Below are 72,089 nucleotides of genomic sequence, written 5' to 3' on the forward strand. Positions count from 1 at the left end.
CAAAGTAGTGTGCCATTATGTAAGGCTCAAAAGAATTTTATCATGTTTATTGATGAACACCTGTGTGTTAGGATTTGGGAAGCGAAGAAAGCTCTGGAGTGCTCATCACTCACTGCTTTACATACAGAACAGGAGCTAACGAGGTGGCAGATTTTGGGGGGTTATCATGAGATGATCAAATCTTTTAAACTTCTAGTTAACAGTTTCTTAATTATTCACAGCTTTAGCAATAACTGTCCTAATACTCTTTAATTTTGTTTAATTAATTATTCTCATGATATCTGGAGGCAAATAATTTCATCATTGGGAAATAATTTATCAATAGGGATATTAAATTTTTTAGAATTTTTTCTCAGATATAAAATATTTTGGTAGCAGCCTATGGAAAGGTCAAACATTATAAATAAGCAGTATACTATTATATATATATATATATATATATATATATACACACACACACATAACATATATATATATGCTATTATCGAACAAAAGCTAATTATTTTTGCATTGTTTTAATAAGTATTTTGACATTACTGTCTGTTATGAGAACTTTTTAAATTGTAACCGATTTCACCTTTATAATTCTTTGATTTGTTATTTCTATATTGCAGATAAAAATTGAGGGCATGGAATGGAGATACATATATACATGTATATATATATATATGTATATATACACATATATATACATATATATATATTATGTATGTATATTAACTGGCTGAGCTCATAAAACCAGTCATTCTGGCTCTGTTGCTTGTACTCTTAATTCCTATTTTATGATGCTTTTAGTTATTAACTGTATACTTAGCTATTTATCATCCCTAGTAATATTGAAGTAGTTTCACTTATTTTAGGGTCCATGGGATGTGCTGACAACAAGAGACATAATTACTTTTCTTGTGGATTTGAAAATTATTTATTTTGTTGTCCTATATTTTCACTTTTTGTTGTAATTATCTTCATAAATATAAATAAATTGTAAACTATAGACAGATTAGGACTTTTTAGGATAATACCAGGAAAGCAACTAGTAAGAATTTCAGCTGCCTTAGGTGGCTATGTCAGTGAGTTTGATAGTGTCATTATAGCCAACATTAACATTCACTTGTTTGTGTTTCACATAAGCCAAAATTAAAAACATAACATATCAAAGGATAACAATACTATGCCTCAGCTTATCCAATTAAATCATTGTGCCTTGACTTTTTGACCAAGTGAGATTCATCTTTTTTCTCCCTGCGCATTCACCCATTTTAATGTTGCAGTACAGATGTAATAGGTTGGGAGTCTCTCAGTAAGTAATGAGAACACAGAGAAAAGTGGCTAACATGATTAAGATTTCATTTGTAGTATAATTCTATTATAATTAACATTATGTAACTGGAGAAATATGATGTTTTCACCTCTTCTTGGCAGATGTTTTTATGTCAGTGGCAGGAGATTAAATAATAAATGAAGACCTATTCATTGAAAATTGCCTTCCCATCCCGTGTTGTTCTGTTCATCTGTTTATTTCACAAACCACACTCAATTTAGTTAGAACAATAAGAAATATGTTTAACAACCACTCTAAATAAATTTACACTGTTCTGAAGTACCATAGCTGTGCTTTTTATATTAGACATAAAATCTAAAAGATCTCCGTCCGAAGTGTGTTTAAATAGTGAAAGCAGACTTTCCCTCAAAATTTCTAATTGAATTTAAAGATAAATAAATAAAAACATATGGGTTTGTAGGTAGAATAAAGATCATTTAAATTCTTTTAAAACTATGTTACAAGTAGCCGGGCGTGGTAGTGCACAGCTGTAATCCCAGCGCTCAGGAGGCTGAGGCAGGAGGATTGCTGTGAGTTCGAGACCAGCCTGGGCTACATAGTGAGTTCCAGATCAGTCTCTACTACATAGTGAGAGCCTTTCTCAAAAAATCAAAAACCAAACCAAACAAAAATAAAACAAAGAAACTATGTTACAAGTAATTTTATGAGGAAAGTTGAGCTCTTTTTTATATTCTCGCTGTCTCTGTCTGTCTCTCTCTGTCTCTTTCTGTCTGTCTGTCTGCCTGCCTGCCTGCCTGCCTGCCTGCCTGTCTGCCTGTCTGCCTGTCTGCCTGTCTGCCTCTCTGCCTCCCTCCTTCCCTTTCTGTCTCCTCGTTCTGCACTGGGTCTCACTGTACAGCTCATCCTGATCTTGAACTTATCATCTTCCTTTCTCAGCCTTCATAGTGCTGGGATTCCAGGCCTGCACCACGATTCCTGGTTCTCATCATTTGTCTGTTAACTGTCTTTGCTGAACGGTAGGACCAGTGAAAAAGATGGTTTCACTAGGCTGCAGTGAAAATTGTTTTTAGATGTTATTAAAATGGCTTAGGAGGAGGTCAAATTAAGAAAGTATTTAGCCTAACTCTAAGCCTGGTAGAAGATGGAACAGCTGTTTCCACAAGAGCTTTCTAAAATCCAGCATTCACATTGATTAAATGAAAGATGGTAGATAAACTGCATTTCACTTTGTGAGAAGTAGTTTTCTTGATTGGATCTTTGTAAGAATTGAGCTTATAACTTACATACTACTAACCCATCAGTATAACAGCCCAATTCATATAGTTATGTAGATGTTTCAAAATAAGTAATCTTTCAGACTTCTATAGACACATCTGAACTGTGATAACACAGGTAATCTGAGGGCAGAGGCTGTCTTTTAACATCTTCACTATCTACACAATAATGAAATAGTAGTAAACAATTATTTTAGCTGACATTCAATGAGCACAGCGTACCAGAAATTATGCTAATTTTTACAGTCGTGAAGACATTTGTTTCTAAAATACATGTGGAATAAGTATTAATAATATATTCCAACTTTAGTGGACTTTCTAGACTATATAAAGCATTTAAAGGATTTGAAATGAACCTTTGAAGGAATTGAAAAGAACACTTAATGTATTGATGACTCTAAAGCCTGAGATCTTTTCTTCTGTGTTGTGTGTTTAACATGAACCCAGATGTTTGGCAAATGAGTACATGAGAGACAATGCATTGTTGTCAGGAAAACAGGATTGTCATGGATTTGAATCTCTTCTCAACCTAACTTTTCTCTATTTTTGATTTTACTACTGCAATAACATTAGTAAGCCTTTCCAAAGATTGATATTCTGTTTATTTGCTTTGAAAGTGAGGTTATTACTGAATTATCCTAGTTATGATTTATGACTGCCACTCTCCTACATGACAGTGTGATTGACACATATGTGGTACACCTAACTCTAGTGTAGATGAATTAGAAAGGATTTGTCTTCCCAAATGGCATTTGTTGAGATAAAACTAAATATTGATGTCACTTCCACTTAAAATGTAACAGTACATAACATTCGAAGAGTTCTTGTATATGTCTTAAATCAATGGTTGCCAAACCCTGGGGCCAAGTACCAGTCCCTGGCCTATTAAGACTGGGCCACATAGAAAAAGGTGAGTGGCAAACCAGGTGGTGAACCTTCATCTGTTCTGTAACTGTTGCTTATCTCCTGCCTGAGCTCTGCCTCCTGTCGTATTAGCCGTGGCACTGGTGTCATAAAAGTGCAAACCCTAGTGTGAACTGTGCAAGGGATTTAGGTTGTGTGGTCTTTAGAATCTAATGCAGAAACCATTTCCCCTTCTCCTTAGAAAAACTGTCTCAGGAAACTGCTGCTAAAATGGTTAGGGAAGCTGGGTTATGTGATCTTTACAGCAGGCCTGTTTGTGAGGTGAACAGTATTTTACAGCTTAGAATAGGCACTCAGAAGGTTGAAGTAATTCATACAAATAACTCAAGCAGAAACTCAAGTCTTCTAACTTCAGCACCATTGTAGGCAGTGAGTCTGCATAATGGGGACGAACCAGCCTTCCAGTGCCCAGTGAAGATTTGTTTGTATATAGACGCATGGTTTCTTCTCTCTAGAGAGCAACTTCATCACATGAACCATCAAAGCACGTACAGAGCCACACACAAGGAATACAAAACACATATGTGTAAGGTGGAGAACGATACAGTCATTCTACACTGTCAGGTAGAAACCTGGTGTGAGGCAGAAGTAAACAGTAAAAGTAAAAGGACTCAGGTGAAATTCACTTTAATACTTGATGTTATTCATTTCAGTATGTCCACAATTTATAATTTTATCTATACCAATGTTAAGTTACAAACGAGAAATTTCACAGCCATTTTTCATGCTAAATCTTGCTTTCATATGAGCCCCACTGCAAGGAATCTGGCTGGTGGCTCTGGGACAGGGCACTCAGGGCCATGCAGTACAGTAGCACAATCTGGCTTCCTCCCTAGGTAGGGAGAAGTTCTGAGAGAAAAGCAAGAAGAGAAAGTCTAATCTATCCTTTGATTCCTGTATTTTATCATTCAGGTGAGTTCCTATATGTTTAGATGTAAATGACTTTCTATATGTTTAAGCCAACTGGCTAGTCATCTCACTGTTTGATATGCAATCACCTGATAAAGAGTTTCTATCCTCATGAGTTCTCTGAGCAAACAGTGTGTCTGTACAAGGAAATACATAAACATGATTCCATTGATTGGGACAAAATTAGAAGAATACTGAGGGAAAATTGTGACTGTAATTTAACAAATGTACTTCAGCAGCATCCAAGGCTTATGAGAGGCAAATTAGTTATTACAGGTTAAAGTCAAATGAATACTTCTTCACATGTTTTTCTTTTTGTTATTTAGGTAAAATGAATAATGATTAAAATTAAATAATTATAGAAAAAGCCGGAAAATTTTTAAACTACTCTTTAACTCTGGACATAATTGAATGATTCCTAATTAATAATTATTTCTGAACATAATTTGTTGATTCATAATTTTGGACCATTAATCGTATCTTGATACAGTTGTGGTAATTGTGATCCAGATTATAAGGATTTTGATATTTACCCTAGTCTTTTAGATTAGGGATCTAAGTGTAATATAAAACATTCCTATGAAATTAACATATGATTATACAGCTGGGTATTTAGCTCAGTGGTTCCACAGCCTGCCTCACAAGCACAAGGTACTGAGTTTGATTTCTGGTACAAAAAAAAACAAAACAAAACAAAACCTAAAAAACAAAAAACGTATGATTATGCATAAATATATATATTATTAAAAAGAAATTTTCTTACCTTACAAGACCGAAAAGAGCATTTAAATTTCATAAATATACATAAGTAGATATAGACAGAGATGTATAATACACAATACTTTTTACAAACCATGAAACTTTTCATAAGAAATTTTGTAGTCTTTTATAAAATGACTTGCTCACATTATAACTTAATAATATTAATAATATCATTATAACTGCCAGCATTAACCACTGATACTATTATAATGCCACCTTTGCTGTGTGTATTTTCCATGCATTATCTCATTTAATCCTCACTATCCTCCTATTTTGGAAACTATTATAGCAGTATGAGGCTGGCAGTGACTGTATTTCTGGAGCATATATTCCTAGAAGAGGGATGTACTTTTTAACTTTTTGTATATATTTCTAAATAACCCTTGACAGAGTTGGTACTGCTGAGTCCACTTACCAGAAAACCACATGAATGTGCATAACACAGTGTAAAATATTTTATCTTGGCCAACCCATAGACAGAACATACTGTGAAAATACTTTGCTTTCATTTACATTTTCTGCCTTTACAATTGAGCTCTTTCCTTAACTCTTACCACTCTCTGAATCAGTATAGGACTGACTAGGTGATTAATAAGTACCAAATGAGATGATGTAGTCCTAACAAGAACTGAGCTGAAAGAAGAGATGTAGGAGATTCTTGACCTTGGCAGACAGATTCTTCTTTTATGAAATGCCCTAATCTCCTTTGTAAGACAGCATCATCATTTTTGATATAAAATTTGTCTGCATGTTAAGAATTTGCTTAATAGGGCACCTGTTAGAAGCATTCAACCCAGCAGAGCATGCCTGGAGTTCTGGATGCTATGATTATATTTTAAAACTAAATTGTGGGTCAAACTGAACTGTCTTGAGATATGACAGTTATTAAACATACCCATAGAAAATCCCAAAGAATGCTAGAAATTGACAAGTTTTTACTTTTACATGGCAAATTCTTTTTATTTTATTTTATTTTATTTTTGTACTGGGAATTGAGCTCAGGACCTCCCACTTGCAAGGCAGGTGGCGGCACCACTAAGCTAAATCCCTTGCCCTTCATGGCAGATTCTTAACTGATATAGGACCAAAACATACTGTTGATCTTCACTCAGTAAAACCATATGCATATTAAGTATTTTATTGTCAATAGATGGCATTCTCCACTAGAAACATACTTCATGGTTTCACCTTGTGTTCTCTATGTAATTTCCTAAGTGGTCAGTTAAAGAGTCTTTGACTCATTTTGTTTTTGCAATTTTGTGATAAATTCTGCATCCTTCCTTAAGGCTTCATGCATTGATTATCGTAGGGTGTTTCTGAGGTAGGTGTGTATAACTTGGTATATAGTACTTAACACAAGAATAATACTATTTGATGATTGCCTCAAGGGTAGGAGAGGCATAGATGGCTTGAGAGGTGAAATATCTTAAGAATTTTCAGCTCATATTCTAAACTTTTTTTTTTTTTGTACTGGGGATTGAACTTGGCACCTTGAGCTTGCAGGGCAGGCACTCGGTGGCACCACTGAGCTAAATCTCCAGCCCTTCTGCTCATATTTTAGATGCTTATCTCAGTTGTCCTCTCTCCTGAGTAGACAAGATAACAGTTTGATATAAACATCCTGGATAGCACAGTCGTTATCTCTTGTAGGCACTGAAGTTCATCTAACCCACCCTCCTAATTTTGTAGATGAAGAAGCTCATTATGGAAAAAACTTTACCAAGAAAACTAATAGAAAAGGCAAATCTTTTCATTTGAGCAAAATGAGCTCTTCTTCTCAGAATTATCCATGCCACATTAAAAAAAGGAGTGAAATATTACTACACAGCAAAAGGTAGAAGAAAATCAAATAAAAATCACATGGAAAATCTAACTTATGTAATTAGCATTGGTAATATTTCTTCATTATGCCATACAATTCCTTGCTTTCTTAAGTATCTAATAGATTTTCCTTGTTTTCTGCCAATAATTTTTCAGATAGATTTGGAAATAGCATCTATCATATGTCCAAAAAGAATTATCCATGAATATGCATTGAAGAAACCTTCATTGCATGTGGTTAAAGGTTTCAGACTTCATCAATTTGTGTAGCTAGGTCTATGCTTATTGTGTGTGTTTGTGTGTATTTTATATATATACACACACACACACACACATATACACATATGTATTTGGCTTTGATACTGTACCAAGAAATCTTTGATGAGGATTTATGCTGATATATCTGATAAGAAAATTCATTAAATGCTCTTCTATAGAGGTAGAGGTGACAAGATTGGGTACACTGTGAGGAGTCAGGGAAGAGAAAAATATCTTTTCTTTAGTATAACACAAATACATTGTTGATTGCCTTTGTTTTAAAGAAATTTAATTTTAATCTACATCAGTTACTGCAAAAGAAATGTCATCATTTTATAATATGCCCCTCTCAAGGAGCACATTTCTCTTCTTTTTTTACTTTGTATGTAGCACCCATCTCTCAGCCAGAAAATACCATTATGTTTTTGTTTTGAACTCAAATAATTCAAATTCATGCTAAATGGAGACCGGATAGTTGCCTTTCTTGTCAGTTGAAGCTTTGGCAAAATCTATTCACTCGATTTGAAAAGTAGCGCCCTGATTGTTTTTCCTTGGATAAAAGGCCATAGTGCTTCGAAAAAAATTGAATTCCCACTTCTCTTGGCTTATCTTTGGTATGGATACAATCTGCTGTCTCAGGGCTCACTCAGCACTAATAAAAGAGCAAAATGACAGAAGACCTATAAGTCTGTGCATGTTAGAAACAAACAGGATTCATTTTTGTCACTTCCATTTGTGTTTTGAATAGAGTTTGCCTTCATTGCCCTGAAAATTTTTGAAAAGTTTCAGGTATAATGATGCCAACATTATCAGTTTGTGTGTTTAGCTGGGTGTGAAGGACTTGGCCTGGGTTAACCTGAAAACTATGTAAATTATGAGGCTTATTATTATCAAACATGACCTTGATGGAGTCGCAAACAACCACAAAATTGTCTTTTTTGGAAAAATAATTTCAACAGATTTTTCAACTTTCTAGAATAAGTATTTAAGAGAAATTTGTCAAACTTTTGGGACATTGACACACTTCATATCTTTTTAACTTTTCTACTTCATTCAATAGTTCTTATAATTATTTTTATACACTTTTAGATGTTTCTTCTTGCTTCAAACAGGATTTTTGTCTAGTGTAAATTACGTAGTCTGTTAACTTGTCAGTAAGAAGACCTTTGATTTCCTATAGGAAAAGCACATAAAGTATTTTGATGAATAGTTACTATACCAACTAGGGAGCTAGATTTCATTAAAATGAACTCACTCTTTTTTAAAGTTGCATGACCCAGAAGAGGAGTGTGTAACACTGTGCATGTTTGGGGCTAATTTACTTATTTACTATCACTTATTTGATATTTATTCATTCATTTACTGTCCTCATCCATTCAACACCAAGGTTTTCAGTGAGCCTTCAGAGAAGCGTTGTAGGAGACGGTAGTCTAGAGAGTAGGACATCACCCTGCTTTGAGGAATATACAATTTCGTTGAAGGAATTGTATTAGTAAAGTTTAGTATAAGAAGAAATGTTGTGACGAAAGATGAAGCCCTGAGCCCCTTTAATTCAGTGGAGATGAGCTATGGAAGTTGAGCTTGGTGGAGTACACTGTGAGGGATGAGCGCTTCTGAACTGTAAGATGGTACTGTTATGAGTTGCAGAGTGTTATGAAAATATTGTGCAACAGCAGTGTGATAATCATGAACTTATAGGATGGTCTCCTTGGGAGCTATCGTTAGGTTTATTTCCTCTGGATCACTGCCAAGGCTCTGTAATTTAGCAGGAAGTATATAGGAGCTGAAGATAGAAGAGTCAATTATGCTACTTGTTAGTAATTTAACAGCAAACCAAATGTTGGCCTTCTCTTTCTCCACTTTCTTATCTGTGAACTGGGATAATTGCAGTAGGTGTTCAGGAAATGTTTGACTTAATGTAAAAATGAAATCACTATCTGGAGCTGCACTGTAAATTGAAAATCATTTTAGGAGTAACTGCCTTTGTTCTGTACATAGTTATTCAACATTTACTATTTTTAATTCATTGAACTACATGTGGGAAATGAAGAGTTTTTGCCATAGTCTTCATGAAGCAAAGAAAATTTTATAAAGGTAATTATTGGATACCACTCTTACTTTTTTTGGGCTCAGGAATAATCTTAAACAATTTTTATAGAAATGCAACATAAACTATGCTTTGATATCCTATTGGAAAAGCATATAATGTATTTTGATGAATAGTTGCTATTGATAACAATAGAAAATAGAAAAAAAGCGTGCTCTAAGCTGTCATTTTCATTTATTTATTAACTTTAACTTCTGCCATCTATTGTATGTCAGGCTTTATAGGAGTTATCAGGAATATGCCATATAGATGTCATCCTTATTTAATTTAGAGTGTAGTGAGTCTGTGGTTACAAACCATATCTCAGATAGACAATGTGTGATATATGCTCTGAAGAAGCAAACCGTGTTCTGTAAGAGTATTTTATAACATGAGACCTGGTCTAGGGTGTCATGGGAGGCTTTTTTCAGAAATTTACTTGTAAGTAGAAAGCACAGAATGGATAGGTGGAAAAGCTTTAAGAAAGAGTATGCTAGAAGAAGCCATTTTTAGAAAAGCCAAGAGATAAAATGGAGATGGGATGATGTGATGAAGTTAAGGAGCATTGCAAATTTCAAGAACTGAACCTTTTTCAGTGTAACCAGACTGCACAGAGAAAGGTAATAGATGGAAGATTGCGTAGTGGGAGAGTGAAAGTACGGCAGATGCTAGGTGATTCAGGAATCTTGTCTTTGGCCATTTGCAGCTACAAAATACCTGAGACTGGAAATCTTTAAAGAAAAGACATTTATTTGGTTCACAGTTCTGAAGTCTGGGAGGTTTAAAACTATAAAGAGCTACATCTTGTTGTGCTACAGTGAGAAGGCAGAAAAGGGAAGCTGGTCAATGAGAAAGGAGCACATGTATGAGAGAAATAAGGGAGGTGGCCGGCTCACTTTTAAACTACCTGATCTCTTGGTAATAAATTCGGTCCCTTGAGAAGGAGAACTCAAGTCGTGCAGTAAAAGCATGAATCCAACTTAAAGATCCAATCACCTCTTCAGTGCCCTAGCACCGCTCAACATGAGCTTTCATAGGGAAAAGTCATATTCAAATCATAGTAGACTTTTAGGCCAATTACAAAAATCAGTCTTTCTCTATGAACAGTAGGAAGACAATGAAGTGTCTCAGAAGAGTTAGGATGGGGCGGGGGATAATACTGTCATTAGACAGGAAAGGATTTTATTTACCTATTTACTTACTTATTTATTTATTATCAGGGATTGAACTCAGGTCTTGTGCTTGCAAGGCAGACAGCAGCACCTCCGAACTAAATCCCCGGCCCGGAGAGATGGTTTTGCTGAAGTGAAGGTGGTGAGAATGATATTGCAGGGGAGAGGTATTGGTGAATTGGAGGAGATCTAGAAGGAGATGGGAGCGATGTGATGAAGGAAAATGATCTACACTTTGTCGTGGGTTGGCTACTTGTGAGGAAGGAGAGAGGCAGTGTGTGTGACCTCTGTCTTCTGAATTGTGATGTTCTATGACTTACGATGATGCCAGTCACCACCAACATTAGCAGCGGGCCCGCGAGGGGATGGGGTGGTCTAGGAATTCAGGTGTCCATGTTCCAGCCTGTTGGGTCTGATGTCTCTTGTCAGTGTCCAGAGAGAGGTTCAAAAGCCAACTGGCCATGCCAGTATGGAACCCAGAAAGAATAACTGAAGAAAAATAATAGGATTCATAGAAATGTGAATGTATGTGTACATTAAGGCCAAACTATCATCAGCAGTGCCTGGAGTCTGCCAGGGATTTAGCTCAGTGGTTCTGCTGCTCGCCTCATAAGCTCAGGGTCCTGTTATGTTAAATACTGATATTCCAAAATGTACATTTTGGAACCTAATTCACCCCTGAACAAAGTGGTTATTTTTTTAATGTCACATTCCTTTTCTGTAACTGATGTGTTTGTTAGTTATTATCAGGGGAACAACTAAACCATCTAGATGTTTATTTAGAACTTGTACACACTAGTTTATGTTGTTAAGAGTAAAAAAAAATCTGATATTACAAAGTACATTATAAGAAATTATAATAAAATTATTTTATATGGTCATTTCTAATTATCTTTTGGCTCAGTTCTTATTAAAAAGAGTCTATATCTCATGTTTTAATTATTCAATCTAATTGCTTTTTGCTTTATGCAGAGGTTCAGCCTCGGTTCCTTCTGGTCTACTGTTGCATATAACGTATACTGAAGAATTAGCCGGTATTTTTGCTTCTATTAGTGACTTACAATTTGACAATTTTTTGATAGTAATGTGATTTGTTTTGATTACCCAACAGTAGATAATCTGTGGTTATTATAGAGTTTAATTTATGGAGAAAATCCTTAGACTTACAAAGGATTACTGACAATTTAAGAATGATTAATTAATGAGCATAACATTGATGCCTAGCTATATTGTTGCCTGTTTAAACTACGCACAGTTACATGCACAAACACACACACCCGAATTCCATAGCAAAGACGTTGAATTATAGCAAGCATATGGTATTCTATGGTGCTACACCATCACGATTGAGCCTGAGTTTCTCCAGTCAGTTTGGAGGGCAGGGTGCTGATTTGTGTTTTTATCATCAGGAACTTGCATCAGTTTCCCCAGGCTCAATTTCTTCCTTGTTAGTGGCCGGGTCCTCTGCTTTCTTAGATTTCTTCTTTGTTAGAATACATTCTATACTTCAAAAACATAGAGGTCATTAATATTTATTTATAACATGGCTATTAAATTACAGAGAAGAAAGAACAGTACATGGGGCAAAGATAACAAAAGGGTACAACTGATTCCTTTTCTGATCTGCAGAGTTGATTTTGCTGAATTTCATAGAGGGGAGATGATCTAGGAAGGCAGCTGCCTCTCTGACATCAAGACTCAAGATTGACTTATTTTGAAAATCTCTCATTTTCAAAGAATCTCTTATAACATGAGTAGCTCAAGGTTATCTTTTATCTGATTTATCTCTTCCTGGGTAGGTTACAGGCTGAAGAGCATTAAAATATCTCTTTTCTTAGTGGTTTCCTTTCTAGATTTGAGTAATTCACTTGATTTTTCCCAGCTACTTAGAGGAAAGTGTTGTGTTGAAATGCCAATGTTAGTTCCTGTTGTTAGAGAAACAATAGAGAAACAAGTTCATAGTTTCAGTTTAGATAGTAAGTCCTGGTGTCCTTTAATATAGTTATTCTAAAAACTCTTAAATTAGGCCGGGGATATAGCTCAGCAGTTCTGCCACCTGCCTTGCAAGCTAAGGACCTGAGTTTGATCCCTGGTATGAAAAAAACAAAAAGCAAAACAAAACAAAACAAAACAAAAAACTCTTAAATTATTTCCAGTGCCCTATATAGTATGAGGCTAGACATTTGTTTGACATGTGTTTTTCTTTTCATTTATAAAAGAAAAACTTAACTAAAATGGGTACATAAAGAAAAATACCTATTTAATTTGAGAATTAAGTTTAAGCTGCATTGTCTATTACTTTTTGTTCTCCATCATATATTATTTTAAGCCACTTTTTCCAAATATACTAGTAGCAGATACCAAATGACCATGGTTTTATCCTAGAGGAAATTTTTTGTGAATTACATTGAAAAATCTACTCAGGCTTTTAGGGCACTGACATTTAAAATTTTAGTTCTCAATATCAGATACTGAAAGCTATATTTTAAACATTTGTAAATAAAGTGGGAAAAGTATTCTTTTGGATATTTTATTGGTTTTTATAAGGAATAGATTTTTTTCTGTTTTATGAGACAAATCACAGGCATTGCAGTTTGAAATCAGTTTCATTGTTTTCTTTCCAATTAGTATATGATGGTTGAATATTTGCAGTAAGTTTTAATGACTAATGAAGTGCATGCTTGATTATATGCAAGGAATAAAAATATCCATTTACAGCAAAGGGTGGTTTTCAGCATGGTCTTGACAAAGGCAATGTATGTATATGTTATTCCAATTCAAAAATGCAAATTAGTCTAAACAGATTTTAAGGGAAATATTTAAAAATAACCAATTAAACTAATGAATATTCATTGTATGTTACTTATCAGAAGTATATAAACATGTAAACAGAGCACCTAGGTATACTTACTTTCAGAGGCCAGTGTAGTACTAATTAGAAAAGCTGTAAATAGAATAATTATTCTAGTGAATTAATTCCGTTTAAATTGTCTGCACTTTAGTGGTTCGTATGCCAACCACTGAGTAGATAGTTGGAATTGTGGTAGTGAGAATGCACCCAGGATTACTTCTGGGTTTGCTAACCATCGTCTCATGTTCCTCATACACTTGCCCCTTATTATTCTTTGTCTTTCCAATTACTATTTGATCCTACTGGTTTCCTTTACCAGAAGCATCCTCTCTTTTGAAGTCCTTCCCTGCTGACGTTCTGTATGTCTTTCAATATCAAACGTAATTTCTGCTTCTGCAGGATCATCAAGATTTCAGCAGCCAGAACTCCCCGATCCAGGTCACTGCTGTCAGCTTGCCCTTTCATCGTGGCTCATCTAAAACATGTTACCTTATGAGCAAATACATTCTCTCTTAACCATATCTCAATTAGACTGTGTGCTTCTCTTCCCCATGTTCCCTACTTCAGCACAAGTGATGCTTTTCTAAGCAATTCAGGTTTGTTTGATTGAATTGTTTTCTAAAATTAAAACTGTGTACCAGACAGGGTAATTGAGGTCCAAGCTTGATTTTTCTCCTGAGTGCTTCATTTTAAGTGGGTGGGACAATTATTTCCACCTCTTCTTTTTCAGAGAATCTCAGTTATATTCTTATTTTCTGCCTCATTATATAAATAATCTCACATGACTATTTAACTTCAAATACAGTTTCTAAGTGTTAAGAGATAGGGAAAAAGAAGGTGTGCATCTTCATCTGTGATCTTAGTATTTGGTGAAAGATCATAGAAAATATATATTGATTCTAGGAGAATCAAGAAAAAACTTTGATAGAAATCACAAGATAGTAGATGTTGGTTTTGATTATTCTTTCTTTGCTTCTTCAGTGTGTATGTGATAATTATATTAATAGAATCATCAAGTTTAACAAATGCTTTCAAATACAATATTTTATTTGTTCCTCATGTCAAATTAACTTGAGGTTGAGATTATATATTATGCAGTTTTGGCCATGTTTATTTGTCAGGAATAATTTTAATACTTTTCCAAACCTTACTGTATAATCATATAGTTCTTAACTATTAATGTAATGTTTAATATTTATGATCTTTTGTGTAATTTAAAAATTAAAAAGTTTGTAGTCTGTAACACAGTCATCATATGAAAACTATAAGAATTTTATGGTAGACCATGAAAGTATTTATTTTTGTTATCTCAACACATTTTCTTCCATCGTTTTTATTTTGTAACAAATAGTTATTTTGACAAAAATTGATGGGCTAGTGTCCCATTTCTCACTGTTTCAATATTCTCTATTCCTCTGAAGAAAGTGATCGTTTTGAGAAATAGTCTTGTTACCCCAAAATGGAACATAGAGTATAGAACTGAGAGTGAGATGCTTCCATACAAAAGAGATGGTGAGCATCCTTCCATTTAGGCTAAAGTGATATAACCCACACAAAAGCACTGTATACAAAGGAGAATGGGAAAGGGCCTTCAACCCGATAACAACTAATTTTCCTCCTTTTCCCTTCTCCCAACCACCATTCCCTGCAACTTTTTTTTCCAACACCTTGAACTGTATGCCAGAGTATTTAGGAGCCATATCAAACAATGAAGTACCCTTTAATTTAAACTAGTTTGAGTTAGATACAAGTTATTTGCGAATCTGACTAATGTGGCCAAAATAACTGATCTGACCATAGCATTTCTCTTTCTACTTCACTATGTTTCCATATTAAAAACCATAAGAAGTTTTGTAGCTAAAGTTATTGTTTCACATAGAAGTACTCCCATCTTTTGAGGATGGGACCCATACCTTCCAAATTTTTTGATAACCAGTATTCTATGAGAATATTTTGAGAGGTACTGATATCATGGAAATTAAACTAGTAGTTTATTTTGTTGTAATCTGAGAATAAGAGAATTCCTAATTTATTTAAGGTCTTCTTCTTGGGCAAAATAGGCACATTTAATCTAGTATTCAATATAGTCAAACAAATACTTTCTGAGTACCTAGTTGGTGCCAGGTACTTGAGGCAGTGTGAAGATAAATGGGTGACCTGGTTGGGGAATAGCACAATTTAGTTTCCTAGATCATGGCACTCATATTTTTAGAAAAAGACAGTGACAGTGTATGCACTGCCATGGAAGGTTATTATCCTGCTATACTTAATATCGTGTTGGCTTACATTGCATTGCAACTCCTCAAAGTATTCTTCAGAAATACAGGCTTTGAAAAGAAACTATTATGAACTTTGAGTTTTAGAAATGTGCCATACAAATGGTTTTAGAGCTCTTATAATTTTGATTTAAAGCAACAAAATTGGTGCACATATTTATGTTTTAAAATAAAAGACTGGTAAAGTTTATGAAATTAATATTTTATTGACTGACTCATTGGTACAATAACATAAAAAAGATACAAGTTCAAGTACTTGTAAACTGTGCTGAATTTTTTATATTTTTAATGAATTAGAATGTAAGCATCAATAGTACATGCCCTCTCTACCCATTCTGTTAAATAGCACTGATCTGTCTTCTTTTGTTTTATGTAATTAATATTATTTGTATTATATATTTTATAAATATTGTATTAATTATTTTTTATTTCAATTTATTTAATTAAGTTGCCTATCTTGTACATTTTCATCTTGCATTCACCTTCCCTCTCTAAAATGTTTGACTTTCTAAAGATGAGACACAGTACAGTGCATGTAATCATGCAACCATTTACTTATTCATTCAACAAATTGTTGTCAAGACTATGTGCCATCACTTGTAGGAATAATAATGAAAAGATTTGTAGTGTCCCTTGTCCTGAAAGGAAACTTTTAATGGAGAAGATCTTCTGCCATTGTATTTCTAGAATTTCTTTTGAATAATAAGATTGCTGATTGATATTTTATTTAGGTAGCTTTCATAGACAGCTTTTTGATTCACTTGTGTAGCTGGTCTGGAATAGTAGAAGGCATACATTTGATGTTGGATATTGGTTTGAAGGTACAACATAATTAGTGTATGTAAGGATTACCAATTTACCACATGCATTTGCAGCACTTTAATGTGTATAGATTACTTGAGGAAATCAAAGGATAGGCCTGTTTTAATAATATAATTGCCCACAGAGAGTTCTTATCATTAAAAGGAGAAAGGAGTCTGTAATCTCTTTTCTCTCAGAGACTGAGGTAGGAGGATCCCAAATTCTTCTTCCACCTGGGCAACTTAGTGACTCAGTGAGACCCTGTCTCAAGATAAAAAAAGGGTCTAGGGGTGTAGCACAGTGCCAAGGCCCCAGACTAAATCCCTAGTACCTACTTTTTCAAAAGGAGAAAGGAGACAGTAGATATAGACAACTAATTCTAATGCAAGATAGAATACAAGTTGTGTTGCGGAGAGAGGCATAGATGAAATCTGATGGGGAAGTCAGAGGCGGTGAGAAATACTTTTCTATGGGCGATCCAGGGAAGAGTTCAGGGAATGGGTTGGCATTGACTTTGCTTACTGCAAGTTGAGCAAGTAGTGTGAATGGAAACATGTAGATACATGCAGTCTTGGGGCACAGCTGGCAATGGCAAATGGAGGTCACTGAGGTTCAAGCGTAGAATGGGGAAGGCATGTCACTATCATGTGGAGAGCACATGTCCATTGTGTTTGACACAGTTGGTCAAATATTTTTGCTTACTCCGGTTGCTTTTCTATCTGACCATCGTAAACAGTCAATTTTTTTGATAACTTCATGCTTGTGTGGAAACTGTAATGATCCTTGAATTATACAGTCTTTACCAGCCATGAGAGAGTGTTGAATGTTCAAAACAGAAATTCAAGTACTTATTAAATCATCGAATGCCATTGAGTACTTATGAAATCAGAAGAAAATAAATTTGTATATTGGAGCAAATCTGCTTTTCTGTGCTTGGTTGGTGTGTAAGGAGAGAGTACTCTGTTTCCCTATGAAGGTTAAGCTGTCATCTAGTCAAATATGAATTTAATGCTGCCAAAGCAGCTGCTTCTTGTGATTGATGATGATGATGGATGGTGATAGTTTTAAAATCACTTCCATGGGGGAAATGACTATTTTTCTACTTTGACTGAGTTGTAGTCTAGATTTGGGAATTTCTTGCCATATTAATATCTCTTTTGGATTAAAAAAGAAATTGCTAAAGACTGTGTTTTCTAGGATAAAATTGCTCCAAAAGTGAACTTGGGGCCGATGATTATAAGGTGCCCCATACATATTCTTAAATGACACATTTATCGTGAGCCATTCAGTGTCACCTTGTGATGAGTTATATTTTTTGAACAAATAGCAACCGAATGTAGTCAGTGAAGTAGCAGAATTTGTGATACTTAAAGGATCTGATCATAACCATGCCTTACTAAAAGCTTCTAATAATTTTTTTTTTTTTGTACCAGGGATTGAACTCGGGTCCTGGCGATTGCAAGGCAGGCCACCAAACCGCTGAGCTAAATCCCTGGCCTGTAATAAAATTTTTATTTGTTAATGTTTAATTGTCTCCGAAATTCTCCTGGACTTATACTCTTGTTCTCTTTCCTTGGGTTTCTCTTCACTCCAGATAACTGCATGCTTGCTTCCTTATAGCATCAGATCTCTGCTCACATGTGATATCATCTGAGAGCCGTATCTTGATATCATCTTTAGAAAAGCAAACCTGTCTGCTTTCATTTCTACATGGCATTCCAATCATGTATGTGTATTTGGTTACTGTTTCCTCTTAGTAGAATACAACCTATGTATATAAGTTTCTACTCAAGCTTCTTATCCATAACAGTTACTCAATTAGTAATTGTTGAATCATTAGTGGTATGAATTATTTTTTCATATAGAGAAGGCTACATAAAATTCAAAATGTGAACAGGATTACTCAAAACTTAATGTTTGGCTCCAGAGTCAAATTCAAGCTTTATATTTTATTTCTCAAACTACTTCATTTGTGCACACACAAATAATACAGACAAAAAATATCTCTGGAAGGAAATGGAATATCAAAGGTTCCTCTTAGATCATTTTTAACTTTAGCATGTATTTTTATACACGTTATAAAAGGAAGCAGTTTTATTTATGCCAGATCACTAGTAACTATTACTCTGTACCAGTGCATTGCTTAAGCACATTCAGATACTGGCCTGAAAAAGCCATTTGGGAAAGGAAAAGAAAAGCAAACTTAAACCTCCCTAATATTTTTAAAGGCCAATAGCATTTGTATCCATTGGGTAAACATGATCAGTCAAAGCTCTACAAGGTTTATATGGGCTGCTTCCTTAACGAATATGTTTTTTACGCAGCCATTCATCATATCTGGAAGTTTGGATGATAAGCTTGAGCACTCTCTTAGGTTAACACTGAAAATAGTCATTTGGTGAATTTGTAAAGGGAAAAGCCTGTTAAAATGGCAGAACAAGCATGTGTTCTGACAAAATAAAATAGAATATTGTAGCCTATTTATATTAGTGATGGCTTGATGTGGTTAAACTCAGCTGAACTTTAGAAACAATGCTTGTTTTAATGGGAAATTACGTTATGAATGGAAAGAACTGCAGTGCAATTGCTGAAGGTATTTTCTTGGACCCTCCAGATGTGTAAGGTGCTTTCCAATGAGACTCAAAGTAGCTGCTAAAGCAGTCATTTGATCTATTGACTGAGAGGTTCTACCTTAAAAAACTAGTGTCTGCCACAGTGGTGCATTCTTATAGGGCCAGCATTCTAGTAAGCTAAGACAGGAGGATCACAAGGCCTGGGAAACTTAGCAAGTCTTGTGTCAAAATAGAAAGTGAAAAGGGTCTGGATATGTACTTACTGTGAAGACCCTGGGTTTAATCCCTAGTTCCCCACCACCACAGACACACGCACAAATTTTAGAGGACCTTAAATAGATATATGTAGCACTGTCCTTGCCATTATTTAGCAGGATTGATAAACTGTTTTAGAAGTGGGGAGAAAGGAATGCTGTAGTATGCGAAATGAAAAGTCAAATCTTGGAAATAAGCATGTATCACATCCAACAAGTACTATGCCCAAGTCTAGCACAGTTAGAAAAATTAAAATAATTTTGGGAGTTCTCAAACCAGAGAGAACATGAATTATATGTGATCTCATAACTAGGAAGTATGTTTTTCCACGTTACTGAGTACTTAGAAAAGAGACTGGAAAGACAGGTAAATAAAATAGACTGATTTATTTTTGGTTGTAGAACAGGTTGGGCTTGGGCAAAAGATCGACTCAGAGCCAAGTTCTGTTGAGGTTTACCACTGCATGAACAAAGAAGAGTTCTTCAGACAGCGTAGATTGAATAAAACAATGAATGAACAGATCTTGGTAGAACATGTAAGTGAGATCAAGTGAGCTGAAAAGAAATTAGCCAAGTAGCACTTTGTGAGCCTGAAGATAAAAGCGGGGCAGGTGGTTGTCCCAGCACACTGTGGTTTTAGTTTTCACCAATGGTGCTGTAATACACTTTGCCATAGACTTTTTCTTAGGAAGAATTGAGGAGTATTCTTACATCTTATCCCCTGTGTAATGAGTGTTTTTATCGAGCTCCTATAATTTCTCTGCAGAGGGATTTTGAATAATTTTCAGTTCTTGCCTTAGCTGGGATATATGTCAGAAATTGATTTAAAGCAGTGGATGGATTTAAAATAAGCCCATCCTTAGTATTTCCTGATCCTTTTCCAGTGTTTTGTGCATTCCCCTTATATATTGTTATTTTCTGCATGAGTTTCAGATTGCATAGAGAAAAGGTGACATATTTAATCGAATGAAATATTGTGTAATTGGTCCTGGATTTTAACTTTTCTATATAAAACCATCCTCACTTTTGTGTGACCAGTTAAAACTATAAAGATTTAATTTCATGAGATAGTCTTAGATTTGGAAGAAATTTAGTGAATGTACCATACATACCTTTGATTAAAAGACCAAAAAGTGCAAGGACCCGACTTTGATCCCCGGTACCAAAAACAAAACAAAACAAAACAAAACAAAACAAAACAAAACAAAGAAGATGAGGAGGGAGATTCAGTATTCACTCTAAAATGCATAGCTAATTATTAGAAAAATGGGATTACAAGCAGATTTTCTGAATCATGGCTTTAGTTATTTCTCTTGAGAGCAGAATAGTGTTTAAGATTGTAGACACTAGTTAAAGTCAAATTATCATTTATATTAGCAAGTTATTTATCCTGTGAGATTCTACTTCTTTGCCTAAAAATGGGTTTAATAATGTTATTTACCTTATCAGGTCATTTTGAAGATAAAATAGAAAATAAATATATAAGTCTTTGCCTAATGTCTGGCATAGTCATAGAAAATATTCAGTCAATGATAGTGTGTATTAGTGTTTTATTACTGCATAATAAATTACCACAGAAGTAGATGCCTCAAATTGCCTATGCTTATGATCTTGGAAATTCCATTGTCCATGGGTTCTCTGCTCAGCATCTCGCTTGCTAAGATTAGAGTGTAAGCTGATTTCCTCCTTGCATGGAGGCTCCATTAAACAGGCAAAGATCTGATTTCAAGCTCCCTGAAGTTGCTGGCAACATTCATTGTCTTGTAGTTGGGAAACTGAAGTTGTCTTTGCCTGGAGGGGACATCAGCAGAGTGTTCTCAGCATTTGGAAACTGCTTTCTGGTTCTTGGCACACAGTCCTTTTCAGGAGAACCTTACCAGGCACTACATTCATTCAAAGTAGGCAGAGCACTCTCTCATCTGTTACCAGCCCCTTCCAGAATGTAGTGAGTGTGTTTTAAAGATTTACATGATTACTTCAAGGCCACCGTAGATGGACTCCCTTTTTAATAATTCAGAGCCGACTGGTATGGTCTTTTCAGTCAATAGTTGCCAGGTGCCTACTCCGAGGATTGAAATCTGTGCTATCCATGATCATAGCTCCACTCAGAAGGCATTGAATTGGTGCTGTACACCAGGGGGAAGGAATCTTGGAGTTTGTCTCACAATTTGGCCTCCCACAAGATGTTAGTGTTGTTATCAGTAATTATTGTTCTGATAATTATTATATACTTCTGAGGATGTTATTGTTAATAGCTTATAATTTAAAATAATTTGGGGCTAATAGTGGGAAGCAAAGGTAACTAATCTTTTGAACCCTTGTTGATGAAGAAATTTACATTGTCTCACTGTTTTCATGATCACTTAGTTTTAGACGGCATCACATATTTGAAATGTACTATTATTTCCCAAAGAATACATATTATAATTTGAGTTATATTATTGCGAGTTCTATTAACTCACTTATATTATTGTGCTTATAGTATAGTTTCCTACTTTTTATCATATAACTTATAACCTTCCCATATCCTGAATGAAAACAAATGTAACCAGTAATCATGGAACTCAGAAGACAATTTTATATAGTTACTATAATATCTAGTAATTTAAATTAGAACTGTTCACTGATTTTGCTTTAATTCTTAAAGTAAGAAAGGAATCAATTATTTTAAAGAAAAATCAGTAAAACATCTCATATTTTACATGTAAATCAGAGAAAAAGAAATTCCACTTAATAATATTAATATTGTGTTGTCATCTATTTGAACAATGTCACTAAATATTTTCGAAATCCCAAATAAAGACATCCTGCTATTTAACATAGAAATGAAGCTAATGGCAAAGTGACCCTTCTGCTCATTTTAAAATGCACTCTCGGTCCTATAAGCTCTATGTTAATTTTCTAGTACACCTTGAATGTGCCAAAAGCAATTTGTAAAAGAATTAATTAACATTTCAGAACTTGAATGTGGGCACCTAGGATATTAAACATTTGTTCCATGAATGCTAATAAAATCCGTTGACATTATATTCCCAAGGTATTACTTAATAATAACAGCAATGTCAAGAAAATAGCAGATACATGAATGAAAATGTATTTAAAGATGTTTTCCTTGGTTCTTAGGCTTTTTATGTTCTCTTTTTGGCTCTGAACTCTCACTCACCTTTGAATCAAAATATAGAAATAGGGCTTTCAAGACCTATGTCCTGAATGACCCATTAGGAAATATGCTGTTGCATAATCGAAGTCGTTGAGAAAGTTTTCATAAGAAAAATGAAAGTATAAATTTGTCCTTCCTCCATTTCTTTATTGGTTATTGCTATTTCGGTGTTCAAGGATTCTTGGATAGCAGAGTTTAAGAATACTATATATTGTATAGTCTTTCTGTAACAGGTTATCAAAAAAGACGTCATATTTTCTGGGAGTGCTGGGGATTAAACCCAGGGCTTCACATATGCTAGCAGTGTGCCCTGTTACTATGCTCCTAGCCTGTATCCTTTTTTAAAAAATTTTGTTTTTTTTTAATTTTTAAAGTTTTTATTTATTAATTTTATCATTACATGTTTAGGTATACAATATAATAACATTCATCATTGGGAATTTATACCTTTACATGATATATCTTAGTTCTTATTTTTTCCCCATTCCCTCTCCTTTCCAACCCCTCCACACCTCCCTATTTACAAAGATTTTGTTTCCATTTTTTCCCTTTCTCATATTGAGATAGGGTCTCACTATACAGTCCAGATTGGCCCCAAACTCACTATGTAGCCCAGTCTAGCCTCGAACTCAGGACGATCCCCCTGCCTCAGCCTCCTGAGTGCTGAGATTACAGGCATGTCCCTCATGCCCAGCTCCCTTATCCTACTTTTGAAAGTTAATTTCATACTGTTTGGCTGGGTGTGGTGGTGCATGCCAGTAATTCCGGCACTTGGAAGACTGAGGCAGGAGGATTGCTGAAAGTTTGAAACCAGCCTGGGCTACAAAGTGAGTTCAAGGCCAGCCTGAACTGCACAGCAAACCCTATCTCAGAAATACACCCACCAAAAAAATGTTTATTTAGTACTACTTATTAAATTCAAAATATATTATTTTTAAAAGTTGGGTATTTTTTCTGTATTTATTATCCATAGATTTTATTAAAAACTAAAGTCAGTATACTTTCATTGAAGCAGTATCTTGAAGCATAAATGTTAAAAAAAGAAATTTTTTCCCATTTCAATTAGTTGTCTATTTGATTTGGTTTTCAACCAAAATAAAAAACAATAGCAAAGTGAATACTGCAAAATTGATGTTATTGTTTTACTTTTGTTTATTTTAGCACAAATTATTTAAAATCAGTAGTATATGTACTTTGGTGTAAACTGTGATGATTTCTATTCCACATTAACATTTATAAAAATCAAATATTACTTTGCATAAAGTAAATACTAGGTACACATCAATTTAATGAATGGAGACATTAGAAGTTTTAAAACAATAGTCTAGTGAATTCTTGAATTTATCTTTCCTCTTACATAGCCGAATGGCAAAAATATGTTACTGATAAATTTTTTGATTATAACTCAGCATATTGAATCCAGTGGGAAATTAAATTGACTACATTTCCAAATGAATCTTAAGTAAAATATTTAACTTTGAAATACATTCATTATATTTTTATGTATTTCTTATGGGAAATTATTTTTGATTTATTAATTTTTTTGATATTTTCTAAACTTGTTTCCCAAAATTTTCTGAATTTACATATCAATAAAGATAACAATTAGTTTCTCCTTTCTTTCAAATTTTTTTTTTTTTTGTACTAGGGATTGAACTTGAGTCCTTGTGCTTGCAAGGCAGGTAGCAGAACCACTGAGCTAAATAAATCCCTGGCCCGTCTTTCTTTCTTGTATTTCTATTACTGTATTTCATAGTTGTAAATGAGAGAAGAAAAAATACAGTATGGTAGGGATTTACCAGAAGTCAAAGAGTAAATATCCTATTTATTAATATGTATTCAAAATATGTAATAAATGCATCCTTTGTGAAGTTGGTAGGTATATCTATTGCAACTTGATCATTTTTACTTTCCCTTCCCATTCCCTCCTCTCCCTATGTTGTATCAATTCCCTGTTCCCTTTCCCACAAAGTCTACCTCGCTATTTTCAGTCTTCTCTCTTATTTTACTCTTTAAATTTTTTAAGCTATGGGTAGCTCATATAAGTGAAATCAAGTGATATTGAGCCTCTGTGTCTGATATATTTCACCCAAACATTATGTCCCAACATGCATCTGTTTTCCTACTGATGACTCAATTTATCCTTCTTTATGGCTGAGTATTACTTCATTGTGTATATATACACATTTTTCTTTAGCCATTCTTCTTTTAACTGACATGGGCTGCTTCCAAGATTTAACTCTTATGCGTTATGCTGCTATAAGTGTCTGTATACTCTAATAATGCCCAGTTCATTGACCAATGTTTCTAATTTTACAACTTGACTTTAATACTGAAATATGCCTTTTTGTGGATTAAATTGTAATTTTAATGCAGTTGTTGATTTGGAATCCTATCCATTAGAAAACAACATACTAAAAATGGTGAATCTCTTACTTACTTTCCCATGGCTGAGATAAAATACCTAACACCCACAAGTTAAAGGAGGAGATATTTATTTCAGCTTACGGTTTGTATAGGTTTTTATTCATAGACAGATGGCTCCAAAGAAAGGTAGCATGGCAGAGGGGCATCACAGAGGAGGAATAGTCCATGGCAAGCAGGCAGGGGATAGCCCAGCATTAGCTGTAGTAGCAAGCCTGCCTTCTCTCTCTGTCTCCCTTCATATTCCATCCCGACTGTAAACCTACTGATTGGTGCCACTTACATTCAGGATGGAGATTCTGTTATCTGTATTCTTAACCCCACTATCACAGATAGCCTTAATTCACATTCACACACCCTAATTGAGCCACCTTTGAAATTCTCTGTGACTGCATGAGGATTTGGAGGGACATCTGATACAAGCATTAACAGTGATATAAATGATGAATGGTTTTAAATAAAACATGTTTGATAATAAAATTTGATGATCCAGTAATTTTGCACTGTAACATTTCCTTATTCCTGAAGTCATCAATACCGTTGTTGAAAAAATTCAGAAATCCACATATTCTCAAAAATTATCTATTACTTCTATTGTGTACATATGCTTTTTACTTAGTTCTTTTATGCTCCTTAAAACTAATTTCTGAGTTATCTTTTAGAAACTACTACATCTCAAAAGAACAGAAGATAACATATCAAAGAAAAATAATATACAGTATTTTATTTAATAGATATATGATTACTTTCAGCAATATAAATTACCATTTTAAGTAATTTGGTATAAAAAGCATTCTTCGAGCCTGGAATTAAATTACTGTTTGGACTTTTTCCAATTAAATTGATCAAGATACCTAGATAATTCTAAATCTCCAGTCTGTTTATGTTGTGTAATTGATGAATTTGAACCATTTGTCAACATTTTAAAGACTGTTTACTTCAATTCCTACTACCTTATTTTTGCACCCATCAGTATACACATGACTTTATTTTAGATAAGGAGTTTTAATACCCTTTTTTTTTTTTTTTGAGACAGGGTTTCCCTATGTAGTTGAGACTGACCTGGAACTCACTATGTAGCCCAGGCTGGTCTCGAATTTACAGTAATCCTCCTACCTCAGCCTCCCGAGTGCTGGGATTACAGGCTTGTGCCAACACGTCTGGCTCATGCTTTTAAAATACATTTTTTGATAAGGCATGGGATTTATGAGAGCTAAGGTCAGAGTTAAAAACTCATAACATGTTTCAGTTAAAAAAATATTCTGCCACATGATTCATAATATAATTCTAGAATTTCCTTTATCTTTTGATAAACTCAACTGCTAAAGGTTTCTGCTCACAAAGTTTTAGTTTTTCCTAGAAATAGAATGCAACTTCCTACTACTAATCTCTATCTTAATAAACTCATTTTGATCATATGTGCCAAGATTTCTTATTAACATTTTCAATTATTTCTGAATATTTGATATGTCTCACCACTTTCTGATATTTTGATCTATGAAGCTTCAGTGGATATTACCTGAGGTTGTCAAATTTTTTGTTTTAGTAATGTTTAGAAAGTTACTCCTTAATAAGCAGCAAATAAGCTGGGATAGTTGTTGGATGAAATATTTAATTTTAGAATGAAATACTGTTTAACTGAAAATTGAGAGCATTTTCTTACATTTTTAATCATCTGCTACTTCCCGATGCCCTCTCAAATATGCTCATATTTATGAAACCATAAAATGATTGGCTCAGATCTTCCTGGGTTACAAATCTTGTATTCAGCAATTCCATCCATTTCTCAAATCATTTGTAAAAATTGTAGTCTTTGGCTTTTGACCTGACATCTCATATTTTAGTCTGAGGTCTGACCTTATACTTTTTTACTTTTGAGCAGTTGTATTATCTATACATTTCTATGTTCAACTCTTTCATTAATAGGTGAAGTTAATGATTATGGATACCTTTACTATCTTATTAATTAGTGGTTTTCATAGGGCATTTGTCACATAAAAGAAATTCTAAAAAAATTACATGTATCACAGCTGGTATTTATTGTATACACTGACACTCTTCTTTTTCATTTACTAATTACAACCCTATGAGGCATAGTTACTATTATCCAAATGAGAAAATGGAGTCTTCATCGGTTTAATATTTCACCCAATGCTATATTACATTTGTAAACTGATTATTGGGTGATTATTTGTTGTCTGTAATTCTTGGATTTTATAGTTGAAAATCCTCTTTTAGCCAAACTTCTCTACCTTAGTGTTTCTTTTCCAAAATCTTTAAGGATCTGGCTATATGTTTGCTTTTGTGTATAAGCCTATTTGTTCGATCAATCTGTGGACACATTATAAATCCACTCATCAATTAACGAGGGAGAAAGTGATCAGTGAAAATTATCTCTGTATAATGACAATACAAATTTCAGACGGTGTTCTATTTTTTATAAAGAGTTTTTCACGTGAATCCTTGTTTGATTATTCTCCTAATACACATAGGAGAAATGAGGCTCAGAGGTGAAAATGTGATCCAAAGTTCATAGCTGCTGAATGGCAGATTTGAGATTCAAATCCTATTTTTGTTCGTTTACTTCCATGGAAGATAGTTCCCTTCTTTTGCTCTTCTTTGTTGTGTGTGTATCCATTATTTCCATAGTAATTATTGATATTATATTTATGCTTATTTATTTCAGTCATTGAACTTTCCCTTGATTTGGCCGATGGAATTTTATACTATAGTATGATATATTTGTTGAAGCCAGATACTTTGCTGCAATTCAGTTTATCTTCTAGAGAATGCAGAGATCTCATTTATTTTTCCAAAAATGAGGAGAGCAATTCGTTCATTTAATGCTACATATTGTAGCTGTAGGATTAAATCATGGTTTTTCAACTTCATAATAACAATTTTTTTCAGATATTTCTTTCTTATAGCAGGTTGTCCTCTGTTCGCTGTTTAACAGATACCATGGCCTCTCCCCAGTGTAGTCTCCCTAGTTAGGATAACTAAACATGTCTTTAGAAATTGACAATATTTTACCTCCCAGGGGATCCAAAGTTATTCCTTGTTGAGAATTTCTGGATTAAAGAAAGATAATAATCATATAAATATTTTGCAAATTTAAAAACATTCTCCACATTCAAATTATTGTTAGCATGGGTGTTAAAGATGATAAAAATTCACTGTTACAGATGGAGCAAGCAGCAGAAGGGGAAAGTCATGTAGACATAAAGGAGCAGATTTGGACACCTTATGGTGTGCCCTTATGAAAGTTCACTCATAGATTCCTGCTACACATTTCTTGCTGTTACATTACTGCAAGCAAATATTTAATATAACATTGTCTGTTAATAGGACTTGCCATTACAGATTTAAATTTTCATTTCTTTATGAAATATTTTGCAGCATATTCACCACCATATGATGAATAATTAAAACTAAATTGCACTTGTCAAAATATATGAACAGCACATTTGGAATAGATCTCTAATTTTTTCTCTGTGTGCTTTATTACCTATTATTCGTAGTGTTGGGTGAGTCAAAGTTATTGTTCAGAGTTGTAGCATTATTACTAGATTTATTTTGTTCAAGTGAGATAGAGTACCAATTTAATTTTTAAAAATATATTTTTTAGTTTTTCTCCTTTCAGAGTAAAAAATGTCACAGTCCAAAGAAGCATTTGCCTCATAATCAAATGGATACATTTTTGCTCATGTGGTTTCTATCATGCCAGCTGATATTCCTATATAAATTGTTTTAAAATGACAAATTATAAATTGTTAATGTGATAGACTTTGGTGATGGGGCTTCAAGAAAGCTGTTTAGAAGGATGTGGGCATTTTATCTCTCATGAACTTTCTACTATGTGAATGTATCATGTTACATTTACCATCTGGGATAAAAACTTGGGCATCAACATCAACTATTTTAGGCTGCAGAGTTTCAGTTTGAAGCAGTTAAAAAATTATATGGAGTAGAGTAAATAGTGTAAGACAAGCTTGCCTCACTGCTCTTTCTTTACAGTGGAGTATTGGCCAGTGATGCAGAAGTTGTTTAATTTCAGATAGAAGTGTATGCCTTGAGAATAGCTGGGTATCTTCCATTTGTAATACTTTTTATTATTGTCAGAACTGATCAAATAAATCTGCCTGAGTATCTGTGTGTGGGATGCATGTACAAAGTGATTTTATTTTTCCCAATAAGTCCCAAGCATGCTGTCGTTGTCATTTTATTTTCCTTCTCCTATCTTCAGTGCCTCTTGCAGCTTCCCTAGCAAATCAGATTGTCTCTATTTATTACCCAGGCCTTTATTTTTCAGCTGGTAAAATACATTTTTTTTTTCTTCAGCCAGATTCAGAGAGTTTCCTTTACTCGTTCCCTGTATGTTTCCCTTCACTTTTAATGTGCAATTTCAAATATATGTCTAACTCCTTCTGTATAGTGCTTTCCATTTACTGAAAACTCATACTATATGAAATAATGTAAGTGAAATATCTAAAATGCTTCTTCTGTTTTCTGCTGCATATCCTCAACTGAACCAATTTTTCCAGATATTTTTGTCTTGCCCTCCCAATTTCATCTGCATCATACACTTTAGAAAACTAAAATTATTTGTTGTAGATTATTTCTGTGCCATAGACATTTTCTAACTGATGAAACACTGGTAAAGCCCGCTTGGAGTTTTTTCAACTTTGTGTAAAAGAACAAAAACCTTCACAATCAAGTAGGGCTTGACTATAAGTTTTGTTTGAAAAGAAATGTAGGTTTCAGAGCACTGGACTTTTCTTGTGAATTCTCTATGCCATGTTTTTCTAGGTAAAATGAGAATTTTATGTTGTATTTCCACTGCCCAGAGTATATTTGAAGATCACAAATGTCTGATATGCAAAGATGTGAAATAATGTTTGCAGTTTACTTTGCAGATGTACTCCCCTCACCTTGGACCATTCCTGATAACTATCCCATCAGATTCAAGATGACTTTGAATAGCACTTCTTTCATGCCTGTTACTTGGTATTACATTTTTCTGCCATAGACTACAACAACAAAAAACCCCTAAACAAAGAAACAGAAAACATAAGAGCAGAGACTTCAATAAGAGAAAAATTTATCTTTCTCTTCAATCAGTATTGAAGTAGGCATCACAAGCCTGCTATGAAATTCCATGGTATCAGGTGTATGTCATATAGACTTTGTCAGTATAGTTTTTGTATTGTGATTGCAGATAGAATTTGGACATCATGGTCACATTCCAAGCAGCAAAACAGTGAAAAGCAACAATTATTTCCTTGCAGGGCAAGTTTTCTGAATTTGCCATAGAGTTATGTTGATAAATCCTGTATATTAATGCTTGCACACAGCTACTGTGGTTCCAAAGATAACAAGCCTTAATCTTGAAGCCCTGTGAAAAGCTATAATTTCTTCCATATGTAAGCAAAGAAAAAAATTTTCCCCGCAAACATTAATTTTAATATGTTCTATATTTACAATGAAGAAATTTTTATGAGTAGGTTGTAAATTACATTGTGTATTAGAACAAGGTATAATTAAAAAAATTGGTGTTTTCACCTCTGAAATGGCAGTACCAAAACAATGAATGAATATTTACTGAAGATATACATGGAGAGATGGTATTTTTCCTAAATGTGAAAGAAATATAACTAAAAATGAGACTGAGTTTTAAATTTTTTTTAATATACCTTATTGTTTCTTTACTCATTTGGTAATCACTGAACATCTTTTGTACTTGATCATAATATAGTGTTGTTTTTCTTATGGTGACTGCTATTATGCAACCATTTATTAAGGCATGATTCATTCTTCTTTGGAATGAGTTTCAGACTCAATCTTCAAAATTCATGAGGAAATGATTTTCTTCCCTATTAATTTTTCTCCTTTATCCTGTTTTCTTTCATATTTTACTAGGATGGCCTCTGATTCTAAAAATCTTAACTACCTCCATAGGGTAGAGATTTGGTCCCCTTAGGTGATTTTTAAATATGGGCTGTTAGCTGTGTTTGAGGCTACCATACATCTTAGATGAGCAGCTATAAGGTGCTGGGATCAAAGAAATTAATGTTTCATTCAATGAGCACTGCCACTGAAGAATTTACAGTGTCTTCTATGCAAACCGATTCATTGGTAAAGAATAGTGTTGCTATTTTGAGTGTTTTAGAAACTTTACCCTACTAGAGCTTTCTCAGTAGGATTGTCAGAGTTCTAGAAAGAGGAAGGCCAGTGGAGTCGCCACCACAGTAAAGTGATTAATTTGCTTGGCTTGAGGCTTTGAGGTATCTAAAGAATGTTCATTCTCTGGTGCTGAAAACAAAGATGAAATTGCAAAATGTGAGCAAACAGTACTACGTAGAATTTTAAAGGAAAGTAAATTAAGAATTATTTGTTCACATTGATCACTCTTGTCTCAAAGAAAATGATGGCACCTGGAGAATTTTGCTTTCAGGAGTATAAAATGCTGCTATGAGTGAACTTTGTCTGTGTCTAAAAGATAACATTCACCTCCTTTCCTGGTTCTTGTGCCAAACACAACTATCCTGGGTAAAAATGTAGTGTAACAGCCTCTGAAAGAACCATTTCCTGAGGTGACACTGCCTTTTACTTAAGAAACAAGTAGATTCCCTTTGAATTGACCTGCGTTTGTTTCGAAAAGAAGCATAAATATCCCCTCTCTTTATAGGAGGAAGACTATTTCAGAGTCATTTTCTTTCCTAACAAAGAAATTCATACTGGAAACAAATCAGCAATTTCACAGCTGGTTTGTGAAATCCTGAAATGATGTATACAAATCAAAGCAGGAGAGATTCATTTAGAATGAAAGAAATACTTGAATCGCATCCCAATTTCTAATAAGATATTGTTTTATAGCCATACATTATTATAAACATGCCATGTCAGTTATACATGACAATTCCTATCTCATTCAAGACTCATGAACTTTATGAGAAAAGGACAATTTGAAAGCATAAAACTGCTGGATTGGATGGAACTGTATCTTCTTCTCTTTTTTCCTTTTAATTGCCCATAATGACCTCCCTGAAAGACATTCCTCAACAGGTACATGAAAACAATCATTGCTTTCTAAGGTAACATACTCTATTATCTGTGAGTATTGTATTTTCTTATCTATAATAGAAACAATGTCCTTTATCGGTTTTGATTCTGTCACCTGAAATTCTCAGAGTTCCAAGGCTTTCATCTCATATGTAATAGTGCTTACATATTTCTATACAGTAATAATTTCTTCTGGAACCTATTACTTCTTGGGCATCTGTTGTAGCACTGGACAAGATACTATATTCTGTGTATATATCAGCCTTAACTTGAAAGATATTAGTCCATAAGAATTTATCATGAAATTAATATTGGCTGTGAGAAAAAGACATCAGTGTTTTGAACCTATAAATGTTTTACTAACATCCACTATTTACTCTGTATGTTTTTTTAGGCATCAAAATATGGCCAAAGATAGGCCAGGAATTTGGCTCAGTGGTTCTGCTGCCTGCCTTGCACACAGAAGGGCCCAAGTTCGATCTGTGGCACCAAAAACAAAAGAAAACAAAACCCACACTTTGTCAAAGGTGCCATCAAACTTACATCATGCTATATATGTTTGATGCACATTTAGTGCAGTAATGCTTGCTTGTTACATATGACAAAGAAAATGTTAACCAGGCCTTTATTATGACTATATAGTGAGGGAGCATTTCTCTTTATACCCTCATGGTTTGAGAAAACAAGCATATCTTTATTATGTCACTATTAGTGATTTATTTATTTATTTGTTTATTTTTGGTACTTGGGATCAAACTCAGGTCCTTGCACTTGCAAGGCAGGTGGTGGAATCACTGAGCTAAGTTCCCGGCCCACTATTAGTGATTTTATATTCAACCTTGATACTATAAAATAATTTTGAATATATACTATTTACATAAATGTGACTCCTTGGGACTTGGAATGACTCTAATGAAGTATCAGGGAAAACATTTTCAGTCCCTAGAAATGTATCTCAGTTATTACCATTAACTTGTATGCTCTGTGGGAATAAGGATTTTATTCTTATATTATAGAACCTGTTGCATAATAAAAATTCAGTAAATGAAGGCTGAAGTTTTAGACTCTATTCTCTACCTCCACAGGTGGCTTTGTTGTACGAATTAAATTCTAATTAAAGTGGCCTCTGTCTGTCTGTCTCTCTGTCCCTCTATCTATGAAAGGAAAATAAAGAACCACTCCTGAATAAATTCAATCCTTCTTAACATATTCTATGATTCACCTTCTTTATCCATCACTAAAAGTAAAAATATTGAGAATATAAGAAACCAGAATCTTTGGGTGTGTTTTATCCATCAGCTGTTATCTAGGGTAAGTAGCCTGTGGTAGTTTTTACTCTTCCTTTTTATATGTGGGGATAGGAAAATATGTGGCTATTTATTTTATGATTAACAGGTTTTTCTATTAACTCACAAGTTAGCAGAAATTCACTGCCCCCATGACATAAAAATCAAATAGACTTCTGCCTAAATGCCTGATTCATCTGTTACGCTGGTTGTAAATGAGCTGGGTGGCCTTGAGAAATAAATCCAGACTGAATTCTCAATGTGGATGCGTTCCCCACAGTAGCAACATTTCAAAGGTGTGCCCTTCAAAGAAGAGCAGAAATAAACTGCACATTAAAAGAATTACCACTCAGAGGTCTTTGTTTAATCAATGGTTACTTTGGTGGTGATTGCAGAAATTCACTACATTAAATTTAATCAGGGATGTTTCTGGCGTGTGGATAGCAAGCTTACTGATTAATTCATTTATATTCTTGAAATAAGATATGTTCTCCTGGAAGAATTTCCAGTTTGGCAATTCCACAGTGTGCATTTCAGCATCTCTAAATGGCTCTTTATTCACAGTCCCAGGGTCTAAGCTGGGTACTGGGTACTGATTAGCACACTCGATTAAGAATGACAGACAGGAAATGGCACTGTTTTAGTTCCTCTCAGAAGAGCATCAAAACAGTAGTGTGTAGGTGGCTCTAAATACTTTAGGATTTTGATGCTACTCTTTGGAATTGCCTTAAGAAATCAACAAGGGGTAGTATTATGATAAAATGAGATCTTTCAAAGAATTACATCCTTTTTAATGCGGCTCTGAAACTGTTTAAGCATAACTATGTCTATTGTCATAGATTATATTAAAAGTATTATTGGGGGTTCAACATAGACCTGATGAATTATAAAGTCCACTCACCTATTTTAAAACATGATGAAGGTAAGACTCAGAAGTTAATCACTATTTCTTAGATGAAAAAATAATTTGTACTAAAGCTCGAAACACAGCACCGTTAGTTTTTTTTCTTTTATTGTATTAATAATGTGCATCTGTTGTTGCTCCACAGTTGGGGACAGAGAGAAGCTGGGGAATATGTGAAATACATAAGGATCTCCTTCTTTAAATGTATCATTTGACTTTATGAGTGGGAATATGACAGGAGCACTTGTTCTGACTTATGGGACCCCACGTCCCTTCCTCTCCACAGGTGCTTTGCAGAAGGCTATGAAGAGAATTGCCATTAATATGTGTTGTGTCATGATAAAGAGGAGAGTGAATGTTGTTCATTGTAGTCATTTTCTAGCAAGCATCTTGTGATTTGCTTAAGGAAGACTGAAGGGTGCCATGACAGAAAATGAATCTTAGAACTATCTGGGATAATTACAGTCCTCCAAATGCCGTGGCTCAATTCCTTCTAGTGTGCTCATTTCTCCTAGTTCACTTGCCTCCTGCTGGTGTTCATCTTGCAACAGAACAACCCTTACCTGTGGAGGTGTTAGCTCACTGGTTTGAAGGCTGCAATTACTGTTCCTTCCTGCAAAACTGTCTCCAAAGCTGAACATGCCCATCTTTTTCTTTCTAGAAATCCATATATTAGTTAGGTCCATTTTATGAACTTGAAGATATCTCCACTTTGGGTGGCATTGTAGCAAAAAAAATATGGGTCATAGAAAAAGACAGTCTGTACTATCTCTGGAAACTGTTTTGTGTGTTTATTTAATAAACCTGGTCAGCTTTAACTTGCTATCATCAGAAATATGGGCAAGAATGACATCTTTCTTCTTTTCCCCTTGTGTTAATAGCAAAATGATCTCACTTATAGGGGTAGTATTTTTATTGCTAAGAGAGAATGTAGTGTAATAGAAAGACATACTTATTTGCACTGGGGTTAGATATTTGGATAACTAAGAAGAATAAGATAACTACTAATAATAATTAAGAAGAAGAGGAGGAGGAGAAGGAGCATTATTGGTTAGGTGATCTTATTGAACAAAATATTAGTAATTCCAGGTAGATCGCCAATTAAGATTTTCCTTTCTAAATTACTCTGCTAATACCAATGTTTCTGAGTGTGATCTGTTGGTATTCTACAACTGAGTCACCTATGGGGCCCCCAATCTATAAAATTAGAGCCTAATAATTATGAGGCGGCTACCTCTGACGTAAGAGCCCTGACTTAATTCATTGTCTGAGATTTATTGGGTAAATGTCTTTTGTAAACTGGAATCATGTTGTTTTATTACTTTGTGTTTCAGAAATTTAAATACTGAAGAACCAATGCATTATACAGTGAATACTAAAAAGTTATTAAAATCATGTTTTTGGAGAATATTTGGAAATATAGCAACATGTTCATAAGATGTAGGAAAAGCAGGTTAGGCTGCAAAATAGTATTTCAGTATGATTCTAAATTTGTAATCATCAGAATTTGATAATCGTGAATGATGTTATTAAAATATTATAATTCTATGATAAATTTTAATGAGTACTTTCTTGATTTTGCATTGATATTTTAAAGTGAGAATTATAACTTTTTCTGACTATAAAAGTAATAGCGTCCATTGCCAAAGTGTGAGGTATAATTTTAAATATGATGAATGTTTACATTTAAAAAAGTTTATTGGAGTAAATGACACATTTTCATTATCCCCCTTCAAAAATATTCCATCTTGCTCTCACACACTTATTTTATTTTGCCACTTTCTGAACCATTTTATGTCTTTATTTGTACTGTTGTGGCTGCTTTGATGTTGTAAATCAGTTGAAAACCCTTACCTTTCATGGTTACTTTAACTTTTTAGAATAGCCAGAGGTTGTACTGTGCCATCTCCAGTGAATAAAGTAGATGAGGGCAATATTTTTGTGATCGTGCATTTTCATTGGATATCAATTCACACTATTCTCACTGTATCTTTTATCACACTTTCCAAAGATACTCACAAAGTAGAATTTCCAGAAGACTTTTATAAAATGGCAAGAGTGGTGGGATAAGTATGTTCAAAGGAAGGGGGAGTATTATGAGGTCAATGAATGGTAAAGCGTCTTTTACTGTAATACATTTTTTTTTTTTTTTTTTTTGGTACCAGGGATTGAACTCGGGTCCTTGCGCTTGCAAGGCAGGCCACCGAACCACTGAGCTAAATCCCTGGCCCTGTAATACATTTTTTTAAAGAATTTAGACATCCACTGCACATTTTGATCACACTTCATATATTGTGATTCTGCATCATCATGGTGGTCCTGTTCATCAAATAGATGTATGCCCACTGAATGTATGGCAATAATCTCTTACGGTAGACATTCATAGTTTGTGCTGTGTATTTTGTGCATTAACTTATAGTGCATATAGTGTGGTGAATATCCTTGTGCACATAAATTTATACTACCAAAAAAGTTTTATGAAGACAGAGTTTTGAAGTGAATCCATATTAATGTTTTATTTTTTTTCTTTATTATTTTGAGTGTTTTTTTCCTGTGTTTGAGCCCTTCAACGAGACCATTGTATTCATCATTATTCACTGTTACAGTGATTACTTACTCTTTTTTATCTTATTGAGTTTATTAGTACTTTTTAAATATACAGTACAGTTACATTCATCGTTGGGGTCTTGTAACCTTATGTGACACATCTTGGTTCTCATTTTTTCCCCCATTCCCCTGCCCGCCCTTCACCCCCCCCCGTATTTACAAAGACTTTGTTTCCATTTTTTCCTTTTCTCATACTTTTTCTTGTCCCTTATTTCCTTTCTCCTACGCTTCCCACTTCCCCTACACCTTTAGCTCTTTTCTTCCTATTTTACATTATCATTTATGCAATTTGGATTTTATGTACACTTTCAATTTTCACACCAGAGAAACTATTCGATGCCTTATATATGTGCCTTATTTATTTCACTTAAGAGTATGGCCTCAATATAGTTACTCTTTTTTGTTTGTTTGTTTGTTTTGGTACATAGTGATTGAACTCAGGACCTTGAGTTTGTGAGGCAGGCACTGGAATCACTGATCTAAGTTCCCGGCCCATATTACTTGTTCTTTGGAAAGAGTGTTGAAAGGTCATCATATATACTTAGATTTTGTTGTTTTCATTGTTCTTTTAAATGACACTCTAACTCTGGGGATGAGATGGTGACTGAATTCTCAGATACTGGTTTTCTAATGTGGCATAATCAAATCAAAATAAACCTTTGTAATTAGAGTTCCACTGGCTGTACATAAGAGAAATGAGATGCATTTTCCAGAACCCATGAAGCGCTATCAAAATGTTCTGCCATGACCTTGTATATTTCTGTGGAGTTACATGTTACTAAAACCAGATATTCCTTCCTCTTGAGGTAGAAATGAGAATTATTTTTTAAATATCACTATAGGGTATAAAAAGATTGCTTAAATTATCTGAGAGGAAATTTTAAATTAATCTATAAATTTTCATAATGGTCAGATGTTACTGCCATATCCCAGGCTAGAAGTTAGATGATGATCCCATTTTAGGATAACATCCAAAGGCTAAATTTTTAGGAAGAATTTTTTTTTTTTTTTTTTGTACAGGGGATCAAACTCGGGATCTTGTATTGCTTGGGACCTTGCACTTGCAAAGCAGACAGCAGAACCACTGAGCTAAATCCCCGGCAGGAATAATAATTTTTTTTTTTTAATTCAGTAGTGGGAGAGGCAGAGACAGGAGGACTACAAGTCCCAGCCTAACCTGGGGAACTCAGTGAGTTAGTGAGCTCCTGTCTCAAAGTGAAACATTAAAAGTCTCAATGCAAAGGCCTTGGCTTCATTCCCCAGGGCTGAAGAAAAAAAGAAAAAGAAAAATCAGTAAAGTCAATAAACTTGATAATTTAAATTGTCTATAGGATTAGTCAATATTCTTAGTTTTCATTTTATGTTTGAGTTTAGTATAGCTTTTTGAAGACCTTCAGTACTGTCTTCTGTCTTATTCTGCATACCTACATATTTTACGAATGAGGTGATAAAAGAACCAATTTAGGTTTCTTTGCAATAAAAACAACAAAGATACCCATAAAATGTATCACTGACTTGATTTTCTGGTATCGTTGATTCTCTGTTTAGAGGCAGTCAGCTTCGCCACTTGGCCTCATCTGTGGCATCCATCAGAACTGACTAGCCAGTTGACCATCTCTAGGATGATGGTGGGGACAGGGATTCCTTGGTTGATAGTCAATTGCTTGAATCTTCAAGTTTGCCCTACACATTTAATGTGCTTGAGAAAGGAAATTTTTGGCAGACTAATGTGAAGATCTACTTTCCAGTTGCTGTTTTCCTCTTAATATGAATATATATTGCACCCAAAACAAAATCCTAGGTTTAAACCATCAATACATATGTTTTGTAATTATGGCTCTGTCATATACTATCAAGGTTTATAATTAATTCTCTGAAGAGCAGGAATCCCCCTGTAAAATAGGGATATTATCTATCACAATATGCTTTTTGCATATGTAGTGTCTGAGAAATAAGAGCTTCTTTCTCATTGCCTCAATTTAGTAGTGTCTAGTATTATTTTTCTATTGTATGGAAACAGGAACTGCCTGGAAACTTGTGGGAGGGAAATAACCTATTTTTAACTTCAGGAATCAGATGAACTTTCTCATTCTTTATTCATTTTGCAGAAGCACATGTTGTACACAAATCTTCATCCAAAAAAATCAAAGAATCTTACTGGATATTATTTGTTATTTAAACCTGTAATAGCTTGTTTTCTTCTGCTAACTCCTGGAGTTGTACTGCCACCTTAATTTTATTTTGTTTTCTGAATTTGGCTAGTCATCGCCTTCTGTCATAGTAAGTGCTAACAATCAGTAATCACCTAATTTCTTCTCTATTAAAGTGATCTCCAAGTGTCTTTTTCAGCACATTGGGAAGTCAAGTACTGTATGTGGGCCTTCATAAAGATAGTTGAAAAGTATCCCAGGGAAAGGAGGACAGGGAGGGTAGACATGTGACCTGAGAAGAAATTTTGTTCAGGAATATGGAAGTTTACTACATAGGCTCCTAGTGAGAATGTTAGATACTTGTAGTACCAATAGCATATGTTCCTGTGATATGGCTGGATAGTTCCTTTGCTGGGAACAGATGCTAGGAATTTCAGAATGCGGATGAGCCCTTTTAAAGGGTTCATCTTCTAACTCATCTTGATGGTGCATCACAGGACACAGGAGTAGAATGGAAGGATATGGAAAGTGTGAATGAATTAGGTACAAATCCAAATTTTGACACCCCCCCAAAAAAAAACTCAAGGGGGATGTGTTTGTTACCTCGTCCCTGGAGGGATTAGAATTGACTTCCTTATGGCAACTGAGGAAAGAATATGTTACCTAAAATTATGCATCTATGTTATTCCTATTTTTTGTTTATTGGAATCATAGGTAAAGAATAAGAAACCAGACCTGGGAAGGCACCAGGCAACACAATTAACATAAAAATTTAATAGGAAGAGTCCGCAGGCAACCCAGGGATATAGGCAGGACGTGAAAGGCCAGGGTAACCAGCCTCCCCCTTCCATTGATAAAATACAAAGGAGACGAGGGATAGACACCTAAAAACTCTTATTTAATATACAAAAGATGCACACGCACACACACACACACACACCTTTACATATACACTTACATATGTATTGTCACTTTCATATTACTATACCACTGCACCAGATATACACATGCCCCCTTAATTTCTAAATCTAAGCTATCCTTCTGTGAGGCTTCTTGCTCCTCACACTTAACTATCATAAAAGGGCAGGAAGGAATCAAAGGGCCAGAAAGAATGTAGAAAGAGGTACCCAGGTTAGGATCAAAGACAGCGAGAAAGCCAGTGAAATGGTGACAATTTCCAGGTACCCACAGGGAGGGTGGGAGAAATTAGTAGTCCCAAATAAAAAGGAGCTGAGGACAAAAACCCAAGGTTATTCACTGTCTGATGTTCCACATTCTCCCAGAGTAGGTATCTGTCTTCTTTTTTCTGCCCTTTTCCAAATTAAACCATCTTCTTTTACTTTCAGTTCTGCCCCTTTAATTCATTACTGTTTCTGAGTTTATAATGCAGGTAGGATCCCAGTAGCTGCTTGTTTCAGTAGAGCAGTGGTGTGTTGTGGTGTACACCCCTCCCCCACATGAGACACTATCAGCTGAGCAGGTAGTATTTTCTTCATGTGGACATTTTGGTAAACTAGTGTTTAAAGTATGTTTTATTGATATGGGGGAAATGTAACTCCCAACTGCTAGATGTCAGGTACCCCAAGTTTGTGTTCCCCAAAATCAAAGATGAAATTTAGGAAGAAACAGAGCTTAAGTGTGGGAAAATTTTTTTGAGGGACAGCTCCTGAGAGATACGAGGAGACCCAAAAGTGAGTTGCCATGGACCCCATTTCTTAAAGGAAATTTTACAGAATAGAATCACCAGGTGGGTATAATGTGAGTCAAAACTATGATCAACCAAGATTACAAGTGTAGTCACTTAGGTAATGTTGATCCAGTGGGGAAACGGGTCATGTAGCAAGAGTGCTTGGAAAGAACAAAGACCTTTTGAGAAAGGGATTTCCTGGTCAGCCACCCAAATGACCAATGTTTATCTAGATTTGTTGGATCAGGTGGATATAATCTTTAATTATTGCTCATCTGTCAGGGAGAAATGTGGCCTGGTCATTCCATTTTTATCTTGAAACCTGGTCTTTGACAGATGCACCTCTAATCAAAGTTGTAATACATTTTCATCTTTTGCACTGACTCACTAGAGGCCCTAGACCTGACTATGAATAATATTTCTAGCTAACTTAGCTGCCTATAATATTATAAACAATATGGATAAAGCCTGTTATTACATGAAGAATATGCCCTTGATATGCCAAATGAATCATGTCCATTATACCTTATCATAAATATTCAATGATGTATTTTTTCTGTGCTACAGTTATGCTAGGAACTAAAATGAAGTCATGTGAAAATTTTTCTATAACAATTTACTAAACTTTCTGTTTGCTCCATTTTTCAGATCAGTCTTCTCTTGAACTCTTAGCAATTACTCACCATATGTGATAAATTTCATTATTAGATATATCTCATCTTTATTTTCTGATTGAAAATTAGCCTATTTGAAAGGTTATAAATATTGCATAAATATAAAGTCAGCAATAATATAAAAACTGCAACTAACAGCTTCAAAAATATTCTGTTATATATGTATATAAATATATGTTGAAAGTGTACATCTGTATGTAGACTATATGTAAATATGTTGCGTGCGTAGCATATGTATGAATTACCTTTTAAATATCTTTGCTATTGTTTGAGCATCTTTTGCTTATCTTGCTATCTTTTGTAAAAGTTGCGTTGTGCGAATGAATTAAATAAAAAATATTTCAAATAGTCTATTTTTTTGTGGTCCCCACAGCATACTGCATTGCAAATGAAAGCCTTAATAAATAGATTTTGCTATGGACTAACATAGTGTCACTTTTGAAATCATTTACTTTTTAAAACATTTTTGTTTGGATATAAATACCACATTTTCTTTATTCATTCATCTGCTGATGGATATGTAGGCTGTTTCCAAGATTTAGCTATTATAGATATGTAGGCTATTTAGAAGATTTAGCTATTATAAATTGTGCTGCTAAAAACATGGGTGTTCATATATCACTGTGGTATAATGCTTTTGATTCTTTTGGGAAGATACCTAGAAGGGGCATAGCTGGGCCAAATGGAATCTCTAGTTTTAGTTTTGTTGAGAAGTCTCCGCAGTGATTTACATAGTGGTTGTACCATCTTACACTCACACCAGCAATGGAGACAGGTTCCTTTACTCCATAACCTCACCAGCATTTGTCATCAGTTGGTATCTTGATGATAGCCAGTCTTTCTGAAGTGAGATGGAATCTCAGTATTATTTTAATTTACATTTCTTGAATGATCAATTATGTTGAACATTTTTTTATATATTTATTTGCTGTTTTTACTTCACTTGAAGAAGTGTTTATTCACTTCAGAGTTCAGAGGCCCATTTTGTAATTAAGTGTTTGAATTGGGGGGGTCTAATTTTTTTAGTTCTCTATATATTCTAGGTATTAGTCCTTTGAGGAGTAGCTGGTAAAATGTTTTTCCCATTCTGTGGATTTTCCTTTTACTATGGTGGTGGTTTCTTTTGGTGTGCAAAAGCTTTGTGATTTGATGTGATCTTGGTTGTTAATTATTTTTAATCTTTACTGTGCAAGCACGGTTTTGTTCATAAAGTTTTTGCCTACACCTATGTCTTCCATAAGAAGTTTACCTATTTTGTCTTCCAGCAGATTAAGTATTATTTCTATTCTAATATTTAGATCTTTGATCCATTTTTATTTTAGATTAGTGCATGATGAGAGATACAGGTCAGGTTCAATCTTTAGCAGGTGGAAAGCCAGTCTTCCCAGCACCATTTATTAAAGAGGCTATCTTTATTCCAGTGAAAGTGTTTGACCCCTTTTTCAAAGATAAGGTAGGTAAGTGTGCTAAGAGTTGTTTCTGCCATCAAGACATATGTATGCCTCTCGAGACCATAATTTTAAGTGAAATAAATCAGACACACAAGTTTAAATATCACATTGTTTCTCTTGTGTGAGAAACTCAAAGGATAAATAAGGAGCAAAATGGGGGATAGGCATTGGGAAGTAAGAGGAAATTGTTCAAATTAGAAGAGGAACACAGGAGGGGAAGAGTATTAAAAATAGGAAGGAAAAAATGGAAACACGTTTTTTAAATGGGAAAGGAAAAGGGTGAAGGGAAGGGAGGGAAACTGGGGGGATTCAGAAATATTTTGTACAGGTACAGTTTCCCCATAGTAAATGTGACCATTATGTATGGCAGACATGTACTGTACTAATACAAAAATCTTTTTGAATCACTCTTACAGTAATAGAGTATAGATTAGTTCAGTTGGTTTTAAAAGTTCATTTGCCTCAGAATATCCCAAGGTATAAATCTATGTCTTAAAAATTATTATATGTCATGTAGAGGTACAAGATCCCAACAATGAATGTAACTGTACTGTATCCCTAAATGTACCAATAAACTCAATAAAAAAAAATATTATATGAATAATTAGGCAAGAAGATTGAAAAATGGTGAATTTGTTAAAAAGAGACCACAAAGCACGAGAAGGTTTTTACTAGTGAAATTTTAAGAACTATTGGGATTCTTAAAATCTTGGTACCCTCAGTCACTTGAGAGTGTAATATATGTACATAATTTGTTTCTCTTTCCTTCTTAGCGAAGGATCTTGCAAATATTTTCATGGAAGACTACCATCCAGGTAAACAATGAGAAAAATGCCTGTTGGATTGGCGTTTTTAATATTAAGGGAATGACTTTTAAAGTTAAGATTCATGGAAAGTTTTGCTTAGTTCAAAAAAATATTCAACGGAGCTGAACAGAACTTCCTACTCAACACCTTATTATTGAAAAATGTGAGAAGGGATGCCATTTTCAGCAGCTAATGCCTGCCATAATCATTTCCCTTTTTATTCTGGATATATTTTTTTCCTCTTGGATCTCCCCTCTTGCCAGGTTCACAGCTGGGCATTATTGTGCACTTTTCAGGAACTTTGTGAATGTTCCTATGTAGAATGCATATATGCATAATTTTTCACCTTCTCCTCTTCCATTGTTGGCCAAACTTCAGTCAAACTAACATTATACATATCTTTGCTTTTCTCCTCTTCATTTATCTTCTTACTTGGGAAATATTGATTATCTTCCATTGTAGGGGAGATGCGCCTACATGGCTTATTTATGCTTACCTCTTTCTTGTTTTGAGACTCAGCAAGTTCAGCAAAATGCTATTTATTGAATTTATCTGTCAATTCCTCTTTCCTTGCATGGATAACTAATTCAATGGAATCAGCACAGTACCAGAAGCACACAGGATAATAGCTTAAACATTTTTGAACAGAAACTGTAAATCAAAAGCAGAGACCTTAGATTTCAGGACCAGTACCTTCAGAAGGTAGCAACTTTTTAAGTTTGTACAGGACTTGTAAGTGAATATGGCTGCACAATATGATTTTATAGTATGGTGCCTCACAACTGCTCATTTAATGTCTAAGAAAGTGAACAGAAAAATGTGAATTGGCAGAAAGGTTGGAAAATAAAAATAAGAAGAATCTATAACTTAGGCAAAAACGCCTTTCCTAGCCAACATGCAAAAAGAATAATCAGTAAAGAAATACAAATCAAAATGCACTTATTTTCTTCAAAGCACAGAATACTAAAAATCAACAGAATAATTTTCAGTAGGTTAATCTTTGGAGTTTGCTTAGCCTATGCAGTTTTGATCCTATATTTTAGTGAACATCAACACATCAGTTGGCCATTAATGCATTAGGAAAATAAATTGACCTTAACCTTTATGGACCAAGTACATTAGTCAGATCTGGAATTTCACTAGCCAGTCTCCATCACAGTCAGCTTCCCTTATGCTGTATCAACAAGGAGACTAAAATCTTGGAATACAACAAGTTTTTGGAAAATGCTACTGAGAGAAGTAGCATGATTACTTGTTGAAAGTGAATTGTGCCTTTATGTGTGAAGTTTCTGTGCTGTTCAAGGAAGGCTGTTAAACTACTTGCAACATAGCAATTAAGATAAAAATCTTAAATAGATAGAAAGGTTTAGAACACTTTGACCACCATGGATAGCCCTAGAAAATTTCCTAATTTCTTTGTGCCTTATTTCTTTCATTTGTAAAGAGCATAAATTACTTCATAATGCTATATTATTATTCAGGTTAAATAAGATCTAAGTCCAGTGTTGGTTACAATATAGTAGGCACTAGATAAAATGTTGCTGCTTGTATTATTTATCCTAAATAAATATATTATTTATCCTTCCTGGCTGTTACACCGCTACTGTTATATAGGATCATTTCCTTGTTTGCTTTACAAGTTAAACTTCAAAGATCATACTCATCAACTTAAAATTCAAGTTTAGGTCACACGGTTTAATTGGAGGTGCCAACCTAGAGCATTTACTTTCTGTGTAAGCTGGTTGTCTGATTTAAGTAGCTTGCTCCACTGGCCAAGTATGAATTAAGAGAAACAAAACAACTAGCTGAAATTAGAAAAAAAATCAAAGAAAATATTCAGTAAAGATTAAGGATTAATAAACCGAATGACAAGAGGCTGGATAATTGTATAACGTTAAAGTAGAAAGATAACATAACTTTCTAAGCAAAGGAGAAATATACATTATGGAGGACTTCTTTTCATTTTAATCCATTACTGAGTTAGATGCTATGGGCTTCCTGATATGATGCAAGATATAATTAACAACTATGATGCAGTCTACTCTAGTAAAAAAATGTCTACTAACTTCATCAGGTACTGGGGATAGAAGAGTGAGTAAAATATCATAGCGCAAGCACAAACAGAAAAATTACAAACATGAGTTGCTCTCTGCATAGGAGGCCTGGTCTTTTCTACAGGGGAGTGTTTGGAAAACAAACTGAACTATAGTGAAAGGAATTGAAGACACAGAACCATATGCTTAGTGCTGTTTTACATACTTAGTTTGTCAAACCAGATGAAAAAAATATTTTTGAAAGGAGTGCTTGTTTTTGATAACTGAGTTATGCAATGCGAAAGAAACAGGGTTTGTTAAATGTTCTTACAAGTGTAATACATGTATTTTTATGAAACATTTATTTCATCTTCTTTGATCAAGTTTTCTTGACTATCAAATGTAATGTGGGGCGGGCTAGCGATCTAGTTTGGTGGTTCTGGTGCCTGCTTCACAAGTGCAAGGACCTGAATTCGATAATGGTACCAAAAAACAAACAAACAAAAAATGTAATATGGGAACAATTAACAGGAATTTATAAGCATAGGTGTGAATCTAGTGCTCCTGACTGAAGGATGCTTTAAAGATTTTTTGTTATGGCTGTTTGAAAAGTAATGATTATAAAAGCAGCATGAATACTTGAGACATTTGTGTTGCTCTTTCTCTCTCTCTTTTTCCTGTCTTGTTTTCTTATTTTATTTGTTTCTACCATTTAAGTCCAAGTTGCACAATCTTATTTTAGTTTTGAGAGTACAAAACAAGAGTAGGGTTTCTTGCCCCAGCTCTTTCAGATAGTGGCAGTTGAAATCTAAATGCAGGTAGTATGATTCAAAAAAACATGTTTCTTGTGAATGCACTGTAGGATCTACAGTATTGACCCATAAAGTCTGTAGTCAGGATCCTAGAGTACACAGCAAAATGCCAAAGTGAAAGAAACCAACTTTCCTGCTTTTTATGGAAACACCCAGCCCCTATTGCCTGCTCTCTCTGTCAGTTTTAAGAACTTCGTTATGAAGTTTTGTACTGAGAGTCTCGGCTCCTGGAAACTTGTTCTAAAAGTCTCAACACCAGTGACTTTAATTTCCATACAGAAGTTGAAAACATGAGAGTGACACACGCGGTTTCTGTTCTGATCACTTGGGGAAAACAAGGCACACTGGCATTAGCCTCCAGCAGAGCCTCACAGTGATAGAAACAGCCGTTCAGCAGAGGCATCTACTCTCTCTGTTACTGAAAAGTTTGAAATTTGTATGGCATTTTCCACACTCTTGACAGCTCATGACATGCTGATTGGGTGAAACAGAAAGAATAACTCCTAACACTTGGCTCTGACCTATCAAGCAAAGCTAGACAATAATTCTGGTCACGTAGGAGACTCCACAGCCTCATTTCTAACCTCTATTAATCACAAACTTTTGGTGATTATTTTGTACACCTATACTGCTTTTGACATCTTCTAGTATTTGGAGAAGAAAAGGAGTGTTGGGTCAGGATCTGAAGTCAGGCAGCAGTACAGCCTTGGCCAAATTGCTTAACTTCTTTGAGCCAGTCTACAGATCAGTGAAGTAGGGATGAAGATAGGATTGTGTACAGAGTGTATCTGTGCATGCGAATAAAATGCCCTGTGCAGTGACTGTCCAGTAACTCTTTACTACAGCTACTTTGCTTGTTACTCCTATGGTCCATTTATTTTAAGACTAAAGGACCTTCAGGGACTCAGCCATTACGAAGAATTCTGAACCTCTCTGTTATGCTTGGCAATTTTATTATGTATCAAGCCAAATATTTTTATTTTTGCCAACTCTTGATGAGCTTTGATAATAGTGTTTTACATTATCAGCTTGGAAAATGTATGGTTAACAGGCATTTATACTAAATGTTTTGTATTTTCCAGTTAAATTTTGCCTGTTTGTTTTGCTCTTCCCTGTGTAAGTTACTTCCTTTCTCAAATTACATTATTTCTCTGCTAGTCTAGAATCACCTTTCTGTATGAAGATTAAAAAAATATGGTTAACTTTGAATAATAATGTCATAATATTTCAGTATTTTTGGTTAACTCATTTTTGAATAGCCACTGTACATGATGTTAAAAACCCAAGATTTTCATGTGTTGTGAATTTTTTATTTTATTTTTTTTTTGTCCTGGGGATTGAACTCGGGGTCTTGCTCTTAGGAGGTAAGTGGCAGAACCGCTGAGCTAAATCCACAGCCCTGTTTTGAATTTTAGTAAGCCATCACTTTCCTATATCCTACTTTTCTTCCCTTTATTTTTACATATATCCATGCTCCATTTATCAAGTTACCTTTTAAAAATTCCTAACTTTCCAGTTTATAACTAGCATTTTGATGCTGATGAGTTTATACTTTATTGTCTAGCAAATCATTGATAGGAAATTTTATTTTGTAGCTTACATTCTTGTGAATGTGTGTTTTGCACAATTTTCAGATGATTGGCCTGAATTTTATGAGACCGTTCATATTCACTAAATATTTATATCATTGATTAAAAATATTTAATAATATTTTTCTCATTAATTGTAGTTCTGTTTTCTTTATTTTCCTTAAAATAGGAATGTACAGAATAAGCGTTACAGGACACTTTATGGGAATGCGCAGTCATACAGTTTTTCAATCATTGTGAGCCACCGTGTGCTTTGATATGATCTCCATAGTTGTTTTCTACAGTATATGTTCACATTTTTAATGGCCTTTTATGGATTTTTTGTTTTGTTTTCTGAATAGCTTGGATGATGACCCTGACCAAAAATGGACAAATGAAGTAAGAAACCAAGCTAAATTATCATACTGGCTATTAAAATTTAGGTGTTTTGACATAGTGTCAGGAAGGTGTTACTACTCAACAGAATTAAGAACATATATTTACACAAAAAAGTATACAAATTTTCATGGTGGCATTTTTATAATAGCCAAAAATATCCAAAACCAAATAAATACATAAGCAAAATGTGGCATATCTATAAATAGAAAAAAGCACTCACAAAGGAGTGGAGTTTTGACACATGCTACAGCTTGTATGAATCTCAAAAATATGCTAAGAAGCCAGGTTCAAGTACATGTTGTGTGCCTTTTTGCATATGAGATTTCCAAGATTCATAATTCAATAGAAGTGAAATTAGCCAGGGCCTAGGGGTAGTCAAAAATGGAGAATTACTTCTTCATTTATATGGAGTTTCTTTTGAAACTAATGAGCATGGTCCTGAGTGCTAGTAGTTTTACACACTGTGAATATACTAATTGTATACTTTAAAATAGTTAAAAGGTATACCGAATAGTGTCCCTGGTGTGAATAATCTGCAACAATGCATAAGATTCTAATAAGATTACTGACATTTAGAAATGGGAAGAAAGGAGCTAAAGGTGTAGGGAAGGTGTGATGGGTAGGGGAAGAGTAAAAAGGGAAAAGAAAAAAATGTGAGAGAATGAAAAGATGAAAATAAAGTATTTGTAGATGGGGAGGGGAGGAGGGGTGAAGGGAGGGCAGAGGTAAGGGGAAAAATGAGAATTAAGACTTGTCATGTAGAGGTACATGATCCCAACAATGAATGTAACTGTACTGTATCCCTAAAATGTACCAATAAACTCATTTAAAGCTGAAAAAAAATAGTTAAAAGGTGAGTTTTACATTGTATTCATTTTATCAGAAAAAAAGTTAAACACAGTTATAGTAGACAGAAGGTATAAAGATCAGAAATCAATAGAAATTAATGGAAATTCATTTATGTTTTAAGAAGAACATTATAAGTCTTGATTTCAGAAAAACCGACAAACATGAGCATTGCATATCAGAAATTCACTTGAATAAAAAAATGCTTTGGAACCCTTTATAAAGATGACTTATTAGGTGCTGTAATTTCTAGGAATGACCCTACTTCTCCTATACTGTAACCAAGTGATTACACATTGGATTGTAGAATGGAAGAATAGAATAATGTTTTCAAAATTCTGCCCCTGAATCAGGTCATAATGTATAGTAAATGGTATGTTGTGAGATTGGGGTGCAGAAGAGAGGGAAGTTGCATAGCTGAATCAAAATGGAAATTCTGGAAGATGGCGCATGTGTTCTGTATGGTGCACCTAAAGGGCAAACAATATGAATTACAAGAATATTTATTTTACCTTAACTCTTTTTAAACCAAAAAGTTTAGTTTTGCCTTGAGCATAATCATCCATCCTCTAACTATAATTGAAAGAACTAATAATCCTTATTTTTAAATTTAGTTTTTAAAAGGTAGTTTTCCTCCAACTTTTGGGTTTCTGTTCAAGGAAGGCCATTTGAAGCTGGCTTCATTTTTAATCCACAAAAGCTAAGACATATTTCCCTTTATGAATTTTTCATATGCTCATCTGATGCTTGTGTGCTCTCTACCTCTTTCCTGCCCTGAAATCTGTTTCTTACTTGTTCGGTTCACCTTGTTATTTGCCAATGCAAATAAGAGATTCCAAACAGTTGAAAAATGAAAGGCATACCAACATCGTGCAAAAAAGGAAAGGAAAAAGAGGCAAAGAGAGTAAGTACCCAGAACAAAGGTGGTAAATACATATTTAAGGTTCAAGAAGGAAAAATGAAAGAAAATGAAGAAACAGGAGGAATCACAATTATGACTATAGATTGGAAGTCATTAAAGAAGCAATTTCAGTAATTATGCAAAAATAACAGGACACAGACTTTTTTTTAATTGTGCTGCAAAAATGCAGATCCAGTTAATTATTTTCAAATACACATTTTTGCTTTAGGCCAATCTATAATACAAATGTCAAGCCTTAACTTGTTGTAGTGTTCAGGGTAGTTTTGCACTTTTTTAATATCTTGCATTAGTTATCCTAATAACTCTTATAGCCATGCTTAAAGGAAATTTTGTTTTTAATATTGAAGTGCGAGTTTTCATGAATCTTATAACAAATTTTTCATAATGGCCTAAAGTTAAGCAAATTATTATACAAATATAATTTCAAGGAATTTATAATGGAACATCAAGATATGGGTCTTTTATGTAATCATATTGACAAAACATTCTGTTGTAGAGGAACTTACGCACTTGTTGTAAACTCTAGAAATTGAAGCTATTAAACTACACCAGTATCATTGAGAATGTTAATTTTTTAAAAGTAATATAATTTCTGAATGAAGAGGATAATTTCAGAAGCATATGTGACACAAATATTTTAAAAATAATTTGGGGAAATATTTATAATAATATGTACAAATCTCTGAAATCATCTAATGTGTTATGATTTCAACAGGAAGAATGGAAAGTCCTAAACTTTTAAAATGAAAAGTGCTCAGTCTACATAAAAGTTATTTTTTACAACAAAGACATTATGTGGAGTTAAAAAGTGGTAATATATTAGAAAGCATATAGAGAATGGTGTTTGTATTTATAACATTAAGGCCTAAAATGAAGATTACAAGATAAGTAATAAATACTTTTGTATTAAAAAATCACAACAAAGCCAGATGTGGCTCTCTGCTCTGTAGTCCCAGTTACTTGAGAGACTGAGGTAAAAGAATGGCTTGAGCCCAGGACTTTGAGGCTGGCTTGAATAGCATGATGAGAAACTCCTAAAAGAAATGTACAGAAGTAGCAAAGGAGAGATAACCAAATCAGGCTTAATATTTTCAAAAATCATTGTTTTTTCCTAACTTTTATTATTTAAATGGAACATATTTACTTTATGAAACTATATTTATGAAATCTAGATAAGCCAAATCAAGGTAATCTATAATTCTAACACCAAAAGATTATCACCAGTGCCATTTCAGTTTTATTCACACAGATTTGTTTTTCATATCCTTAAGTAAGCATGTAAAATATGAAGTTTTCAAATGTTTTTTGCCTGTAATTTATTTGTACTTTTATAATATGACTATCTTTTATGGCAGGAAATATTCTCCCTTTTTTAATGTCCAAACGTTATTCCATTTATGAATATACAGTGTTTAAATGATCTTATATTGGGAAGGCACATTTTTGAGGTAGAATTGCTGAATCATAGATATGTATATTTTTATTATTTTTGTGCATTAATAACTTTTCCTTCAAGTTTGTGCTAATTTATATATTGATCATCACTCCATTAGTTATATTCTTGTGGTTATATTTTTTGTGGTGACACTCTTTCTTTACATTTTCTGTTTTTATAAGCAAAAAATGATCATATCTTGAATTTTATAAGTTGGACTTATAAAAGCTCAGTTGTATTATATGTGTAGATCTACCCCCATCTGTCTGTCTTCTTACTTCTCTTTTTCTCTGTCTCTCCATAACAAACAAAATAGACATTTTAAAATACTGTAAACATATATTTTGAGGTGTAAACACTCATTATTGATTAGAAAGGTGTGCCATTTCCTTTCTTCCATCGTATAGTAATTAAATTAAAACATCATGAAACCTAAAAAGAAAATTCCTGCCAAAAATGTTCTAGTTAACTTAAAATTACTTAGTAATTAAACAGAGTTTGTCAGGTAATTAAAAAGAGATACCGATAAACATTATAATTCCTATAGAAGACAACCATTCTAAAATATGTTAAGTAATTCTTAGGTAATTCCTACAGGCAGAATGTCCTCTTAATATATAAATGAGGTACATTGCACCTAATTTAGTTATAAATGTAGTTACATAAAAAAGAGAAAAATTGGTTCATAGAACATAATTAAATCTTAAAATCTGTGGGATTGGATAAAATTAAGTAAATTTTTAGTTTGCTCTGGATGCCATATTTGAAAGAGATATAAATGAACTAGAGAGTACTTCAAGTCTGGGGACAAGAGTAATCACAGGCAAAAGGTTTGAAGAAAACAGAAATAGGTTCGTAAGATTCAGAGATAGCATCATTGTATATACAAATACTAAACAAGTGGTTGAGCCAGACTTAATGTTTTGATTACACTCTAACAATAGATTTTAAAGGATTTGTACAGCTAAGGTGATGAGTGATCCAGGCCATTATCCTAAGGTGTCTATAGTTAGAGCATACATTTCCCTTTAAAAAATCATGCCATAATTTCCTATTGGAAATCTTTGTTCAGACTGGACCTTCAGTTGATAAGGTCTGTTGTAAAGTGATTTTATCATTTGATGGCAGTTGAACCTGATAGTCTTTATTGCCATTTCTAGCCATGATATAAAATGAGGCTATGAATTTGAACACCTGGAGGTGTTTAAGCCATTTTGTGCATTATAGAACTAATATGGAATAGCTGAAAGATACTGTTTTTAAGTACATTTATAAACTGAAAGTTTACAGTTAGCTGTGTATGGTGATAACTGGGTCTAGCAATTTAGTGAATTTGGAAAACTAGTTATACTCATCTAGTGATGCTTGGGTAGGATTGCAAGAAGAAAAAGCTAATAAAAGTTTACTAACTTTAAAATTAGTCATAAATTTAGATCATTTTTGTTATGTTAAATGTACAAGGAATTGAGGGCAGAAGGATTCAGACATAATGAATATTTTGACAGGAACAGACACATTTCATAATGCAGCGAGAAAATTGACAGCAGAATTAGAAAATATATTATAGTAGATGTTAGTGGAAATAAAGTGGAATGGATTTTAAAGGAAAATAAGGAAGGAAGGAAATTGCTACAAAGGCAGATTAAGGGAACTAGAAAACATTGCAACATGCTGAGATCTTTAAACATTTTCTTTGTGAAATGGAATAAATCGATCCATATCAAGTATAAAACTGAAAATATATAAAAAATATCTAATAAATAGAGGGAAGATAAATATGATTCTGCAAACTAAAATTAAAGGAAATAACTGTGCAAACTGGTACAGGAGAAAGCAGGTGGGGCAAATAAAATGGATAGAAAGTCACCCTGTGAGGCAACTAGAGCCACTGTGGGGCGTGAGTTCTCTGGCATAACTCCGTCAAGAAAGGGTTCTCTCTGTACTCTCTGGTAAGTGCAGACAATTTATTTTAAACAGGATCAAGATCTATTCTTTGGGGAAAAATAGAAGTGTAACTGATCCAAAGGTGTGCCAGTAGGAGACAGAACAGAAGACAAACCCAGAGGTATGGGAGATCAGGTCTCCTGAAACCCAAAGTGAGGCACTGTCACCTGGGGCTTTTGCACAGAAAGATGAATATGAGTAAAACCTATGTTTTCCATTTCATAGAGATATCCCAGGAAAGTAGCCAAACTTTGCTTTATTTGGCCATCTGTGAAATGGGGATAATGGTGATAAGTATAACTACTTCACAATTTTATTGTGAAAATTAAATGGGTAGTGCATGTAAAGCACATTGTGTGGTGCATGGTACATCAACAGTTTATTAATTTGATTGGTATAATAAAAAGGGAACAAATACATCTTATTTATTAAGTTAGCATGTCTGGAACACCTTTAGGGGAGGGAGGTTGGACAAATAAGACAATCTTTCAGTCTCTGCAAGTCCACATGAGATCTGTCACTTCAGGACAGGAGGCCCCTGCTGCCAGCCTTCATTGCCAGACTTCACTGTCTAGATACCTCTTGTGACTACTACAGGATATTAAGCTACTTTCTAATTTTCTTTGACTTTTTGCCTTTATCAGAATAGCCATTTATGTGTACAATTGTCACAGTAGTGACTAAATATATTAGTAAAAAGATTTTGCTATAAAGTGTTTCTGGATATTTGATGATTGAAGAATTACCACTACCTCATTTATGAACTTGCAAGTGTAGTTTTCAAGGTTTAGAACTCTAACTTTTAATTTTTCTTAAGTTTTTAGCACCCTTATTTGGGTGTTATGACTTGTGTCTGCTTGTCCCCCCAAAACCTCATGCATTCGTAGGTGGGGCTTTTTCAGAGGTGGCTGGATCTAGAGTTGTGTGACACTGGAATCGATTCATGGTGCAATGCTAGGATTGCATTAAGGGCACTTAGATTAAGAGTGTGAGTGCTATACACCTTAAGAAAACTGGTTAAAATATAAGGGCTAGAAAGAGCTTGTTTCTTTGCTGTCATCTTCCCACCAAAAACAGTTTCTCCTCTTCGATGCCACCCTGCCTTGGAGCCAGCCAGCTATGGAATGAAATCTCTACAAACTGTGAGCTAAATAAACCTTTCCTCCTTTAGCTTTGGATGTTGGGCATTTTGTTTCAGCAACAAGAAAAGAAACTAACACTTTGGGTATGATCTTTACTGAGCTAGGCAATTTCTGAGACCTTGGAACTTCTATGGCTAACATGATGGAGTAATAGGTAAATGATTTACCTTCCTGATAAAACAGCATACAGCACTAAGAAGCTCCTAAAGAGTTTTCATAGGGCATAAGATCATGTGTGTTTGTCACCATGGTGTCAGAATACTAACTAGAGATATTATACTATTTATAACTTAGTAAAAACCTGATGAAGGGATACTGCACATTTTATTTTACACAGAAACTCCAGTCTTGAGCTCTCGTAAGTTTATTGTTGAGGAAATGACTAAGTTTTCCAAAGAAAAATTTCACGACACTAAGAGAATACTTTTTTGATGATTTATGACTTATATGAATGCTTTACTTAACGAATGAAATCACTGACTCATATTTAGCTCCTTTTGCTGGAAAGAAAGGCACTATTTGTGTGGAGAGTGCCCATTTCACTTTGGTCCTGATGCACAACCTAGCTGTATGCTTGAATAACTGCATCCCTAGCCATTGAGATATCTGGTTGGCATCATTGCAAATGTGATGATATTTACCCATAAATGTCCTTGTGCTTGAATTTAGGTGTATATTTTTACCCTTCCCACATATTGAACTGTTTAGAATTCTTGATGACAGGGAGTATATTTAAATATAATATTTCCTTCTCCAAATACAAAACTTAGGCATTCAACAAATTCTTTTTCAAGTAAACCATATTGATTTGGAGTGGGTTGGGGCTGGCCTCATTATCCAAAACTATCTCAAAAATTACAGCATCATTTAAAAATGATGAATAAAATTTGACATGTAGTTAGATTAGCAGGGTAACTCTAGTTGCAATTGAATTCTATAGTTTCTGTGAATATTTAAAGAAAAAAGTAGTGCAAAAAAGAGTCAATGTGAATTTTTAATTATGATGCTTTGTTGAATGGATGTTAAGCTTTTTTCACCTTTTGTCTTGTTTGTATGGTGTTTATTCCATATTTTACAAAAAACTACAGATGCTATAAAATTATTAAGGGATTAATTCACTGAGGTCTTTATGATTATTTTGGGGCCCTAGAATTCTTCTGAGTATTAAGTGATTTTATTTGTGTTGCTTTGTTTCTAACTGTACTGTTTTAATGACATTTTAAAAAGATAATAAAAATTAATCTATAACATCATTAGCTATAAAAATAAAATGTCTTATAGATATCTATTCCCTATCTCACTCATAAAAGTAGTATTTATATAGTCACTTCTGTAGTGCTTATTTTCTGTCTCATTTTATCAGATTTGTTTTTCTTATGGATTCTTCTTGATTTTTATTTATGTAAACTTTTCTGTCCTACAACAGTGTACTTCACAGGGATGAAGACTTTTGACAAATTTTTATATCCTAATAAGTAATTGCTAGTCAAGATTTCTTTAGGCCTATTATGAAGCATATGTAGATATCCCATTGATATTTGCTGACTTGAATAAGTCAAATGTGACTTTTTTTCTTTTGCACTGTTTTGGGGGCATTTTTAGAATTGCTGCATGTTTTAAAATGCCTAATACTAAATTAGATTTAGTATTAATACCAAAATAGATTTCTGGGCACATAGTAAGAAATACACATATGTGGGCTTTTATTATTATTAGCAGTATTATTATTCATTTGTTTGTTGTATGAGTCCAGCCTTTTAAAATAGCCAGGAGTAGGAATTTATTTAAGTATCATCATTTCAATACCTTGCTAAAAATATTAATGTCAGTCTAATATAAAAGTGTAGGCAGTAGTCTTAGTCTTCAGTTTCTTTCACTTTTTGTTGCTGTGTCACAGAGTATAAAAAATTAGTATCCTAAAACAATGACTACTTACTTAGCTTGCAACTTTTGGGGTCAGGAAGTAGAGCTGGACTCAGCTGGCATTTTCTGTGGTCTTGGATGTACAGTTGTTTACCTCTGTTTCTGGGAGTTGACTTTGTTTAATTTAGAGGTGAATTCTAATACATACTTCTGTTTTCATCTATGCAACTACCTAAGCTGGTTTATGTATGCAGTAGGCAGCCCTGTAAGGAGGTAGCAGAAATAAAGCCCATTCTTAGATCCACTGCCTTACTTTCTCCACCTGTTTTGTTGTGCAGAACAAGTCACAGGCCAATCAAGATCGAAGGCCAGAATCAGGAACCAGACTTTATGCCAACAATCGAAAAGTTGTAAAAAAGGCAAGGGGAATTGTGAGTTTTTCAGTTTACTGAAACATCAAAAGTTATTTTCTGAGAACTTTGCTCAACTGCTTAAGAAAAGGCTGTGTCTAAGTCTTTCTGTAGAAGTTATTAAAGAGCATAATACTTCATCAGAAAAATATGATGATGCTACTTTACCATCTTTTAAAAATGATAAATATTTTAAGACTAAATGGAAGAGAGCAAGTTTAAATAGTTATTCTTGAGAAAAATGACTTGTCTCATGGAATATAGATACAAGTATTGCCAATTTACTGGAACAAAGTTGAGCAAATAGAAAAGGCTTTAAGATATCATAGAAAAAGGGAAAGAAGAAAAGTAAAATAGCCCAAAGTATTGCTAGGTGATAATAGTGTATGCAGGAAAATGTGTACTTTTTACCAATCTCTTCCCTTACAAAACAAATTTATAATTCTAGTGAACTAGAAAACTAGATTTTTAGGGAAGAACAAATCTTTCAGGTTTTCGTGGAAGACCTGTACTCTAATGATCTAAAAGCCCTGTGAGTTTATTCTAAGCCATTTTGCTTCTGTTTTCTTCCATATAAAACTGAGTATAATTGTAGATGTTTGGATAGGGAAATCATCAGAGTTTATAAAAAGAACCCTTCTTCAGGCCTTTGATTGTGGACATTATTTTTATTTTCAATGCATCAGGAAATTCAGAGTTCCAAGTACCTAAAGATATTGTTATCAATATGTGTATTTGCATTACACTGTAAATTGTTTGTGTCTTTTTAATGTCAATAGAATTTCTACAGATTGCTTAGTGAGATTTTGAGATTTGTGAAGTATGAAAGTTCTTATTTGTACCTGTTAGAATATATGAAATGCTTTGTAATTGCATTTAAAAAGAGTGTAGGACAAACTTGATATATTAGTTTTATTTTTAATATCCATCAGAAGGATATCAAATCTTCTTTAAAAATTAAATCTTGGAATATGGCCAAGGTTAAACAATTAACAATATTTTAATAATTATGCTTAAGACTATAGAACATGTTAAATGTTCTTTTACAAGGGTATGTTACTGATTTAATAAGCAATGTAGCAAATAAAGACCAGATGTGATTTCCTGTGACCACTGCCTACTTTGACTCAGGGATGTAAAACTACAATTCCCCTGTAACTTTTATCTGATTTCACTTTGCCCATGTAGTCACCAACACACTGTGGATTTGAAAAAAAAATGTACTTTTTGTGCTTGTTATTTTTATTTTCTCTCTACTTACACATGAATTTAAGCCCTTGAGATGAGGAATTTTTGACTGATATGCTGAGTTATGGGTACTTAGCACCTGGAACAAAGCTTGGCATAAAGCAAACATTAAATGGAAGTTGGTTGAGTGCACAATTAAGAGGATAAATGAATGCATTGAATTGATCCTTACAAGGGCACGAGATTAGTAAGAAACCTTTAAATATACATCTCATTTTATGTTTAAAAACAGCTATAAATATATAATTTTAACTTTCTGTGCCAGGGACATTGTCATCTTGTCAGTCAAGTTAAAATTCAGACTTAACACTTTTTTTGGAATTTATTGGCTTATTTTAGATGTGCTTTTGTCCATGTAGCTATAAATACCAAATTAGAATTAGTACCCATATATTAAATTTTAAACACACAGTGCTCCACCTATTACTCAGCTTGGCTAATTGTCTAATTAGATCTGCATTTCATGAATAGTTTTTAGTTGCATTCTATATGTGTGAATGCACCCTGGATACAAATGGGAATATAAAAATTCATTCTCCCTTTCCCCGACTCCTCTTCCTTTTCTGTGTATGACCATCTGAATTTCTTTCTCACCAAAATTAATGGATGACTCCAATTATTTTGTATTATTTAAAATTAATACCATTTTTGGGGGGACAAAATGTTATAATTAAATTTAGACCGAAGAGGATACATAAGATATATGTTCAGTAGGCTCTACTTAAAGAATATTCTTAAAGGCTACATAGCATAGAAATTACATGAAATATATCCTTAGATTAAAAAGTAACACTTGTCTATGGAAAAACTGGATATCAACCTGTCACAGATTAAAATTAGACCCTTATCTTTCGCCATGCACTAAATTAAAATCCAAATGGATTAAAGATCTAAATATTAAAACAGAAACATTAAACTTGCTGGAAAGTAAGTTAGGCAGAACTCTGGAAGACATTGGTATAGGAAAAGACTTTATGAACAAATCCTCAGTAGCACGGGAACTAGCAGAAAGAATCAACAACTGGGATCTCATCTTACTAAAAAGCTTCTGTACTTCAAAAGAAACCATTAGCAGAACTAAGAGACAATCTACAATGTGGGAAAAAATTTTTACCAGCTGTACCTCAGACAAAGGACTATTATCAAGGATATATAAAGAACTCAAAACAATCAGTCCCCCCAAATATAAAGACCCGATCCAAAAATGGGCATCCGAAATGAACAGACATTTCTCATACAAAGAAGTGAAAGCAGCAAGAAAATATATGAAAAAATGTTCCACATCACTGGTCATTCGAGAGATGCAGATGAAAACAACACTGAGATTCCACCTCACCCCACAAAGAATGGCTGCTATCAAGAAATCACACAATAACAAATGTTGGCGGGGTTGTGGGGAGAAAGGAACCCTCCTCCATTGTTGGTGGGAGTGCAGACTAGTGCAACCACTATGGAAATCAATATGGAGATACCTCAAAGAGCTTGGACTGGAGGTTCCATTTGACCCAGCCATCCCTCTGTTGGGTATCTTTCCAAGAGAACTGAAAGAATCATATCACAGAGAAGTATGTGCACCCATGTTTATAGCGGCACAGTTTGTAATAGCTAAATCTGGGAAACAACCTATTTGCCCATCCGTTGGAAACTGGATAAAGAAGTTGTGGTTTTTCTATAAAATGGAATATTACTCAGCCATAAAGAGCGAGAGAATAGATTCATTCATAGGAAAATGGATACATATTGAAGATATACTCCTAAGTGAAATAAATAAGTCCCACATGTGTAAATACCAAATAGTTTCCCTGGTGTGAATATTCTGCAACAATGCATAAGATTCTAATAAGATTACTGACATTTAGAAATGGGAGGAAAGGAGCTAAAGATGTAGGGAAGGTGTGATACGTAGGGGAAGAACAAAAAGGGAAAAGAAAAAAATGTGAGAGAATGAAAAGATGAAAATAAAGTGTTTGTAGATGGGGAGGGGAGGAGGGGGTGAAGGGAGGGCAGAGGTAAGGGGAAAAAATGAGAATCAAGACTTGTCATGTAGAGGTACAAGATCCCAAGAATGAATGTAACTGTACTGTATCCCTAAATGTACCAATAAACTCAATAAAAAAAAAAAAAGTAACACTTGTCTAAAATGGGATGACTGTTATAGAAAAATTGATGTCTGACCTGTCTGACAAAAGTAGTAATTGTAAGGAATAAGTGCGTGTACACATGCGAAAAAGCTTTGTAATATGTAAAGTGCTTAGAACATGAAAATTATTTTTTAAATTAACTTTATTGGTAAATTTTAGGTATACATCACGATCACATTCATCATTGAGAATTTGTACATGTACAAGATATATTTTAAATCTTATTTTTTCCCATTCCTCTTCCCTGCCTTCGACCCCTCCACCCTTCTGAATATTGTTACTGAAACTATCAGTGATTAATGTTTCCTACCCATAAAATTTTGGAAATCTAGTGTATTCCTTCTTTTAGTCTCCTTTTTAAATTCAATTTCCACTTCTCTGAGAGTAATTCTACTATTTCAGTTAAGTCTTCCTGGTCAGAAGTGGTTTTCAACTTCTGACCTCAGAATTTTCCAATAGTTGACATTAAAGATAATTATGATTTAGTACAGATAACTAACTATGAGAATATCAAATGAGATTGAAAGTATATAAGGAAGAGAATAATCTTTTAGTGGTATTGGACAAATTTGGAATTACGTAAGGCAATTGGTCTGGCGTTAAAATCTTTTCCCTGAACTTAATTACTAGAATACATTATATACCTTTAATTATTGAACAAGGTATAAAATATTTGAAGAATGTTTTTGTTAATTTGTTTTACTGGAAGTTTTATGGAAATAAATTGATGCTATTAAATTCTTTGTCTACATATATTGTTTTCATGCCTTAAGATGTTTTTTGTTCCTTATTCTTTTGTTCCTTTTACAGTTGATTCATAGTTACCATATAATCATTAATTTACAGAGTCATAGATATTCAAGTTGACATTAATATGTTCAGAAAACAAAAGATCTCATGAAATTTTTGTTATTGAAAATATACATACTTCATTAAATAATTTATGGTCTTCTTTTAGCTTTCTTATATGTTTCTGAAAATTAATTGAATAAAGCTGGTCATGTCATATGCCTCTAATACTAGCTACTAGCAGGGGCTAAGCCAGGAGGATCGGGGTTAAAGGCAAGACTGGGCATTACTTTCTTTTTTGTTTGTTTTTTGTTGTTTTGTTTTGTTTTGAGACAGGGGCTCATAGTTGACACTGACCTGGAACTCACTGTGTAGCCCAGGCTGATCTTGAACTCACAGCGATCCTCCTGCCTCAGCCTCCCAAGTGCTGGGATTATAGGCATGCGTCACTATGCCCGTCTTACTTGAAGACTTTTTTTCAACAAACAAAAACAGAATCTTTCATAAATTGCATGAGTGATTTGTTCAGTAGGAATCTCCCACGAATAGAAAAACGTAATACAGTAAAATACAGACATAAATACTAGATGTTTGTAAAATTTTACCAAATAGAAATAACATATGCATGAAATACATGTTTTTTTCATTTTTATGTATCAAATTGTTTATCAGTGTCATTTTTTTGTACTCTACTAGTAGCTAATAATATTAAATCAAGTGGTTTAATTCCCATCACAGTTTATACTTGAGGTCAGACAAAGTCAATTCCAAAAAATGACTCTTATTTACTGAATAGTGGTGGGCTTACTTGTGGTAAATTATTTCTAGTTTCTACAAACAAGAGCAGGGCATTTTATATCAATGATAAATTTCATACTTAGATGTGGACAAATGAATTGAGTAACTTTTTTATGATTTAGTTTATTTTCTGTAAAATGTCCTCGCAAGTTTTAAGATTTAATAGCTATATTTGTATGAGGTGTCAAAAGTTTGGGGCAGATTTGTTTGTGTACGGTTCTCAGAAGAACAGGGAAAATTGTTTGGAATTTTTGCTTTTTTAATTTTGCTTTGTTTTGGTCTTAAATAATACTGCTTCCTCGGTGCCTTGGAAGATGTAACTACAGGTAGATGTTTATTTTGAGCACAAACAGTGAAATTAACTTGCTTATTTACAACTTTTTGCTCTCTCCATTTTCTCCTAAAGTAGGATCTGAGTAAATTTATTTGGTGAATTTATTTTAATAAAATCTTTAATCAGAAAAACCTGGAGAATAGTATAAAAAGCTTTCTCATCTTGGGCATGTTAATAGAAAAGTTTCACTGGCAGGGAAATGACAATTTATGGGACATTTTGAAATAATGTCATTATTATTTCTTAAATATGAATTTGTGTTAAGAGATCCTTGCTATGTCCTTGACCTTTCTTTGAGTCAATTAGAAATATGCTGATCTTGAATGTTAACTGAATGGTTATAATTGTGACATCTTTGCTGTATTTTTAGTAATCCGTACGATACAATAAAAAACTTTGTAAGTAATCACTAATTACTTTGTGATGGGAAGGAAACAAAATCCATATCAATTTAGATTATTATAGTCTGCATTATATCTATTCGTAAATAATCAGTTTTAGCTGTTTATTAAGCTATAAATACATTTTATAAATCTGTTTGACATTTAGGTATTTTATTAAACACAATAAATGCCAGAGAAAATTGAATTAAGAAAGCTTGTAATATGCTTTACTGCTAGTAGAGAAATTATGGCTGTAAATGGTTCTGCTCTGTATCAAGAATAAATTTGTTCCAAAACCGGTGAATAATTTTTTCTTTTTCATGCCAGAGGCCTTGACCTTTTTTGTTGATAGCTGGTTTTAGCAGCTGCTTCTTATGTTTTATTTCTTTTGATTTGTAAAAAATTTGATTATCAATCTTGAGCACAAATCATAATCACAGCAAAAGTAGGCAAGTCATTTAGGAAAGAATAATCATTTGAGCAACAGTGTGGAGTCCAAGTTTGGCTGAGTTATATGCACACGCCAACGAAGCACTCAACCTCAGCTCCAGGCTGGCTCCACTGTGGCCTCCCACAAACACATCTCCTGGGTGCACATCTTCAGCACCATGGCTGCCAAGCTTGTGACTCAGGCGGACCCTCACCTGACTGAACAAAAATAACATTTAAGCAATAGGAATATTGCATTTTAAAATTGACTTCTAGTTTGCGCACATCAACAATCTATTTGACAGAAATTATTAATACCAAAAGAGTAGTCTGAAATTGAGAGATTTATAGTTGGATCCACTAGCTATTAATCATGCCTCTTTGTGTTTGTGGGTGTGTGTTTGTGTGCACGCACATGCGTGTGCTCATTCCATCTAAATTGGAACTGAATTCATTTTTATTTATTTTTTTTGTGACAGAAATTTTATGGAGTGGCCAGGAAAAGTAAAACAGTATTAACTTTGACTTTATCCAAATTTGAATTGTTTGAATCTATTTTTATAATTTAAAAATATATACTGTGGCAAATTTTAGGTTGAGCTAATTAGTATACTCTAAAGTCATTGTAGTATTGATTTTTGGAATGAAATCCTATTTTCTCTCATTAATTCCAGTGTCTAGAAATTTGAGAGCCAGATTATCATAGTTAACTTCGACTTTAAACTAGGATTTCCTCACCTCCATCCACTTTCTCATTGGAAATACATGAAAAACAAAGATACACCATTTCTACCCATTTGAATGCTGTGGTATTGTTCACTTTGCCTCATAAAAAGGAACATCCAAGGATATAAAATGTCTCTTCCATGAGTTCGTTATTCTATCAAGAGTTTTATCTGTATTTAAGAACACCAAGCATAATAATGTGCTGCATAAATGGATTGTCATCTCTGGATTTTTCCTTTATAAAAATAGAAGTTGCATGTAGTCATCCATGGCAGTAACACCAGCTACTGAGGAAACTGGGTTAGGAGGTTTGCAAGTTCTAGGCCAGCCTGGGTAACTTTAGGAAACCCTGTCTTAAATTTATGGAAGAAAAATAAAAAGCGGTCTGGGAATGTAGCTCACTGGCAAAGCAGCACTAGATTCAATCCCCAGTAACCCCCCAACCCCAAAAGAGAAAGAAAATAAATAAAATAAAATTATATAAGCTTTAACTGAATGTTACTCAGGTTCCTTGTGAATTTAGTTGGTAAGATGAACAGTGATATTTGGTCCTTTTATCATTTGATGGACTACTGAAGGGAGTAAGATCAAGGAAGTATCCTTTGGTGAGATTATGTGTTCATTACATTGTAAGGGAAAGTCGGAAGCCAATTCGCAAAGTAGACATATTTTCTCTTAAAAATATCTATTCTTTAAGATTTCAGATTTTTGTGTGTATAAATTTCATCATTCACATAAAATTAAAATCATTGTTAAAAAAAAAGGGCCGAGGATTTAGCTCAGTGGTTCTACCGCCTGCCTTGCAAGCGCAAGGACCCGAGTTTGATCGTTTGATCCCCCCCCCAAAAAAAATCATTGTTGAATGGTTTATGTAATTATTTTGTACCTTTTTTGAAATCCTCAATTTTCTGTTGCTAATATGTATTTTAATATTTTAAAATGTAATTGTGCATCATATAATATTAGTTTGGTTATTAATCTGCACCATTTATAGTTAAGAAACATTAGAGCTGGGTTGTACTAATACTGTTTTTGAGTGTTACATGGTATTTGACACTGATTATGATTAAAGATGGACCAAGGGGAGAGAAGGAATATACTATCACTTATGAGCAGGACACTTAACATCTTCTTGCTTGGATTCACAATGTAATTTAGATGAAACATTGTTGGCCTCGGTAATTAGGAAAATAATAAAAGTGAAGTGTTGGCTTTATCATATTATGTGACCTGATGAAATAAATAATGTGTGAGATCATACTGCCTATTCTTACTATGCTTTACTTAACAGAAGTGAGTAAACAGAATGGGGCTTTTCTAATCTGCGGTGTGTGGCTCAGAATTTTAGTCTTTGTATGTAATAATCTTGTATGTTAGATAACATCAAATATTTTATTTTTTTAAAAGTGTTGGGACAATAGGGGAAATCATGCAGCTATTTGTTCATAAACAGCCAATAGCCAAGTAATTGATTCTGAAAAGATTAGGAGAATATTAAGGAAAATATTAGAAAGTCATATTTCACTAGCTATGGCAGGTATAATTCACAGAAACATTTTCCCAGGGATTGCTATAGTCTTCACACCTATTGTATACTCAGAACTGTCAATTATTTTAAAAGTTTGACACTTGAAAACTTGCAGTATTAATGGGACAGAATGGTCATAAATTTCCCACAGATTTCAGTTCTGAAAATTTCTGGTTCTGTTCTGGCCTGGAAAGTTAACAGTTCAACATTGAAGGAAGAGGCTTTATTACATATTAGGAAATGCATTCTGTTAAAAAACAGGAGGGGTAGGGATTAAGCTCAGTGGTTCTGCTGCCTCCCTCACAAGTACAAAGTTTTGAGTTGATCCCTGGTACCAAAAACAAAAACAGTACAAACAAACAAACAAAAACAGAAGGGTGGGCTTTAATAACTGAAATCAACTGTTTCTATCAAGGTATTTATGAAAACTTATTTCATAATTAATTTCCTTTAGGAAATCTCTGTAAATTGTTTTTTTGTTTTGTTTTGTTTGTTTTCTTTCTTTTTCTTTTTTTTTTTTTTTTTACATTTGTTTGCTTGATGAAAACTTTTCCCATGGACTAGTATTTGTCATTAACTTTTTTTTGTTTGGTTTTTTGAGACAAGATCTCACTATGTAGTTGAGACTGATCTGGAACTTACTATGTAGCCCAGGCTGGTCTCAAACTCACAGTGATCCTCCTGCCTCAGCCTCCTGAGTGCTAGGATTACAGGCGTGCACGACCACGCCCGACTCATCATTAACTTATTTTTGAACTTCTAAGTTATAAATTTACCTACATTCAATTCTTCTGATCTCTTGTACTGATGCCCTGTCTTCCAAAATTTGGATGCATCTTGAATCGTCCTTCCTTTTTATATAAGCGGATCCATGGATTTTACTAATGCTTTTATTAAAACATTTTCATGACTCAGTTTTTATTTCTTTGTTTTTTGTTTGTTTGGTGTTAGAGATCAAAGTCAGGACCTTGTGCTTGAGAGGCAGGCAGCAGAGCCACTGAACTAAATCACTGGCCTGTGAATCTGTTTCTAAATCAACAGACGTATATGCCATCAATTTGACCTTTTTAGAGCATAAAATTCAGCATTATTAGGATAGTCACGAGATTGCACATCACTATTCAGTTCTATAATATTTCCCAAACCAAAAGAAATCCTAGGCTTATTAGCCACCCCCCGACATTTGTATGTCTCTTAGCCATTGCAGCTACTTTCTGTACTTTGCCTGTGTAGATTTTCCTGTTCTACACATGTTAATAGGACAGGTAAACTTTTGTGCCTGACTTCTTTCACTTAGTCTATTTTCAAGATTCATCAATATTATAGTATGTGTTAGTGTTTCGTTCTCTTTTGTGGATAAATAATATTCCATTGTATGGATATACAACATTTTCTTCATCTGCTATATTTGTAACTCTGTTATGAATATTTGTAAATATAAAAGTTTTTCTATAGACCCTTGCTTTTTCATTTCATTTACATGTTTTTCATTTTTGTTTGATGGTGTACAAGTAGAATTGTTGGATCCTGTGATAACTCTATAATAAGCTTTAGAAGAATGATGAATAAAACTGTTCAACAAAGTGACTGAATCCTCCAAAATTACTGACTTCAATGTATAGGGTGCTTATTTCTTCAAATCTCTGGCCTTGTGATTGCTTGGGATTTTGTGTTTCTTTGTTTTTAACTAGTGAAATATAAAGTGAATACAAAGTGAATCTTATTGTGGTTTTGATCTACATTTCCCTAAATCTAATGATTTGAATGTCTTTTCATGTGCTAGGTAGCTATTTATATAAGTCCTTCAGGAAAATGTCTATTCAAGTCCTTCACCCATTTTAAAGACACAATTTATTTTATTTTACTGTTGTTATAAGAATTTTTGACATATTCTAAATATATTCCAGATATGAAATATGATTTCCCTGACATTGCTTTTGCAAAAATTGTTAGTTATTTGGAGCTTCTTGAATTTCCATATGAATTTTATGACTGGATTTTTAGTTTCTGCAATCAAGTCTCTTGGTTTTGACAAGAATTGCATTGAATCTGTAGATCGTTTAGCACTATTGCTGTCTTAACAATAGTTATCTTACACACTGTATACATGAGGTGTTTTCCATTTACCTAGGTCTTCTTTGATTTCATTCAGAGAAGCATTGTAATTTTTAATGTACAAAGGTAACCCTTCTGTTATTTGATATTTTAAGTGATTTCATCTTTTAATGCTATTTTATTCTTTCCTCTATTTTTATTAATATTATATTTGCAATACGTAATAATTACATTCAACTTGGAGAATAGTTCTTACACTTGTTGCATTTTAGTCATTTTATTTCAGCCTCTCCTCCCTGTCTTCCATTCTACTCTCAGCCCCAAGTCTTCTCATCTCAGCAAAGTCTACTTCCTTACTTCCTATCATCTTTTCTTTTTCTGTTTAAATTATTTACGCTTTGGTTTTCTCATATGAGAGAAAGCGCATGATATTTAATCTTTAGTGTCTGATTAATTTCACTTCGCATTGCAATTCAGGATTTAACCATTTTTCTGTAAAAGACTCAAATTTATTCCTTATGGCTGAGTAGTACTCCATTGTACGTATATACCACGTTATCTTTATCCATTCTTCTCCTGATGGGAATTTGGCCTGCCTCCAATATTTTTGATTATTTTACAAGGTAGCCCACTGTTATTGTGTAAAAACTCAACTAATTTTATATATAAAGCTTAGGTTCTAAAACTTTGCTGAACTTATTTGTTACATTAGTTTTTTATTGATTCCATAGGGTTTTCTATATAGATGATCATATCATCTTCAAATTGATACATATTTTTTGTTTTGTTTGTTTTCCTGGTACTGGGGATCAAACTGGGGTCCTTGTACTTGCAAATCAAGCAGTGGAACTATTAAGCTAAATCCTAGGCCCCTCAAATTGAGAGTTTTATTTCCTCCCTTCCAATATGTATAGATTTTATTTATTTATTTTAAAATTTCCCTGACTAGAAATTCCCGTGTAATGTAAAACAGATTTAGGAATAAAAACATGTAAGGTATTTTTAAATTTTATGAAGAAAATTTTGTCTTCTAAAAATAGTAAATACATATGGCTTCATAAATGTTTTTCTTTAGCCATTGAGAGTTTGTTTTTCTTGTTCCTTCAATTTTTATAAAGATGGAGAGATGCCTTTATGTATCTAAAATGATTAGGTGACTATTGCCCTTCTCTATGTTAATATGGTGTAACCGACTTTTGTATATTGAGGCAGTATTGAATTCCTCTGAATTTGTGACTGACTTCTCCATTCCCATTGATATCTGTGGAGTCCAACCCTTCCCCTGCTGTGAACTTGACAGACATGTCTGACCAGGTTTAGGTTGTTGTTGCCATTTTAGAAAGGTGTCCTTGTGATGCCAATTCTTCCATTATGTCAAAGGAAATTCAGACTCTTTGATATTTTGAAATCTTCAGGTTTTAAATGTTGGCAGTTGTCCCACTTTACTTTCTGCTGCTTTATGAGAATACCATAGAATGGATAATTTGAAGAAAAAAAAAAAAAACTTCTATTCATATCTTACTTTTCTGAGTTCTGGGAAGTCCAGAATTGAAAGCTTTCCTTTTGCTGGGTCCTGACATGGTAGCGGATATTACATGGCTAGAGAATGTGTAGGAGAGAAGGGGTGGGGACAGCAGAAAGCCAAGGAGCTCAAGCTGCCTGGCTTTTATAACTGACACATTTGTGATAATGGCATTAATCTACTCATAACAGTAGAGTTTTTTGACCTAATATCGTCATAAATTATTCCATTTGCAGTCATACTGGCAATTAAATTTCAATGTGAGTTTTGGAGGGGTCATTCAATCCTTATCAGGAACTAATGCAGATTTTTTGAGACACTAATATGGACCAGACATGCTATTTTTTTTTTATTCACTAGATTTATGGGTACATTTTAGGTATACAGTATGATGACTCTCATCATTAGGAATTTGTACCTTTATATGATGTATCTTGGTTCTCAGTTTTTTCCCCATTCCTCTGCCCTCTCTTCACCTCCTCCACCCTCCCTATTTACAAAGACTTTGTTTCCATTTTTCCTTTTCTCATATTCCTTTCCCCTCTCTTTTTCTGTACCCCTCCTACACCCCCTTTGGACATTTTCTTCCTATTTCACTTTATCTATTATACATTTTAATCCTTATTTACAGTTTCAGTTTCTCACAACAGAGTAACTTGGTATTTATACATGTGTGTCCTATTTATTTCACTTAAGAGTACAGCCTCAGTATGCATCCATTTAGCTATAAATACCCACTGCATTCCAGAAAGAATGCTGCTATCAAGAAATCGACCAAAAACAAATGCTGTTGAGGTTTTGGGGAAAAGGAACCTTTCCCCACTGTTCGTGGGAGTCTAGACTGCTGCAACCACTGTGGAAATCAGTATAGATATACCTCAAAAAACTAGGAGTAGAGGCCCCATTTGACCCAGCTGTTCCCTTGGGTAATTTTCCAAAAGAATTAAAACAATCATACCACAGCAACATATTTGTACCCATGTTTATAGCAGCAGTTTGTAATGGCTAAAACTTAGAAACAGCCCAGTTGCCCATCAATTGGAGAGTGGAAAAAATATGTCATTTTATAATAAAATGGAGTACTTCTCAACCAAACAAGGTATTTTTAATGGACAAATGGAGTTAAAGGAAAAGTATTTGCCACTTCTGTTTTGTACAAGTGGTACATCCCAGGACTAACTCAATTTTGTCACAGTTCTTATACATTTTTTCCTACACTTAACAGATCCTTTATGTTTGTTAAGTAATATTAAATAACAATACTAAAAACTGGCATTAAATAAATATGGTATGCTGATTATATTCATGTCACTGACTGTTTTTTATTAAACTTACTTGTATTGTGAGGTGGAATATCAAACTCCAATCAAATATTCCCCAAGGTTTCTAAATGTTAGAATTCTTGAAACCAAGTACATGAATGGGTGAACATATGTTCTCTTGATCGAAACTGTCTGACAAAGGAGGAAGGATTGGAACAACAGTCAAATGATTTCTCTTCAGTGCTCAACTAATTTACTGAGTGCTTGTCAACTTTCCCACTCTGAAAACGTCTCTTTTTTTTCCTCCATAAAATAAAAAGGTTAGCCTTGATGATCCTGAAAGTCCATTTATACTGGTTAATGTTTTTAACTATGACTACTATTGGCAAGCTCTAGAATATGTATAAGAAGTTTTTCTCAATCAGCACAAGATGTACAAGTGAGAGTGGTTTCTTTTATGTCAATAATGTAGAATGTCTGCCATTCATTATCCCTAAAAATAGTGTATCTGTGATTTGCAGAGCTACTGGAGGAACACTGATAGTTATAAGGATCACCATTAACACTTTTTACTTCAATTTAATATGCTTCATCGTAATGTTTCCCTTAGTTTTATGCCATCATCTGTAGCTAATATTTGACCCAATTCATAAACCATCATTTGTTACTTTTGAAAAATGACTTTTCCTGTACCTCCATGGCATATTAAGCACCTGTTAGACTTCAGGTGTTGTTTGATTATTGTAACAAAAATTGGTATAATTATCTGTAGATATGAAAGCCTTTTAACTTTCCACTACCCAAAACTCACTTTCTTTGCTCTCACTTGTTTTCTATTATACTAAAAGAAAGAAAAAGATTACAATGAAATAATAATAAGAAAAACCCTACTGCAACTGCTGTAGTGCCCGAAGCTGGTTAACTCTCAAATGATGGCCATTCAACTTGTCCTTCAAACCAGTAGATGTGTTTTGAAATTTTCACATTTGATTTATAAACAGAAATTCTCCCTTGACTTTATCCTTCTGTTTTTCACACTATTTTCTATTAAAAGAATGAAACATAGCAGCTAAAGAATGTAGTTTGGAGTGAAAATATCAGAAACAGAAGCAAGCAGAATAAAGAAAAATACATACACACACCTACCTTCCTCCTTGAAATAACACTAATGTCTTATTGGATCTGACAAAATTCATTGAATTTCTAATTGAGGGCTGTTTCCCTAATCCTGATTCAACCTATTCTGCCAAGCAGTAGCAGCAGGAATGAGTCATAATCTACAGAAAGCAAGGCGTTGCAGATTGAGTGGGCGATGGATTTTTACCCCCTTGATTTAAATATTCTTGCTTCTGTCTTTCTGTCAAATTTGGACTAGTATTTTGATTTGTAAATGTATATCGATTTTAATCTGCTTCATTATTTTCTTGGAACCATTGAAGAAATATATCAAGCAGAAACATATTTGACAAGCAGAAAGAAATCTTTCACTGGCATTCAAACTGTTGAGTTTTCTTTCTATTGAAGCTTTTAACAACTCCCTGCCAATCTACTTTTAATCATCTGAGGTAAAGTAGTATATATGTAGTGTTTCTTGAAGCAGTGTTGACAGGGAGTGCAGCTTTGCAATCCCTGACTAGTGCTTCTTTTGGTCACTCAACAGGAAAAACCTTTCAATGGGTTTTCTTCACTGCTCTAGCCTGCTAATTGTCACCAGTACTGTTCTTTTATTTTTCTGTCCATACAGATAGTTCCATATGTCAGGAAAAAAGCTTACACACATTTGTAACACTTTTCAAATTATGTCATTAGATAATTATTTGGAAATTGTTTATATGAAAAGTGGTTGAATTAAAATATATTTTGTGTGACCAATAGAATATTGGTAGAAGTGACATTAACCACCGCTGGATGACGACTTCAAACCAGTGTCTATTTCTCCTTCTGCGTCCCACTGTGGTAAAAATTTCAGAAGCATTTATTAATATTAAATCTTGTTCATCACCTTTATAAGTAAAATAGGCACTTACTTACTGGCAACCAACATAG

The sequence above is a fragment of the Fukomys damarensis genome, unplaced genomic scaffold, assembly GCF_012274545.1.
Source record: "Fukomys damarensis isolate Sample0158 unplaced genomic scaffold, DMR_v1.0_HiC HiC_scaffold_28, whole genome shotgun sequence".
Classification (NCBI taxonomy): Eukaryota; Metazoa; Chordata; class Mammalia; order Rodentia; family Bathyergidae; genus Fukomys; species Fukomys damarensis.